The 72,089-nt window shown below is 43.8% G+C and overlaps 1 protein-coding gene across 1 annotated transcript; it reads left to right on the forward strand.

The window, feature by feature from the left end:
* The first annotated feature begins 1,310 nt into the window (after positions 1–1,310).
* Positions 1,311–59,719, forward strand: LOC126285218 (odorant receptor 43a-like). Its single transcript, XM_049984520.1, has 5 exons — positions 1,311–2,215; positions 19,239–19,338; positions 29,681–29,782; positions 55,283–55,438; positions 59,663–59,719. Exons 1-5 carry the CDS (start codon positions 1,311–1,313, stop codon positions 59,717–59,719), a joined length of 1,320 nt encoding a protein of 439 aa, XP_049840477.1.
* Positions 59,720–72,089: the final 12,370 nt, after the last annotated feature.

The following is a 72,089-nucleotide window of genomic DNA, read 5'->3' on the forward strand; positions in this document are numbered from 1 at the left end:
CTCGCTTTTTCTAAAGGCCCACTGTAGAAATTAATGTTGGTAAAACGATAGCAAGAGCAAACTGCGACAAAAAGTGTTCCTTTCCGGTACTATAGAATGGATGGTTGTAATAATTCTTAGGCGAGAAATATATGTTATGAATACCGTTTTCTGTGATGATGAATGTATGTTGCACCATGTAATTGACTGACTTTCTTTTAAGAATTGTGGTGAAGCTCTACCACCTGTAACAGTACAATATAAAATTAAGTTTCTCCGTTTTCCGCTCGCATGTGATGAAACATGCTACAGCTTTGCATTCCGTGCAAACAGGGAAAGTCGAATTCAACAACAGTACAGGCACAAGAAGCCAGTTGTATCTTTATCTGAATCTTAAAGTTACGGATAGCTTGTGTATTCTTTGAAGGATACATTTATTCTCATAGACAATAAACTTACTCACGGCGCTGGCCAGGGTGGCCGAGCAGTTCTAAGCGCTACAGTCTGGATCCGTGTGACAGCTACGGTCGCAGGTTCGAATCCTGCCTCGGGCATGGACGTGTGTGATGTCCTTAGGTTAGTTAGGTTTAAGTAGTTTTAAGTTCTAGGGGACTGATGACCTCAGAAGTTAAGTCCCATAGTGCTCAAAGCCATTTGAACCTTACTCACGGCCTTGGTTCGCAAACACATTAAGTGCATTTTGGAGATACTAAAGGGGACAGAACATATCCCAATGTATAGACAAGTATTCTTATACATTTTTTAAATATCAGTATCTATTAATAACAAATAGTCTATTTACCCTGATTATAAAATTTTCAACACAGTGGAAAACTGTCTTAACCTGTATATTTGTATATTTACGAAGCTGTGTTGTCCATTCGTTTTTCCGTTTGAACATTTTTTCTGACGGATTCTAAAGATTACACTATCGGGTACCATTCGAGTTGACGTAATGAATTTGTAATGAGGTGGAACAAAGCGAATTGAAGCGTCAGAATTTCGAGTAGTAAAGGGAACCTATCCCAAGGCGTTTTCTATGGCATCGGGGTGAAACTCAATATAATATTTAAATTTATAAATCTGAAATGAAGCATGTACCGGTAACTTGAACATCTGTTCTGTTACATACTTTCCTATTTCGTGCTGATCTGCAATTCCCTTTATTCTATCTTCCTCCAGACTAGGCGAAATGGTACATTAACAGTAATGATTCGGCTGAGTTTTGCTTACGTAACGACGGACGAACTAGACCAGTACCGTTCACTTGGTGAACGACAGCTCTTTCGAGCGGACTACCTTCAGGTGGTATTCGGGCTGCCACTGCAGGAATGCAGCCTAAGGATTCTGTCTCCAAATCAGGAGGTGTAACTGTTAAATTCCGTTCAGGAGATGGTGTATCAAAGAATGACCATTCCGCACAGTCCACTGAGTTTCAGGGATCAATCCCGACGTGGAAGGGCACATCGCAGTCCGTACTCAAATACAACGTGCGCTACCTCTGCCTCCTGGGGGTGTGGTCGCTCACACACTCACAACTTTACCACCTCTTCAGCGGCACGGCTTTCCTGTTAGGGCTGATACACATCTGGGTGGCCATCTTCGGATCCTACCTCTCCAGAGATAATATCGAAGAGCTGACTCTGATGCTGGCCAACCTGTTCATAGTGTGCGGCGGCGTTACCAAGCTGGTCTTCTTTCTCAAAGATCGAAGTATGTATCGACGGCTTGTGTTGATGACAGATGAGATTACTACCAGACAGCGCTCGTACTGCGAGCTTGATCCTGCTCTCAAACCTATCCTCGCGATCTCGGAGAGACTAGTGTGCCGTCTGACCCTCTTCGTGCCAGCTTACATAGCGACACTTTCCATCGTGTGGGTACCCATGCCCCTCATAGCTTACAGCAACGAACGGCGACTGCCTTTCGTGCAGCTCCCGATGGTGAACGAAGTAAGCTCCTCCACGTACGCGCTACTGTACGTAATGCAGAGCGTCCCATCAGTACTTTTCTTCAACATTGGTTTTGGAGTAGACGTCTTCTTCGCGTGTGTCATGATCAATGCAGCCACTCAGCTAAGGCTTCTGTTCCATCGGATTAAAGACCTACGAATTGGAGGACTTGATGCTGTAAAATCAACTGGTTCTTTCTGCTCTGAGTTTACATTACGTAAGAAGCATGAGAGAATGTATGAAGAACTATGCACCTGCATCCAAATCCATCAGCAACTTGTAAGGTACGTCGGATTACAAATATGGGTGCTGCCTGTACGCGACAGAAATGTCTACTGTTTATGTCGCCTGTAGAATTCCAGTGCCGCACCCACATCTGCAACTGACGTTTCTTTTCCCCGTATGGGTGAAATGTTAATGAAACTGACGGCAGTGACGAATCCTAGAATCGGTTAACTGTGCTGCCATTGAGAGCAGCGCGACGTAGCCGTCTCGAGATTGTCTGCAAGATTCCAAGTCTCTCAATTGCTGTTATGTTTCTAAAATAGCGGCTCTAAAGGGGTGCGGCTAGCATAAGTCCTCTCTTGGTCGAGTTTATTTTCAGACAGAGTTTGGGCGTAGGAATGAAATAGTTTAATCCGTGACTTCAGTTAGATTTCTGACTCAAACAGATAAGCGCAGTAGAATGTCGTCGTCGTGATGGTGGGAGTTATGATACTCGATTCCTGTTTGAGCTAGGAATATGGGGGTGACATGTTTTTAGTTTAGCCCGGACCTGCGGAATTTTGTTTAGCCATTTGAAGATCTGTACCTTTGGTAAATTATATTAAACAAGGATTGAACGAGGAAACATTTTTAATTGTGCTGAAAATAGTGCTCAGTTAAGAACACTATTTGTTTGTGCACCGTTCAGATTTTATGTGCAAAAACTCATCCTCAGTTCCGGAATAGAGCGAGACTGATGATTCAAATTTGATCCACCGGTGTATCGGACCTTGGTCTGAGACAAATTTTAACTGTTTGAAAAAATCTTGTTTTGTTTTGATCCTACGTACAGAAAATAATTTTCTCTGGGAAGTTTCTAGTGTGCGCCACATTTAAACTTAACACTTGAACGAATCGACTCAAACTTTGCACGAAGGTAGATATAAGGATAAAGTGTCAAAATGAAATACTTTTTATGCAGCAGTCTTTATCCGCACTCGAATTAACGATGGTTTAAATTAAAGCTAAGACTAAATTAAATAAAACATGCATGGTTAGGATAAAATTACCTTGTTTCGGACTTTATCTGCAAAAAAACACTTTTTCAGTCAGTACGTCTCAAACTGGTCCGAATCAGTTCACCGTTTTTGAGACTGTACACAAATACTTGTAATTGATGGTCATCCTTCTGTTAGGTGAAAGCTTGATCCTTTGGCACGACATAAGCAACATGGCTCCAAAGACAATAACAAGAAACAATTACCATATCATTCGTCGCCCGAACCAACAAAAATCAGCATCGGTTGCCAAGCTAACATCAAAATAATGTTAGACTAAAAGGACAAATGCTCCTTTTGTAGCACAAAAAGGGGCGAATATGTTCTGGATGCAAAAGGAGGGAACTAATTTTTCGATTTACCTGGCAGCTTCAAAGACGTTTGCATAAAGACATCTACACATATTAGCGCTTTTTTACGTTGTTACCCTACTTCCCGAGCGCAGTGTGCTCTCTTCTGACCATCCCCTGTTTCATGTACGTGCTTCTAGAGAGTGGAATCCCTTCACAATAGGAAGTATCCGAGAGTCGAGCTGAATCTATAATAAGAACTATACCAAAGTGGACATATGTGGTTCCTAGACTTATATGACAGGTTGTGTCATATTGGACGCCATTACAAATGCCAAGTTGGATGACATGATGGCACGTGTCATGTTACATTGCATGGCGTCATCTATCATGTTACTTCACTTGACGCGATGCATTTTACACGGAAGCGCAAAAACGACTGGTATAGGGGTATAGGATGCCTATTCAAATACAGCGATATGTAAGCAGGCAGAACACGGCGCTGGGGTCGGCAACTCCTATATGATAGATCAAGTGTCTGGCGCAGTTGTTAGATCGGTTGCTGCTGCTACAATGGTAGCGTATCTAGATATAAGTGACTTTGAGCGTGGTTTTAGAGTTGGCGCACGAGCAATGGGACACAGCATCTTCGAGGTAGAGATGAAGTGGGATTTTCCATACGGCCATTTCACGAGTGTACCGTGAATATGAGAGATCCGCTAAAATATCTAATGTCCGACATCACTCTGGCCGGTAAAAGAACCTGCAAGAATGGCACTAACGGCCACTGAAGAGAATCGTTCAATATCAAAGAAGTGCAATTCTTCCGCAAACTACCGCAGATTTCAGTGCTGGGCCATCAACTTGTGTCAGTGTGCGAACCATTCAACGAAGTATTGTCGATATGGGCTGTCTTAGCCGAAGGCCCACTTGTGTTCCCTCAATTACTACAGGAAACAAATCTTTATGCCTCACCTGTGACCGACAGCACCGACAATGCACTGTTAATGACTAGAAACATGTTGACTGGTAGGACAAGTCTCGTTTCAAATAGTATCGAGTGGATGGACGTGACCTCATGAATCCATGGAGCCTGCATGCTAGCGGGGAACTGTTAAAGCTGGTGGAGGTTTTGTAATGGTGTGGTGCGTGTGCCGTTGGAATTATATGGGACCCCTGATACTACAGGTGACACGTAGGTAAGCATCTTGTCTGATCACCTGCATCCATTCACGTTCATTATGCTGTCCGAGGGTCTTGGACAATTGCAGCAGCACAATGCGACACCCCACACGTCCATAATTTCTTCAGAGTGGCTCCAGTAACATTGTCCTGACTTTAAAAACTCCCGCTGGCCACTTAACTCCCCAGACATTGAGCATATCTAGGGTACCTTGCAACGTGCTGTTCGGAAGAGATCACCGCCCCCTAGTACTCTTAAGGATTTATTGATTTCCCTGCAGGATTCATAGTGTCAATTTGCTCCAGCACTACTTCAGGCATTAGTCGACTCCGTGCTACACCGTGTTGTGGCACTGCTGCGTGCTTGGGGGATGGTGGGGGGGGGGGGGGGGGGGGAAGGAGGGGCCCACAAGGCATTTGGCAGGTGTACCAGTTTCTTTGGCTTTTCAGTGTATTACACGACATGGATACTAATGCTAACAAATAACGCCAAGATGTTATGATTTAAAAGTGATTGAAGTTACCAGATAAGCCGAAAACCTAGTTCCCTTCTTTTACATCACTAACTCTGTGCAGAACATATTCGCTATCTGTGCTACGATAGGAGCATGTTTCATTCTTTTTATTACTGTTGTTGTATTACTGTTAATAATAATTTTCATAGTGGACTGTCGTAATCAATGCTTGTAAATCTAATTTCCTACTACGTTCCTTAAATTTCTTCTAGAATTAACGTGCTTTAGATGTTTAATTTACTTGTGAGGAAGTACTATTCCGGATGTAGATGGTTTATGGAACGAATGAGTAATGATTTATTTAAGAAAGCATCCCAAATTCGTGTGCAGAAATTTAGAGAACCATGGGAAAGCTACATGCACCTCGTGATTTCCGAATATGAGTTTAGTGTCTTAAGCACGCCGTCTCCCCACTCGGTACTTTATATGAAATAGTTACCTTACAATTCGGGAGACTAAGTTACTTGTTTTGTCCATTTTGACTGATTAGGCTCATGTCATCCCAGTTGGTGTGGCTGCAGTCTCATTCTTCAATATGCTGTGTCGTGAAAGCTCGGTTACGTTGCAAAGAATGATTTTCCCTACTGGCTGTTTACGGTCTAGCGTCATACAGGCGATTTAATATCATGCAGTTTCGCATCTTGCGAAAGTTTTCGGAACTGCACAGTGCTGTGTACAGTTATACTATTATACTGTCTAACAGCAAGGTGGATGCAATCGTTGCAGATATGTCATAGCCGTATTTCTCGCATTCATAGTGTCAGAGACAGGAAAACAATTCTCTATATGAGTATCGTTCGTCAGTATAGCACGGGGTTCCCATCACTTAACCGTCCCTATATATTCCGTAGCGCCGCACGATACATCATCCAAATTCCATCGTTTTCATCTAACTGTTGTACTACATGTGTGTTCCCCGCTGCCGGACATTTGTTAGAAGTTAATCGATATAACGATAAAATCGTCGCTTAGCTCTTGGCACGAGGACTGTTCTAATGACAAATATTGCTAAAAAATATTCAGCGTATTCGCATAAAATATTTCGTTATTTAAGATAACCGGTTTCGACAGGCTTTGTTGTCATCTCCAACTCTCAAAAATCATTTTGCTGTGAAATGTGTTCATTTTACGTTGAATCTTGACAGGTGGATATAAATCAGCCAGTTTTGTAAAACGTTTGTCATTACTAAAATATTCAAGAACCTAAATCACATTGTGCAATGGACCATGTGCATATACAGATCGCTCACATGTGCTTGTTACATCACAATACACAGTACACAGTAGAGCATCTGTTTAGCATACGTCCAGCTTATGTAAACAGATGTGCTACTGTGTACTTTGCCTTGCAACAAACACCTACCTTTTTTGCAGAGTGTTTTATACTTTTAAATATTTTAGTTATGATAAACTTGTTACAATGTGTTGATTGTTATCCACTTGCCAACTTGGCGTGATTCTCAACGTCAAATGAACACGTTTCACAACAAAAAGGTTTTTGAGCCCTCAGATGACAGCACAGACTGTGGAAACAAGTTGTCTTAGACAAAGAAATGTTTTATGCGATCTAAGCTGTTGAATGCTTTTTCGCAAGTAAATCAGATAGCTCTTTCCTCAAATTCAAGGACAAAATTGTAAACTGATCAACCACAACAAATATACATGTGGCTGCGGTGTTGGAAAGACTACAGCCCTTTAGTGTAGGAGTATCAAGAATTCCGAAACGCCTACATAACTGTCATGATAACAGGCGTCGTGTACAAGACACCTGAGTGACTTTCGGACGCTTTATGTGCGTTGAACACAAAATACTTGCTCTACATTAAAACTGCAATAATGGAAGGACAGTAAACAATGAAATATTACTAATTTTGAACATAAATTGTAATACGAGAATTCTTGATTTAATTTGTAGATGATTTGTGTATACAGGTTGAGAAATTTAGTATACAGTGCTGCCGCCTCTGACAGCAACAACGGCATTTCCCGGCTGGGTGTCAAGGTGAACTTGGATGACAGATGTAGGTACGTCATTCCTAGCTAATTTAACGGTATGGCAGAGTTCATCAATCAAAGTGCTGCGTCGGTGTTGGTGTGGCAGGGTCTCGGAAACTGAGGACCAATCGTTTCCGGTGGGTGAAAGAAGTGGAGAACGCTCTGCTTAGGCCAACAGTCAATCTTCCTCTATATCGAAGTGGTCAACACAGCATGGTCTACAATGGGCTCTTGTGTAACTTCGTTGATATTCCTACTAAGATCTCGAAGATACAGCTTTGCCACCGGACGTAACAGATCAGAAGTGTGATGCCTGGTCTGCAGATTACCTGCTATCGAAACTTAAGGTGGTCTTATAGTGTACCCAGTGCCCGCCCCCCACACAGCATTAAGTCAGGTGTTGGGCCCTTATAACGATGACAAATGCACGATCTTCTCCTAGGAGTCTCTACACACGAATACGTGCATCGAGATGTTGTACTTAGAACCGGTACGACGTCTCAAAAGACGACATGTGTCTACTCGTGTACGTATTGTTGTGCATACTAGCTGTTAATGTGGTTCTCGCTGTCGATGTGTCGAGCGCAGACGCAACTATTGGTCGACGCGCTGACATTCGCAGGTGCTTCAAATGTCAACGTAATATTTGACGGGATACATGCCTTGTTGACTGCAAGCCTATTTCCTCAGTCTTAGTAAGGGACATGACTGTACGAACTTCCAGTGTGGAGTGAAAAATACGTTTATTCTCTCGGACGCTAGTTGCTTCGGGCTATTGAGATCCTGCAAGGTGTTCAGAATGGCCCTCCTAAAGCCATAGATTAATGCGGACATTCCAGTGTCGATGAATCGAGAATTTGGGGTCTCGCTCAGTCGTCTCGTATTGGGTGCCTAAGAGATGCTGCGTTCTCAGAATCCTATACAACAATTCAAACAAATGACATCAGTAATTTAAATTCAACAATTGAAAATACTTAACTTGAATCAATAATGGCGTCGGAAGCTATGGGCGACCAGTCACATAAATATACTGCGAATATACTCTGCGAATACTGTCCGCTAATGTCCGGCTGAGATTAGCAGGAACGGCGCCTATATTCACTTGGGTTAGATGCCACTTCTGTCGTGGTTACGTCCTGGTTTTTAGGAGGAGACCAAACTGCAAGGTTCCCCCAGGGGCTCAGCATTCACTTGCTGAGTACGGGCTTGGCGACCCCGGGGTCCTGAGCTGGGGACTGGTCTGCGCCGCCAGTCTCCTGTCACCGTAACCCCCGGACATGCTTCGCGACCACCGTACGGAGCGGCGGTGAAATGTTGTGTGCTGCGGGGAATGGTAATCTTGGCTTGACCGCCAGGATTGCGAGGAAGGCCAACCTCTATAAAAAAAAACCTCAATATTTCGGTGTGCTCCGCGCCTAGAAGATGCATGGCTGTTGGGGTGGAATAGTCGCAAGCGGGCAACCTCTGTGGCACCTGCCGCACCTCAGTTGTATAAGGCTTACTCAGGCACGCGGGGCTCTGTCTGAGCGGACCTTTAGTTCCCTAGCTGCTCGTGGGACCGCTATGAACCCTTCGACCTCTACATTTCCCCCTACCAGTGGCTTGGGTGGGCCACTGGTAGGAAAACACACCCCATCGAAAAAGCGGCTACGCGCTGCGAGTCCTCCAGCGCCTGGTGTTGCTAGAGATTTAACAGACTGTCGTAACAGAGCACATGCTGATAACCAGAATGTGTTTTTGATTATTAAAAGAAAGGAGGGTAGCTTTGAGAGGGTTTCTCCCTTTTACATCCACAAGGGTCTTGAGGGAATTGCAGGAATGCTGAAATCTGTAAAGCGACTGCGCAATGGGACTCTGTTAGTTGAGACTTCTAGTTCCCATCAAGTCGCTTCCCTTCGGAAAGCAACCTGTCTAGGAGAGTACGCTATCGAGACCGAGCTCCACTCGACTTTGAATTATAGTAAGGGTGTTGTGACGTGTAGGGACTTGGTGGATATCCCCATAGACGAGTTAAAATCTGAGTGGGCTGACGAAGGTACTGTTGACGTGCAGCATATTATGAAACGAGTCGATGGGGACCTCGTCAAATCTGACTCGTTTATTCTCACGTTCAGTTGCCCGAGACTCCCAGAGCATGTTAAAGCGGGGTTCTTACGTTTGCCATTACCGCCATATTTCCCCAACCCAATGCGCTGTTTTAAATGTCAGCGATTTGGGCATACTACGTTGGAGTGCAATGGGATAGCCACTTGTGGTAAATGTGGTCAGCCTATGACGGAGCCGATTGTTCATCGCCTGTGAAGTGCGTGAATTGCCCTGGGAGTCACCCTGTCAGGAGCCGGATCTGCCCCATCTATCTCGAAGAACGGAAGGTACAGGAGATTAAAACATCTAAGCCCATCCCCTATGGTGAGGCCAAGAAGCTCTTTAAGGCCATGCAACCTCCTGTGTTTTCAACATCTTTCGCTTCCGCTCTCAAAAAACCGGTACAACTGGCCACTGTTGCTACGCAAACGGAGGTTGCTAGTGTTAGCACTAATACCTGCGCTTGCCAGTGCACTTGTGCTGCTGCGGTTGTTTTGCAACCTGCGGCTCTCCCCCCTACGTCGGACGAGGCCGTGGTTGCTGACATTGGGGTACTTCCTGCCTCTCCCCATATGGCGCCTTCTGCCCAGGCGAGTAAAGCTCCAACTGTTGACAAGGCTCTGCATTCTAAGCCCCCCAAGACAAAGCCTCAGAAGGTGAAGGTTTTGCCACCTGAGGAGACTAGTCGGCATCGGTCCGATGACGTGGCCATCGTACTGTCTAACATCTCCCGTGGGTCGTCATTGGAGCTTATGGACATTGATGTCGACCGGGGGCGATCTTCTCGCCCCAGGAATAAATCTCCGGCCAGTACGGGCTCACCTCCAAAGCACAGAGGCAGGGTGAAAGTTCAGCTACCCTGGTCACTGGCTCCCATATTACAGTGGAACCTGAATGGGTTCAGGACGCATGTGGCCGAATTACAACTCCTTATACGAGAGTGCCCCTTGTGCTTATGTCTCCAAGAGACACATTTTCGGGCCACTGATGCTCCTTCTTTACGAGGCTATACCGTATATCGAAAATATGATCTGACGGGGGAAAGGGCAAAAGGTGGTGTTGCGGTTTTTGTCCGTGACATGCACCCCTCATCAGAGCTCCCTCTCGTCACCGACTTGCAAGCAGTTGTAGTTGACATTCTTGTGGGTCGGAGGCTCACAGTCTGTTCAGTTTATTTACCGCCTCAGGATGCGATAGGCTCTGAGGCTCTCACGGACCTTATTAGCCAACTACCCCGCCCATTTCTTCATCTGGGGGACTTCAACGCTCATAATGTCTTATGGAGCTCTCCGACTATTTGCCCCAGGGGTCGCATTCTGGAAAGCCTCATGATGTCTGAAGAACTGTGCATCCTCAACTCTGGTGCTCCCACTCATTTCTGGACTGCTTCCGGGTCATCATCGGCTATTGACCTTTCCTTTTGCTCTCCAGCACTTGCGGATTCTGCTCTGTGGGAGGCTGCTGCTGACCTTCATTCTAGTGACTACTTCCCCCTTTGGATTCGCCTCCTGGATGAGGCTGTGGCATTACCAGTGCCACCCCGGTGGCACCTTTGCAGAGCTGACTGGACACTTTTCAGCCAACTGGCTGTTTTGGAACACCATGCCAGCGTCCACGAATGGGTAGACCATGTTACAGCCGTGATCTCCCATGCTGCTGAATTGTCAATCCCACGGTCATCCGGTCATCCCAAGAGGCGTCCTGTCCCTTGGTGGACCACTGAGTGCCGCTCAGCCATCCGAGCCCGCCGTACTGCTCTGCGCCGCTTCAAGTGCCGCCCCTTAGCTGACAATCTTGCGGCCTTTCGGGTGGCAAGGGCCAGAGCGCGGCGAGTGATTAAAGAGAGCAAACGCCGGACATGGCAATCGTTCTTGAACTCCATCTCTCGCTCTACTAGTATGGGAAGCCATCAGGAGGATTTCCGGGAAACTCAGCCAGCTACCTGTCACGGCATTGCTGCATCAGGGATGTCTCCTCACGGCGCCGAGAGACATTGCCCAGACACTGGCCATGCATTTTGCGGACTCCACCGCCACTATTAACTGTGATCCAGATTTCTGCCGCTACCGCACTGCCATCGAGAGGGGTCACTTGGACTTCCGGTCTCTAAATTCTGAACCCTACAACTGCCCCTTCACAATCTGGGAACTGGATTCTGCGCTGTCTGTGGCTCATGATGCTGCGCCTGGTCATGATCAAATCCGGTACAGCATGCTGCGCACTTGTTGCTGCCATCCAAGGAAGTTCTCCTGAACTGTTTTAATATGATATGGTTATCCGGCACGTACCCTGGCTCGTGGAGGGAGGCGATTTTGATTCCCCTCCTCAAACCAGGGAAGGACCGAACGCATCCCAGTAGTTATCGGAGTATTGCTTTGACGAGCTGTGTTGGGAAGACGTTGGAACGCATGGTCAACCGCCGCCTGGTTTGGCTGCTCGAGACCAGGCAGCTCCTTAGCCCCTCTCAGTGTGGCTTTCGGAGATGTCATTCCACTATAGACAACTTGACCCTGCTTGAGGCCGCCATCCAGCAGGCCTTCCTACGTAACCAGCATTGTCTAGGAGTCTTCTTTGACATTAATAAGGCGTATGACACCACTTGGTGTCGCCTTATCCTCAACCAACTCCATGAGTGGGGCTTTCGTGGCCGTCTCCCCATCTTCATTCGGTCCTTTCTTTCTCACCGCCTCTTTCGGTATCGGGTTGGTAATGTGCTGTCTGATTTGTACGTGCAGGAGAATGGTGTTCCTCAGGGCAGCGTTTTAAGTGTCACCCTCTTTGCCGTCGCTATTAACAGTATCACGTCCACTATCCAGAGTCCTGCCCAATGCTCCTTGTTTGTGGACGATTTTGCTGTTTTCTGTTCTTCCTCCAGTCTTCTCACTGCTAGTCGGCCGTTGCAGCTTACGATAAAGCACTAAGAGGCATGGACTGCAAAGACGGGTTTTACCTTTTCTGCAGACAAATCTGTGTGTGTTCGTTTTAATCGTTTTCGGCGTCCTTTTACCTCCCCTGAATTGCGTCTGAGGGACACCGTTCTTCCTTTTAGAGACACTGTGAGGTTCCTGGGCCTCACTTTTGATTCCAAGTTGTCGTGGTTGTCTCACCTTAAAGACCTCAAGGTGCGGGCTCTGAAGGCACTGAATATTTTGACGTGTCTGAGCCATCGGTCCTGGGGAGCAGATCGGGCGCGTCTGCTGCAGTCTTATAGGGCTTTCGTCCGATCGCGTCTTGACTATGCTTGCACCGTGTATGGGTCAGCAAGGCCTTCGTATCAGAAGATCCTTGACGCAGTACATCATGAGGGTATCAGGCTCGCCACTGGTGCCTTCCGTACCAGTCCCATCCCCAGGCTGTGTGCTGAGGCAGGGGAACCGCCGCTCGCCATCCGGCGGAAACTCCTCATGGTGCGACGGGTTTGTCATTTCCTTGCCTGTCCTAACTCCCCTGCGTACCCTAACGTTGCCCGACCGCCTATGGATCGTCTCTTTTCCAGTCGTCCCGGGGCAACGAGACCATTTGGGATTCGTGCCACGCATTTGCTTGAGTCCCTTGATGTGGAGCGTGTGGCCCCCTAACGACAAGGTTTTACTCGCCTGCCTCCCTGGTTGCTCCAGAGGCCCAGCATCCTTCTAGACTTGTCGGAGAACCGGAGGAACTGCACTCCAGCGTTTGTTTTTACCTCCTTATTTAACGATATTTTAAACCAGCATCCGGACCATGTACCTGTATTCACAGATGGCTCTAAACAGGGGGACTCTGTTGGTTGTGCTGTGGTTTTCCCTGATCGAGTCATCAAGTTACGGCTTCCTGCGGCGTTTACCATCTTTGATGCCGAATTGTTTGCAATCTTGCGGGCATTGGAGCAGATGAGATGTGTTCCCAGTCTTCAGTTCCTCATCTGTTCTGACTCCCTGAGTGCCCTTCAGACCCATGCAACACTTGTACCCAGCGGATACGGTCGTCCAAAACATCCATGATGCCCGACTCCACCTGCAACGGCAGGGGAAGGAGGTTTCTTTCTGCTGAGTGCCGGGGCACGTGGGTATTAGGGGAAACGAACTGGCGGATGTGGCTGCCAAAGATGCATGTTCCCTCCCTCACGTTGTTGAATGTCCCGTCCCCCTCTATGCTGTAACCTCCCTTTTGCGTTTTCGTGTTGTGCATCAATGGGAAGAGGAGTAGCTGGCAGTTTCTGACAATAAGCTGCGTCTGGTAAAGGCCTATACGCGACCTTGGCGTACGTCCTACCAGTCATGCAGGCGGGATGAGGTTCTCCTCACTCGCCTCCGCATCGCGCCTCCGCATCCCTTAACGCATGGTTTTTTACTCCGGCCGGAGAACCCCCAAATCTGCAGTGCTTGTGGCGTCCAGATTACTGTCCGCCACATTTTACTTGACTGTTTTTTATTCTCTGACCAGAGGGCGGTGGTTTCTTTGCCACCGGATTTGCCCTCTATTTTGCAAGACGACGCAGCGACTGTGGTTAAGGTCTTACGGTTTTGTGTCCTGTCCAATCTGTTGCCTCGGATTTTAGGGAGAGGGTTTTAATGTGCTGCTGGGTGACTGGCTCACCCAGGTTTTAGGTAACAGGTCCACCAGTCACGATTACCTCCTTGTTTCCCTTCGGTTTCTGTTCTCTTTTCCTTGTGTTTCCTTTTCTTTTTTAGTGTGTTCCTTCTCCTCCTGTTTTGCCTCTGTACGTGGGGATTTGGAACTGCGTCAGGTCTGCGTCTTTTAGCCATTCTCCTTGATCGCTGTTCGTCTTAGTCCCTTCACTGCATGTGTTCCTGTTTTTATGAGTTTGGCTGCTGATGACCACGCTGTTTAGCGCCCGTAAACCTCAAACACACACACACACACACACAAACTTCAAGGTCATCGGTCTAATCGGGTTAGGGAAGGATGCGAAAGGAAGTCGGCCGTGCCCTTTCAAAGGAACCATCCGAGCATTTGCCTCAAGTGATTTAGGCAAATCATGGAAAACCTAAATCAGGAAGGGCGGTCGCGGGATTGAACCGACGTCCTCCGAATGCGAGTCCAGTGTGCTAACCACCTTGCCTTCTCGCTCGGTCGTGACGTCCTGGTCAGCGCGCTATTGGCCGACGTCGTTTCACTGCCTTCTCTTCTCCTGCGTACTTCATCTTCGTTTCGGCGCTTTTGGTTACGCCAGAACAGAGAAACAATACCGTGGAATTAAATACCAGTCTCGATAGGCTACAGAGCTGCCCGTGTCGAATTCCGACTACTGGTAGAAATTTCTCGTTTTTATGCGAGGCATAACACAATCTCCCCACAATTAATCAACAATGAAATGCGGTATCTCATTGAGCCATCCGCTGCGTAACTTCCTTTAATATTTAAAATTTAAATAATCTTACTTCTGTTTGTGTGGTTGCTCTGAAACAGTAATCGTTTGCATCTCAAAGCATGTAGCACAGTTTTTGCTAATGTGACGGCTATTGCAGGTCGTCTTCGTGATGTAAGTTTAATTTTCGTCACTGTACCAGCTTAAAATGACAATATAATGTCTTCAAGCAATGGGCGAACGCGAACGAAGCTTTTTATACAGAATATACTGGGTCCTCAATAAACTTAATAGCAACTGAGGAGTCATAGGTCTATGAATAGCTGATTTTGGGACAACAATTTCCTAACACTTTCTCACAGATTAAAACTGAGTGTCAGGTGCAATTAAAAAATAGACTACTAGGTACTACAGACTGTGCTATTACTGAGAGAAACACTGCAACACTACCTGACGTCACAGTTTCAATTCTGGCAGTACATCTCTCTCTCTTTCCCCATTCTAAAGACTCACTCCTGGACACTACGCTGGGCTATTTCTCCTAAGACAAAATAATATCTTGAGGAACGTCTCAGTTGCTTTTCTTTCCAGAAGAAACCCCTCGTTCTACACCTAACAGTACATTCCTAATTGCACAGTTTTGGACTATGGACTCCGATCATAAGTCATGGCCGTGACTTCATCTGGTATGGATATTGACTTCAAATAAAAGGATCCAGAGCTCAGTCCACTACCAATATTGTTTCAGTATCTGCTGCAAAGTGAAAGATTCATCCAGAGGATAGTATCACTGTCCTGAACAGGCACTTCAATATACAATGTACCCCAGCCGCCGTGATAGAGAATTTCATTGAACTGTGCAATGTCGTCTTGGGCTCTTCTACATTACTTCCACCCGATATAGAAGCTCTTACTTGAGTATTTTCGGTAATGTGAGCTTAAGTGCAATCGTTTCCTGCTCACACTTAATGAGAAACTTATATAACTGTGACGCTAACTAGAAGATCAGAGGAACATCATTAAAAGCGAGTTGGTTAATTGTGTTAAGGTAGTGTAAGACAATTAACTCTAGGTCGGATGCGTCTGCTGACATGATTCTGTTACCCAAAAATAGTTAAGCTATATGACGTGCTCCTTGGGATCACTATTAATTTTGTAATTGAATACTAACGGATTCTTTGAGGTTTAAGGGCATTATCTGGAATTCACTTGCAGTTAAAGACAACTTCGGTCTGTTACAGGCAGTGAAAATTTTGGCCAAGTCTTTCTGTATTAGTTTACGGTCGTCCAATGACAATACTCTCGAGGACGCGGTTGCTTCGTCACTGAACAATCTGGTACTGCTTCTGACGATATCTGGTAACATTACTGGATATAAGGCGTGCCTGTTACGCGAAACCTTGTTTTTCCATGCAGACCCAAGAATATTTCAGTACCTTTTTGCCATCGGTAGTCGGTTTTCATTATTCATACATGTAAAACGGGAGCATTTTTAAGCGGTACTTAAAAGATGAAAATTGTGCCTAATAACAGTTTTTGACTGTTGTTGCCATTACTTAGTATTTTTTATTATACTGTTTAGCAGGACAGGATACGTAACCAGATACCAGCAGCATGTCATCCGACACTGAGATATGTTAGTGTGAATTTGGTTGGGGAGTTAATATATCACTTCACAGTTGAACATAATTTCTTTACGCGAAAATATTTCACGATTATATGTGTAATTACTTACATTTGGCTTTCGAAAATGTTTTTGACCTCTGTTGTCATAAGCTGATGAGAAACACATGTAAACACTACACATATCTTGCGGAATTTCGTTTGTTGCAAATAATTTTTAGTTTTACCAAAACAAAGTGTTAATGTTTCCTTTGTGCGTCCAGTTCCAGTAGGCATTTCAGTTTTTCTCTCTCCCTTCCTCTCTCTACTTTGCTCCCGCCATCCTCCTCTCTCTCTCTCTCTCTCTCTCTCTCTCTCTCTCTCTCTCTCCCTCCCTCCCTCTCTCCCTATCTGTCTGTCTGTCTGTGTGTCTCTATGTGTTTAGCGTTTGGTTTTTCGCGTCCATTTTACTGTTAAGTTCCATTAACATGTTAAATAGTGTGCCACTGCATAGCATACTGCTAAGTTTTTGCTAATCTCCTCGATGTGTGGTAACTTTCTTTTATTGAATGTTTATGGTAAAGGTTGTGGCTTGAATTTAGTATTTTTAAAACTGTTTCTGTAAGGGACGATCAAAAAGATTTCGATTGAGGGCAGTTTCATGTGGGTACATAAACACCAATATGTAGGAAGGGATCAGTGTGGCGTTTTTGTTGCTTTTCCGACAAGCGTGCAGTAAATGCGGGAACGGACACTATGAGGACGTTGTTACCAAATTCTTCCAAACACAACGAATGTGATGTTATTGTGTTCTTAGGTGCAGAAGAACAAACATCGGTAGATATTCATCAGAGAATGAAGAATGCGTGGAGCAGCATGTCTGTCGAAACCCACCGTTGTGGAATTATGCGCCAACTTCGTTCTGCTCGCGGTTCGACACAAGACGCCGGTTGATCTCAGAGACCAGCAGACATTACGCCAACTAAAGTGGGAGACACTCGAAAACCCGCCCTATACGTACGACCGCCTTTCATACGACTATCATACCTTCGGTCGCTTAGAAAAGGCCTTGAAGTGTCGACGACTCCTGTCACACGAAGATGTACAGACTTCTGTATGCAACAGGATACAGTGTTTTACTAAACGGCTGTCTTCAACCCGGCGCGTCGATGTCATGATTGCCTCAACGCTCACGGCGAGTTTGCCTGCCTGACATACCGATTCTAGACTTACGGCCTTCGAATGGAAACATTTTCATTGCCCCTCATATTTTAGTTGGGTGACGTTTGTTAGCAGTTAGGTGGTTAGAGAATGTGTTATTGGAGCTGTTACCACGAGTACTCAGCTCTGAGGTTTCCATAGTATCTCGTTCTAAAGTTCCTGCATCATTGCTCTATGTATACTGACTGAAAAGTATTGGCCTTGTTGAATTTGTCTGCAGACGTACCGTATCCGAACTTTTTCTCTATTCCGCGTCCTATAGCAGGTGAACATCATATCTAGTAATTTTATCTGCAGTCACGAACACTACAAGAGCAGCAAAACCAAACGATGAACAAATATTTGGAAAATCGTTTATGTGCATGCCAAACATGACTGGTTCTGTAACACTTTCTTGGGCCACACCCAATGTTTCTTTCGTTTCCGTTGCACATTCACCGTATAGTATAACCCTCTCGGTCCATTAGTGAAAGTCGAGCCACTAAAACATGCGTGATAACGGTCGATATTTTTGTGTCCTGGTTGTTAACCTACGTTGTGGTACAGTATCGAGCCCCTTTTGGAACTCAAGGACCCAGGACCTGGCTGTTCACCTGCATCTAATATTTTCAAATACTACACTATGTAAGCGAAGTAACATGTGTTGCAGATGCGTCATGTTTTCTGAACCCGTGGTGGTTCTTTTAGCGGAACATCATAATATTCGAGCTTAATAAATACTCAATGATTTTGCGACAGATGAGCGTTGTCACTATCAAACTGTAATTTTGTGCACCGGTTCTTCTTCTTTTTTGAAAACGTAAATGAGCTGTACTCAGTCGCGCAAGGTTATTTGCCACGCAAGAGTCTCAAGGAATTTGATTTGGTGACTCTTAATGATATTCAAGTGCGTATAAATTTATTATGGTGCGCACTAGCTTAAACGAAGGAACGAATAACAGGTGTATTGTCCAGAAATAGATGCGGCGATCCGAATCTGTTGATACCGAATTAACTGATGAGAACAGCGTGCCATTGCGAAAGGAAACAGAATAAGCTTCCGCAATATTTAAAAATCGTCTAACGTCCGTATGAAATACGGTAGTGCGTGAAATTCGAAATGTGCTTAATTTGAGTGCTCTATTTAAAATTAGATAATACACTACTCTTTCATGAATGCTATGATGAATGTAGGGAAATATAACACAGGGAAGATCTTCATCTGAGAAACTTTTATAAATATTGTAGCATCAAGAGAGAAAGTCTGACTTAAGTGACCTTTATACTAACGATTATATGTATTACAGGAACGGAGTTAAGCAAACATGTGCTTTGGTCCGAGCCTGTAAATATCGTATCGTGAAAATAATGAAAGGATAAAAAGGAAGATCAATGTTTAACATCTCGTGAGGAGCCTATCACTACGCCATTTGAATTAGATTTCAACACTTCACATTTGTGAGGATCCTGAATGACCGTTTCTTATTTGCGTATGAGTTTCATTCCCATGTTTACCCACATTACAGACGGACTGCATTTTATCCTCTGAATAAAGCTTCATAACAGTTAAATTTTACTGTTTTGTCCTGCCATTTTTATATGTTCGTATCATACTGGTAATGCTTGTCTTTCATTAGTATCTCAGTATGTTATTTTCTAATGATCTATCTTTCCGTTTATGTCATTCAGACCACGTTAAGGTTTAATGTTGTCATTTACGATTCCTGCCCTACAGTATTATTTATCCTAATGAAATTAGAGTTGTACTTTTTCCTTCTGAGCTGTTCTCCCTAGTCACATGCAACCATGTATTCGATTCATTGGCCGCGTATACCTATGTGTTATGAATATATAAATTTTGTTTGCAGGTACCTCAAGTTCGTCGGGAAGGCGATGGATCCAATTGCCATGACGCAGGTTGTCTTCAGTGTCCTGATCGCTTGCGTCACGCTGTTCCAGGCTACCTATGTAAGAGCCCTATTTTCCATCTGTGTCCAATGTACTCGTATATGGCAAATGATGGTTCTTTCAAGACAGTTATAGATAAAATAATACGATCCCGGTCACAAAGCTCTTAAGGAAGATTAATTGCTGAACGTCCGCATCACTTTCTGGAATTACTAATAGCAATTAGTAAAATGAAAAACCAAGATATTGCTTTTATTAGTTACATGAGTAACGAATGCTGATTTAATTGGGTATCGAAATGCAACACAGCTGCAGAGGATGATATAGGTTAACCTTTTGGTGGCTTTGTAAAATTTGTTCTGTGACTGATTGCAGTCAAGCAGTAGTCACGACAATCACAGTTGTTCTTCTGCTTTAAAAACAAAATCCATTAAAAGTTGTTCCAGTAAGTGTTTAATAAGCGAGGGGCCCTTTGTGCCATTAACAACTATCGATAAAAGGAAAGTAGTATCAGAAAGGGAAGGAGACAAGCATATGTGTATTTCACGAACTTTCCACTTAAATACCCATAATTTGAAACGTCAGATTTTTTTCACTGTAACAAAAACCTAAATTTCAAATATATCTGTACTAAGTTATTCTCAGTGTAATTATGTGTGGCAGAAGGAATCGTTCTATTACCCTGCTCTGCAAACGTAACATTTCTAGCGGAATAACATTTGTGAATGTAGCCGCATTATATAGTAAATGAAATTAGGGAACGCTTGCTGTATTTCGACAGCTAACTGAATGAACAGTAGTGCTATTCAAGAACAATCATCACAGATAAAATAATGTTTGATTTTTTCGTTTCATTTTTGACTTGATAGTATAGTACTTGTATTTAAGAATTTCAACGATGGGATACATGTATCGAAATAGGTAATTCAGCTTCAATAGGTCTGAGTCAGCATGCAGCAAACAGATTCATCTGCAACGAGACAAATTCATCTCGTTATCTGTTCTCGCAGCCACATCTTTAATGGGGGTAAGTTTATTCATGTCTAGATACAAAACTGGACATTAGTGCTAGATTTTCACCTCACAGTAATCAGCGTCATGGTCATTTGTAGCTCCGTTCTATCATTCTATTTTGAAAAGTTATTTATACATTGTAGGAAAAATTATAACACACCATAATTTGATTAAATGATTCTTACCGCACGAACAGAATAGGAGGATGAATCAGCCACTGTTTCCGCCAGCTGTTTTATTGAAATGTTTGAAAAAACTTTAAGCAACCGTTCAGCAACAAAGATAGCGAGTACAGCGCGACGGATACCAAAAAACTCTCACTAAGTCTCATAAAACCTGTCCATACATTTTGTACTTATTAGTTGCTAGGTTTGTTGCTCATTCAATTCATTGTTAAATACTTACATGTCCTCGTCTATGCTAATCCTAGTTTTCCTATTCTCCAAACATGATGTACAAAATGATGCATGTGAGAGTTTGTTATTATTCTATTTCAAACGAAATACACTCCTGGAAATTGAAAGAAGAACACCGTGAATTCATTGTCCCAGGAAGGGGAAACTTTATTGACACATTCCTGGGGTCAGATACATCACATGATCACACTGACAGAACCACAGACACATAGACACAGGCAAAAGAGCATGCACAATGTCGGCACTAGTACAGTGTATATCCACCTTTCGCAGCAATGCAGGCTGCTATTCTCCCATCGAGACGAACGTAGAGGTGCTGGATGTAGTCCTGTGGAACGGCTTGCCATGCCATTTCCACCTGGCGCCTCAGTTGGACCAGCGTTCGTGCTGGACGTGCAGACCACGTGAGACGACGCTTCATCCAGTCCCAAACATGCTCAATGGGGGACAGATCCGAAGATCTTGCTGGCCAGGGTAGTTGACTTACACCTTCTAGAGCACGTAGTGTGTCACGGGATACATGCGGACGTGCAAGTTCCCTTGCCGGTCTAGGAATGGTAGAACGATGGGTTCGATGACGGTTTGGATGTACCGTGCACTATTCAGTGTCCCCTCGACGATCACCAGAGGTGTACGGCCAGTGTAGGAGATCGCTCCCCACACCATGATGCCGGGTGTTGGCCCTGTGTGCCTCGGTCGTATGCAGTCCTGATTGTGGCGCTCACCTGCACGGCACCAAACACGCATACGACCATCATTGGCACCAAGGCAGAAGCGACTCTCATCGCTGAAGACGACACGTCTCCATTCGTTCCTCCAATCACGCCTGTCGCGACACCACTGGAGGCGGGCTGCACGATGTTGGGGCGTGAGCGGAAAACGGCCAAACGGTGTGCGGGACCGTAGCCCAGCTTCATGGAGACGGTTGCGAATGGTCCTCGCCGATACCCCAGGAGCACCAGTGTCCCTAATTTGCTGGGAAGTGGCGGTGCGCTCCCCTACGGCACTGCGTAGGATCCTACGGTCTTGGCGTCCATCCATACGTCGCTGCGGTCCGGTCCCAGGTCGACGGGCACGTGTACCTTCCGCCGACCACTGGCGACAACATCGATGTACTGTGGAGACCTCACGCCCCACGTGTTGTGCCCACGTGTTCGGCTGTACGTCCACCCGGCCTCCCGCATGCCCACTATACGCCCTCGCTCAAAGTCCGTCAACTGAACATACGGTTCACGTCCACGCTGTCGCGGAATGCTACCAGTGTTAAAGACTGCGATGGAGCTCCGTATGCCACGGCAAACTGGCTGACACTGACGGCGGCGGTGCACAAATGCTGCGCAGCTAGAGCCATTCGACGGCCAACACCGCGGTTCCTGGTGTGTCCGCTGTGCCGTGCGTGTGGTCATTGCTTGTACAGCCCTCTCGCAGTGTCCGGAGCAAGTATGGTGGGTCTGACACACCGGTGTCAATGTGTTCTTTTTTCCATTTCCAGGAGTGTATTTCTTACTGATTTCTGTCGTAGGTGGAACAAACCGACATGTATCAACACTGAATTTTTGGTAAAGCTTAAAATACGTGCCCATGGTACTTAATAAAAATATGCAAATACTAAGACGTTAGCAGGAAATATTAGAGTTATAAATCCTTTCGTGAAATTTTACATATGAATTGAAAGTTCGTTTCTGCGATGAATGAAGACCAAGGATTAAATTAACAACATTCTTGCGTTACATCCTAAGACCGAAGCTCAAAAAAGGATGTGGTAATTTTCTAAAAGAGTCAGAAATAATTTCAATTTTCTCTTTCATATACCTATATCAAAAGTTTGTTGGTTCTGGAAGGTCCGCTCTTGTACCTTGACGACTGCACGACACAAAGCTTTACGCTCCGCCTGGGCGCATCAACAACGACATTGGTCTGATTATGACGGGAAACATTTTGCCTGGTTGGACGAGTCGCTTTTCAAATTGTATCCAGCAGATGAACTTGTATGGATATGGAGATAACCTAATTACTTTTTTAATGGTGTTGGGCGAGTGCAGTTGGAATAATATGGGGCCCTGGACACTCGGACAGGTGACGCGTACGGAAGCATCCTGTCTTATCATCTGCATCCATTCATGTCCATTGTGCATTCCGACGGAGTTGGGCAATTTCAGCAGGAGAATACCACGCACGACACGTCCAGAAGTGCTACAGAGTGGCTGCACAAACACTCTTCTGAGTTTAAACACTTCCGCTGACCACCAAGCTCCCCAGGAATGAACATTATTGAGCATATATGGGATGCCTTGCAACGTGCTGCTCATAAGAGATCTCAGCCTCTTCGCACTCATACGGATTTGTGGACAGCTCTGCAGGATTCGTGGTTTCGATTCACTCCAGCACTACTTCATACATTAGCCGACGCCTTGTTACGTCGTGTTGTGGCGTTCTCGCGGGGGCCCTACGCGATATTTGGCAGGTGTATCTGTTTCTTTGGCGCTTCAATGTATATTGTGTACTTAAATTACCTTTGGCGCTTAGGGGCACCGCATGAAATGTCGTACATTTTTTCTTTTATCTCGGAAAGATCGCTGACGGCAAAGAAATTTAGCTTTTGGCAGCGAATTAATTTCCAGTTTTACGTTTCTTTGTTAGTCTTTTACAATGTCTTACATTTCTTACTTCAACAGAGTGCATCTTTTGTGCCGGCCTGGGTGGCCAAGCCGTTCTAGGCGCTACAGTCTGGAACCCCGCGACCGCTACGGTCGCAGGTTCGAATCCTGCCCCGGGCATGGATGTGTGTGATGTCCTTAGGTTAGTTAGGTTTAAGTAGTTCTAAGTTCTAGGGGACTAATGACCACAGCAGTTGAGTCCCATAGTGCTCAGAGCCATTTGAACCTGCCTCAGGCATGGATGTTTGTGATGTCCTTAAGTTAGTTAGGTTTAAGTAGTTGTAAGTTCTAGGGGACTGATGGCCTCAGACGTTAAGTCCCATAGTGCTCAGAGCCATTTCAACCATTTTTTGCATCTTTTGTTATTTATATATTTTCTGTTTCCAAGACTCATTTCCATATTCTGCAGTAACTACTTCGTATGTTTTATGAAAAATGACTATTGATTAAAAGAACCTATTTTTGTCGTCGTACAAAACATCTGCTGTTTTTGTGCTTTGTGGTAGGCTTTGTTACTTTTGTTAGAAGTTAATATCACTTTACAAAGCAATTAAATATCAATGATAGTTCCACCTTGCTTTCAATAGTTCATTTCCACCTTATCGTCACTACTTTCGTTTGGATAAAGAATGTTTTAAAGTGATTTGTTGACAGCGGCATTTAGACCCTGTCCTAGGACCTGAGCTTAAACTCGTTTCCCGACTGGCTATTGCTTGCCTGACAAAAAATAAACGAAGGTTAATTTGGCACCTAATAATAAGCCCACAAAATCTGTACAACATTTCGCGAAGAACTACGTCAAATATTTCAAGATAACAGAAAAAGATGCCGATGACCAGTGTTGTAACATACGTAGCTTATTAGCGGAAAAATCTGTTATTTTGTATTAAAACCATCGCATAGAAGACGACGGAATCTCCAGGCTGTATGTTGTGGCACGTGTCCGTGAAAAATGGCGAGGAAATGGCTCAGTAGAGACTATTCTTCGTGGACAGGGGCTTTATTAAGTTTTTCAGGACGAAAGATACGTCTTCAGAAGACGTAGTTTTTCCAAAAATTCCTTACAGGAAGACTATTAAAGTGCCAGGTTCCATCACCAAACAGACTGTGGAATACACATGAAGGAATAGATGTCAAACACAAATACTTACTTAGGGATTTAATAAAATAAATTACACGTGTGGTCAGACGCTAACACCAATGTGCAACAAGAGTGGCGTGTTGACAGAAGACAGCACATGTTTCTGGTGTCCTGCAGAAATCATTCCCCAACTGTACGGTTAATAGGTGTACCACAGCGTGCCAGGAACATGGCGCCACAACCGGAGACATAATAAAGAGGTGAAGTACGCAGGGCAGGGTGAGTCTTGTGAGTAAAACTTTTAAAGTGCTCACAGTGATGTTCCAGCCGTGCATGGAACAATGTGGCGGCCAACCGTTGTGACATATCACCAACAGTTTAATTAAAGATGTCAGTTCTAATAGACAATCAACACTACTTCAAATAACCGCAAAAATCAATGTGGGAGGTATCACGAACGTATCCGTTAGTTCAGTGCGGCAAAATGTGGCATTAATGCGCTATGGAAGCAGACGACCGACGCGAGTGCCTTTACTAACAGCACGAGATTGCCTACAGCGCCTCTCCTGGGCTCGTGATAATGTAGGCTGGAACCTAGGCGCCGGGAATATTGTGGTCTGATCAGATGAGTCCCGATTTCAGTTGGTAAGAGCCGATGGAAGGATTCGCAAGTTGTTAAGAAGGCACTGTGCGAGCTGGTGGTGGCTCCATAATGCGGGTTGTGTTTCCATGGAATGGAGTGGCTGCACCAACTCAACTACTCACTGGTTGTAAATATCTATGTTCGGTTACCTGGAGACCATCTGTAGCCATTCATGGACTTCATGTTCCCAAACAATGATGAAATTTTTACAGATAACAACGCGCCATGTCGTCGACCAGAATTGTTTGCGATTTGTTTGAAGCACATTCTGGACGGTTCTAGCACCTGATTCGACCACCCAGATCACCCGACATGAATTCCGTCGAACATTTATGGGACATAATCTAATATAGCGGTCAGCTAGAGCAAACATCCACCACCGGCAACACTTTCGCAATTACGGACAGTTGTAGAGGTATCAGAACTCAGTATTTCTGAAGAGGCATACTAAGACTTGGTGAGTCGGTGCCGCATCGCCGGCCGTTGTGGCCGAGTGGTTCTAGGCGTGTCAGTTCGGAACCGCGCTGCTGCTAAGGTCGCAGGTTCGAATCCTGCCTCGGGAATGGATGTTTGTGATGTCCATAGGCTAGTTAGGTTTAAATACTTCCAAGTCTATGGGACTGATGACCTCAGAAGCTAAGTACCATAGTGTTCAGAGCCATTTGAACCATTTTGACGCTGCCTTCAGATGCTGCACTACGTGGGTGAAAGGAGGTTCAAATGTGATGAATCAATATCAATTAGCCGCCATCTAAACAGCAGAGAGAAAGTAGACCACTTATGAGGCACATATACTAACGTAGATGATCGCGAATACTTAAACATATAATAAAGACATAATGACCATTAAAGGATATTACATTAAATAATCATATCTGATAGTAATGTAGCCTACAACGGTCAGTTTAATATTTGATTATACGTTTATTTAAATAAAAGCATACAACTAAATTCGGATGGTGGCCTCACGTCGATTGTTAATACAACACAACATTTATTTAAGGTGGAACAGATTTACTGATTTTTAAGGCAACCAAAGAATTCGCAGTTAGCGGCAATTGCGGTGAAATTCCACTGTTCAACAGCTGGATACATGTCTTTAAACGGTAAAAGAATTTCTGCAGTTGGGAAATATCTGTGATAACATTCTGGCTTCCTAATTATTACATTACCACTCTGCCAACCACAAGGTTGAACGCCTACTGATGGCGTTGCGGGCTCGTGACGCCGTAAGGAAAGAATGTAAGCGGAAACGAAACGAATGGGAAATCATTACGGCGGAAATACGGTCGGAAAATGTGGAAATCCACTGATGTAACCGGTTTTTGACAAAGAACACACTATTATGGCGCTGTGGATAGATACGAGAATCTTGAAACGCCGAAGCTGGTCGCCTATTGGCTTACTGCTGTCATGAACATCAGTGGAAAGCGGTTGAAGGGTGGTGAAGTAAAGAGTAGGCCGTATGGTATTGGACGACCTCGTCTCATCACAAAACGCAGATATAGAGGATCCCCCACTGTTGAGTCCAGGGTAGGTAGAGATCTGTGGCAGATCCGACAACAGAGTACTGGTGGAAGCACAAGTGTTTCGGAGGACACCGTTCAGAGGACATTGTTGAACATGACTCCTACATGTTCCTGTGTCGATCTAACGACGTTGTCATTTATAATTGCAGTAGGCACAGCGTCAATGAGTTTTCACCGTGGTTCAATAGAGACGTGTCGGCCTCTCGAATGAATCGCATTTATCGTTGCACAAGGTCGATGGTTGAGTCCTTATACGTCGTCATCTATGCAAGACATGCACCGAGCCATAGATGCAAGCTGGTGACGACACAATTATGCTATGACATACATTGAGTTCGGCTTCCATAGGATCGTTTTTGGTAAGCAAATGACAGCAGTAAATTACGTGAACATTACTGCGGATCACATGCTTCGCTTCATGCTTGAATTCTGCTCCTGCGGCGATGATATCATCCAACAGGATAACAATCCGTGTTGCAGGGTCAGAGTCGTGCTACAGTGAACTCAGATTAATATCGTGGGCATCCTCCCGTAATTTGTGGAAATTGCTTGACCTGTGCGTAGGTATCTGGCGCCACATACTTCTAGACTCTTGCGAAGGACTGTAGAATCCATGCCAAGGAAAATATCTGTTTTACTGTGTTTGAAAAATGAAACAACATGCTATTAAAGAGGTGGTCATGACGTATTATTTCACCGCTGTATAATCTGTCACGAACTGGTGGGCACCGAAGCAGCACACTTAAGTCCAAGCGGCTGTGTGGTCACACAATATCGTCAAAGAACTTTACCAATCCAACTGTGCACCTACAAAAGTCATCTAATCCTCTCTCGCTTGCCTTTTTCAAAACATCGCCCACATCATTTCAGGAGCTGCAGGCAAAGCTGGTCAATATATTTACAGGCTTGGGCGCTAAGGTTCTACGTTAGGCAAATGACAATATTACATATATAATGTTATCGATATATCACAGTGTCACTAAACTAATATTTGTATTGAAGGGGTTAATATGATGGGACTCTCAGGCTGGCAATAATCAGTTGTGTACGTATGGATTAAGGTTAACGCACCTTTTGTCATCTTAAGACTAAATAGTTTATAACTACTTGTTTATAGCTTAACAACAATAGAGACTTGTTAATTCAAGGCTTTAATATGGCGTATCACATGCATACATTGCGTGTATCGTATCACTAATTATAATTCTTATAAACGGTTCTAGTTTTCAGATAGGATGTATTCAGAAAGATAGGGAAATTTATCCTGTTTTCATTGGCTTGGAAAAAGTTTTCGACGGAGTACGATGGAATGAGATGATGGATATTTTGAAAAGAAAAGAAGTGGATGGGAAGGAAAGAGGATTGCTACAAACGCTATACACACGATGGAAACCGAGCATAAGCATTGGAAATGACGGAAGAAAGCAGGAATAGGAGAGATGTTAGGAAAGGTTCTTGCTTCTCCCCTTTATTGTTAAGCTTATACCTGGAAGAAATTATTACGTAAAGCTTAGATGCAAAAAGCGTAATGTGCGTTGGTGGAAAGCGAATAGAATTTATTATATTTGCTGCTCATATTGTATTAATGGCAGAAAATTAACTAACTGTTAATAAAATGCTAGGAGATTCGAATCAAGCTTACGTGGATGTGGGATGAAAATCAGTACAGCCAAAACAAAGAGTATGGTGACCGGCAAAGGAAAGAGTGTGACAAATATTAAGATAGCAAAATGGTTCAGATGGCTCGGGACTTAACTGCTGAGGTCATCAGTCCCCTAGAACGTAGAACTACTTAAACATAACTAACCTAAGAACATTACACACATCCATGCCCGTGGCAGGATTCGAACCTGCGACCGTAGCAACCACGTGGTTCCGGACTGTAGCGCCTAGAATCACTCGGCCACCGCGGGCGGCTAAGATAGCACAAGTTAATATTAACAAAGTTGGAGCATTTGAATAGACCTGAAATGACATCAGCAAGTAAAAACTCGCATTGTTATAGCGAAGGAGGCATTCAGTAGAAAGAGATGATTATTATGTGGCAAACTAGATGAATGTCTGAGGAAAGGACTCGGCAAGTATTTTGCCTGGAGTGTGGCATCCTGCATGGGGCATAAACGTAGACACTGAGATAAGAGGATGAAAATAACAAGAAGAATTGTAGGTGGAGATGTGGAGGAGAGTGGTGAGGATAAGCTGGAGGGAAAGAGCGATTAGCCAAAGAATTTAGGAAATAGTTCGTGAGAGGTAAAAACGCATCTGTAGGTTATAAGAAAAAGGTTGAAGAACTGGATGAGACATTCGCTGAGACGGGAGAGCTTGCTAACAGACAATTTGGAAAGTCCAGGTGGTGGGAGGATATTTAGAGGGCGGGGGACGTACGAGACGACAGATGACGTCAAAGGAAGCTGAAATTACACGGCATTGAAGAAGATGACAGAAGACAGGAAAGCATGGAGAGCTATCAAGTTAAAACCAGCCTATAGGTGGAACGCTGTTCCAGATGTTAAGAACTTCGTTAATAATAATTTTATGAACATAGTAATAACTTCAGTGACCCAGCCTCACAGTAGCAAATGAGGGACGGCGTTTATATTTAACGTAGCAGTGCTGAATGCAGTTTTGCTGCTTTCCGTGACTACATCATGTTTGTATTGCAAGGCTATTGGCCAGTTTATTCGCTCATCCTCCCAGCACCAGATCGGTGCCACTCCTTGCCACGACTGTGCGGCCGCTCTTCCCAGCCTCAAGTCTGACACACCTTGCCCGGCCGCACTGCGCAACTTGCCAGCCACAGACAGCACCAAACACATTGCAGACGCATACAACACTTAGCAGACTCGCCATTCGCAATGTCACATCAGATTTGAAACTGTAAGGACAGAGCATTACACATACATTGTTAGCTAAGTAGGCAAGAGAATTGGCCCCGAAAGTCAGGGTTCTGAGATTGTTGGAAATGATTTTACACTTCGTGTCGTGTCTTGTGTTTTCTTACAACAATTATGTTGCTCATTGCTATCTTCACATTCACTCTCTCTACTCTTGGGGTCTTGCAGAGTGCAGACAGCAATGCTGCCTTCAGATGTGTGGCATTCCTGCCAACACCGGGCGCCCAAGTTTTCTTGTACTGCTGGGGAGCTCACGATCTCATGGAGCAGGTAAGTTTTCGATCAAGGCGTGACGTATTAAAAAAAAAAGATGCTTAGCTTTATTATTATTAGATAGCCGTTTAGTCCTGATCATAACATTTGGAAACGTAGGTGGATCTAACTTCTGACTCTGATGAAGCATGGTGTGTGAAATTGTTTGCTGACAGTGTATGGTGGAACGTATAACGCTAACGGTTATATTCGCATGAGCAGCCTCCCGATAAAGTTACTCATATTAAAGTAATTAAAGTTGACCGTCAACGTGCGCTGATGTAAAGGAATCGGAGTACGTTCCGTTAATAGAAAAATTCTGATTTGATAATTAATTTTGACAGTTAATTTAACAGTGATCGAATCAATGTAAATAAAATCGTAAAGTAATGTGATATTCATGTAAATGAAACGTATCATCAGAGATCAAAAGAAAGACGATCGCCAGCCTAATTAGACAAAGTGATCCCGAGTAAATGTAATATTGTTAATCAAGATAATTAACTGTCGCGTGTGACTTTACCTGGTAAACAAACTGTTTACTAAATTGGAGGCAACACAATAGCACCCTCTAATAAGTCTTGCTAAGATAACGATCCATGAGCAACACAAATAAAACCTTTAACTCTTTTAGCCATAAACTGACTCCCACTAATGAACACTATCTCTATTAAAGTAAGAAAGGCAATGTTCACCACACAGTACCACTTAATAAGGGAGAAGCACAGGTAATTTGGACATGAGGTTGCTTTAGCACCTTACTATAGAAATACAGTAAAATAGAACTGATTGTTAAACTGTTATGCTAACTGATGTGAGTCCTCAATGCTTTCATTTGGGTCACATGCCTTATTGCGTTAAGGAGAGGGTAAGTAAAAGATGGGAGCCATGAATCTCTTATAGTTTTCCTAACTTGTAGCCGGCTATATTCGTAAGAACTTATACGTGTTTAAAAAGATTATTACATTTCATCAATAATTTCAAGGGGATAATTATAGAACTACTGTTTTAACATTAGGTGAATGGACCAAGATACGGTTTCATCTGCTGATTGGATATATAACTCTTCCGTGAAAGCAGCCACAATGAAGATACAGACATAAATGGAAGCGCAAGACTAAAAGAACTATTGCAATCTTGCAAAATTAAGAATAAATGAGTAGGCCATTCAACGCTAATTGTCAGCAAATACTTTCTATAACCATAAATATCAACTTATCTGTTACATTAATATTGAGCAAAGTTTTTGACAGGAATGAAAATTAAAGAATTAACTAGACCTTTTTTCTTCACTACTTCTATTGGAATACTGTAACTATTTTTTTATCAGGCATTTGGAGCATTTCGTACTGAAGACTAACGAAACACTCGAAACATTTCTAGCTCCACATAAGATAATAAATTCTTTCAACATAGAAATGATTCTGTAGTTCATTAGTACTCTGATACTCGGATTTAATCCATCACTCGGAATAGGAACCTAACCAGGTAAGAGATTGGGAACGAATCAACGTTCTTGACACAAAGTCCAAATTATATGAATTATTATTTACATTTAAAGTGGTTCATGCAAATAAATACAACATTAAATTTCTCTTGTTGGAAATTTGGTGGCGGTGGTAATCTTCTATGGCACATCTATGGAGCGTCTTCTATGATCATGTCCCTTTATGCATAATTGCTCTATAAACTACCTTTTTGGCACCGAAATTTTACGGTTCAGAAAATAAAAACAATAAATGACATGATATAGTAACCAACATGCACCTACTCTGAAGCAGCAAAGTAACTTGTATAGCCACGCGTATTCAAACGCAGAGATATGTAAACAGGCAGAATACGGCGCTGCAGTCGGCTCAGTTGTTAGATCGCTTACTGCTGCTACAATGGCTAGTTATCAATATTCAAATGACTTTGAAAGAGGTGTTACAGTTGGTGCACGAGCGATGGGACACAGCATCTCAGAGGTAGCGATGAAATGAGGAAATTCCCTACGACCATTTCAAGAGTGTACCGTTAATACCAGCAATCCAGTACAGCATCAAATCTCCGACATCACTGCGGCCGGAAGAAAGATCTTGCAAGAACGGGACCAAGATGGCCGAGGAGAACAGTTGAGTGTGACAGATGTGCAGTCCTTCGGCAAATTGCAGCAGATTTCATGTTGGGCCATCAACAAGTGTCAGCGTGCAAACCATTCAACGATACGGATTTTCGGAGCCGAAGGCCGACAAGTGTATCCTTCATGACTGCACGACACAAAGCTTTATGCCTCGCTTGGGCCTGTCAACACTGACATTGGACTGTTGATGACTGCAGTCATGTTGCCTGGTCTGACTAGTCTCGTTTCAAATTTTATCGAGCGGATGGACGTGTTCTGGTCATGAATCCATGGACCTTGCATGTCAGCAGAGGCCTGTTCAAACTGGTGGAGGCTCTGTAATGGTGTGGGGCGTGTGCAGTTCCAGTGACATGGAACCAATGATACGTATAGATACCTACTCTGGATGGTGACACGTATGTAGGCATCCTGTCTGATCATCTGCATCCACTTATGTCCGTACTGCATACCGACGTACTTGGGCCGTTCTCGCAGAGCAATGCGACACCGCACGCATCCAGAATTGCTAGAGTGGCTCAAGGAACACTCTTCTGAGTTTAAACACTGTTGCTGGCTATCAAACTCCCCAGACATGAGCATTATTAAGCATATCTGTGATGCTTTGCAACGTCCTGTTCAGAAGAGACCTCCACGCCCTCGTACTCTTGCGGATTAAGGGCAACCCTGTAGGATTCATGATGTCAATTCCCACCAGAACTACTTCAGACATTAATCTAGTCCATGATACGTTGTGTTGTGGCATTTATGCATGCTCGCGAGGGCCCCAAAGGACATTAGGTAGGTGTATCAGTTTCTATGGCTATTCGGTGTACAGCCGAAATGTAAGTAATTGTATCTTGAAGGTTTCCTTGCCTCAGGTTGCGCGCAAGCTGATAACTGTTTTCAAGTTATCTGTCGACTCTCTCACAAAGCCTTCTTATAGTGCTTATCTTCAGACATACAGAAACACCCCTCCAGGTTGTACAGCTGAGTGAAGCAACGTACCCTATGCATGAATCAATACAACTAATTAACGTATAATCTCGGTAAAAGAACGTAGTATTGAAAATTACATTCACAAACTAATTTTTGTTGAATAACTGTAGAGAAAACAATAATTTACATGTACGATGAACCAAAGAATATAATTACACGGATACTACAATAAGCATAACAAAACATAGAAGGTTCATAAGAGAAATACAATCAATAGTCAAGGGAAACGTTTCCGCTGCCTGTCTGGAAACGCTGTGAAACTATTCTCTCTTCATAGGTATCTTCCTTCACGTAATGGGAGTCTCTTTGCTACCCTTGGCCGATGTCGCAGAAGGCCAGCCAGAAAGCATGGAACTCGACCAGGTTCGCTAGGCAGAGATGTTACCTCCGTGGGCGTTCATATCGCAATGTCGTAGCGTTGTTTACGGCTCCACGACTGTTTCACTGACCAGTGAGTGTTCGCGGCAGTATTATACGTTCTGCCGCATCGCTGTCCTACGTTTGGGAGTGTATTCGTCTCGCAGGGGTGTCGCTACCTGCAAAAAAGCGTCGTTCCTTTAATTAGGTATTGGTTTTATTCTTGGGTTTCTTGCTAAACTAGTTTGCTTGTAGTGTCGCTTCCTCTGTCCTCTTTTTCTCGTTGTTGTCTTCTGTCCGTGCTTATCGTTCTCCTACTGACAGCGTCTGGTCAGACGATAAAACCCAGCTTATTTCTTCAGTCGATCATGATTTTTGGGAAATCCCAGTCACTATAGTTTCTCTCGTATAGAAACATGTGATGTGTGTTTACAGAATACGGTGACGTATTTCTGCTGTCGATGGGAGAGAGGCAGAGAGAGAGAGAGAGAGAGAGAGAGAGAGAGAGAGAGAGAGAGAGAGAGAGAGAGAAGAGTAAAGCTTGCAGCGAACATGGTGCCTATTCCTCTAGAACAATGTCAGTGGTACTGCCTAATTCATGACTGCCATACCATCGACAATGTTGCTCTGTGCAGAACGGAAGAGTATTACTAAACATTGGTGCCAAGTTTGATGATCCTGTGAAACTCGTATTTGTCTACGCCTCTCATTCTTTTGCCATCAAAATACTGCTGATATTTACGTCATGTTTCATCCCGAGTCTTACGTGTTATCTCTGGCCTAGCCGTTAAACAGCGTCTGGCATTCTACGATTACTAAGATTTTATGTGTGCTGTTGGTTGCAGCTCCAGGAGCTCTGCCTGACGTACTTCCTTTTAGATCTACATCTATATGCCAAGTAATTATAACTAAACTGACGGTGTCCACGGTGATGCAGTGTGGACTACACTCCTGGATATTGAAATAAGAACACCATGAATTCATTGCCCAATGCCATCGGATCGCCACATTGTGTACCATGTTTCGTCACTCCACATAAGATTTCGCCACTGTTCAATCGTCCATTGTTTACGCTGCTTACGCCAAGCGAGGCATCGTGTGGCATTTACCGGCGTCATTAGCAGCCGCTAAACCATGATATCCATGTTTTCTCACCTCCCGCCTAACTGTCATGGCACGTGCGGTAGATCCTAATGCAGTTTGAAATTCCTGTGTGATGGTCTGGATAGATGTCTGCCTATTACATATTATGACACTTTTCAACTGTCGGCAGTCTCTGTCAGTCAACCTGGTCGACCTGTACGCTGTTGTGCTGTACATGTCCCTCCCCGTTTCCACTTCACTATCACATCGGAAACAGTGTACTAGGGATGTTAGGAGTGTAGAAATCTCGCGTACAGCCATGTGACACAAGTGACATCCAATCACTTAACCACCTTCGAAGCCCTTGAGTTCCGGGGAGCGCCCCATTCTGCTCTCTCACGATGTCTAATGACTAGTGAGATCGTTGATACGGAGTACCTGGCAATAGGTGTCAGCACAATGCACTTAATATGAAAAACGTATGTTTTTGGGGATGTCCGAATAGTTATGATCACATAGTGCACGTGCCACGGGAACTCTGTCCCTTGGCCAACAATTCAAAGGATTTTACGGTGCATTTTGCAGGTGGTATGACTACAACATTCTAAATGTGCATCAAATGAAATCCCAAGATTGGCTGCGGCACCGTGATTTTGCCCTTAGGTACTTTTTTATTTATTTATTTTGCACGCATGGAAATGGATGACATGTGGCTGGGGAATATTTTTGGACAAACAGACGAGGCACATTTTCCTCTGCATGGTGCCTGAATGCACATAATAGTTGCATATAGAGATCTGCTCCACCACGTGTTGTACACGATAATTCACTGCACTCAGCTTATGTGACACTTTCATTTTTCTTCGAGCAGGCGACATTTCACAGGCACGTTATGACTACAGTGACATCTTCACGCTATAACGAACTTCTGTGTACTCGTAAATCCCACAATGAAAGAACAACAGCTGTGTCCACACCACTATTTTCGTGCGAGGTAGGGAACACGACATGTCTCTTACGAGGTGAAAAACTTGCTTAGAGGAAACCGGTATCGAAAATGTTATCACGATACCTGTTTCAACATGTGTGGCCTTCCCATTCTATCGACCTAAATCCATGTGACTTCAAGTTGTGTGGATTTCTGAAATAGATGTGATGTACAATCAAGAGGCAAGGAAACAAGCATACCGGCCTGATACCGTGTAGGGCCCTAGCGAGCACGCAGAAGTGGCACTACACGACGTGGCGTGGACTTGAATAACTTCAAATGAGATCTGGAGGCAAATGACACCATGAGTTCTGCAGGGTTGTCCATAAATCCGTAAGAGTACGAGCGGATGGAAATCTGAACAGTACGTGGCAAGGCTTCCCAGAGTTGTTGAATAATGTTCATCTCTGGGGAGTCTGGTGGTCAGCGGAGGTGCTTATGCACAGAACAGTGCTCCTGGAGCCACTCCGTAGCAATTTTAGACATGTGGGGAGTCGCAATGACCTGCTGGAATTGTCCAAGTCCATCGGAATGCAAACGGACTTGAACGACTGTTGTTGTTCAGACAAGATTCTTACATACGTGTCCCCTGTCAGTGTCGTATCTACAGGGTGTTACAAAAGATACGGCCAAACTTCCTAGAAAAATTCCTCACACACAAATAAAGAAAAGATGTTATGTGGACATAGGTCCGGAAACGCTTAATTTAAATGTTAGAGCTCATTTTAGTTTCGTCAGTATGTACTGTACTTCCTCGATTCACCGCCAGTTGGCCCAATTGAAGGAAGGTAATGTTGACTTCGGTGCTTGTGTTGACTCATAGCTCTACAGTACTAGCATCAAGCACATCAGTACGTAGCATCAACAGGTTAGCGATCATCACGAACGTGGTTTTGCAGTCAGCGCAATGTTTACAAATGCGAAGTTGGCAGATGCCCATTTGATGTATGGATTAGCAAGGGGAAATAGCCGTGGCGCGGTACGTTTGTATCGAGACAGATTTCCAGAACGAAGGTATCCCTACAGAAAGACGGTCGAAGCAATTGATCGGCGTCTGAGGGAGCACGGAACATTCCAGCCTATGACACGCGACTGGGGAAGACCTAGAACGACTAGGACACCTGCAATGGACGAGGCAATTCTTCTTGCAGTTGACGATAACCCTAATGTCAGTGTCAGAGAAGTTGCTGCTGCACAAGGTAACGTTGACCACGTCACTGTATGGAGAGTGCTACGGGACAACCAGTTGTTTCCATACCATGTACAGTGTGTCAATCCCCATTTCAGGGCAAATGTTCTCTTTAAAGATGAGGCCGGTCGCGGTGGTCTCGCGGTTCTAGGCGCGCAATCCGGAACCGTGCGACTGCTACGGTCGCAGGTTCGAATCCTGCCTCGGGCATGGATGTGTGTGATGTCCTTCGGTTAGTTAGGTTTAAGTAGTTCTAAGATCTAGGGGACTAATGACCACATCAGTTGAGTCCCATAGTGCTCAGAGCCATTTGAACCATTTTTAAAGATGAAGCTTCATTCCAACGTGATCAAATTGTAAATTATCACAATCAACATGTGTGGGCTGACGAGAATCTGCACGCAATTGCGCAATCACGTCATCAACACAGGTTTTCTGTGAACGTTTGGGCAGGCATTGTTGGTGATGTCTTGATTGGGCCCCATGTTCTTCCAACTAAGCTCAATGGAGCACGTTATCATGATTTCATACGGGATACTCTACCTGTGCTGCTAGAACATGTGCCTTTACAAGTACGACACAACATATGGTTCATGCACGATGGAGCTCCTGCACATTTCAGTCGAAGTGTTCGTACGCTTCTCAACAACAGATTCGGTGACCGATGGATTGGTAGAGGCGGACCAATTCCATGGCCTCCGCGCTCTCCTGACCTCAACCCTCTTGACTTTCATTTATGGGGGCATTTAATAGCTCTTGTCTACGCAACCCCGGTACCAAATGTAGAGACTCCATGATCGTATTGTGGACGGCTGAGATACTATACGCCATTCTCCAGGACCGCATCAGCGCATCAGGGATTCCATGCGTCGGAGGGTGGATGCATGTATCCTCGCAAACGGAGGACATTTTGAACATTTCCTGTAACAAAGTGTTTGAAGTCACGCTGGTACGTTCTATTGCTGTGTGTTTCCATTTCATGATTAATATGATTTGAAGAGAAGTAATAAAATGAGCTCTAACATGGAAAGTAAGCGTTTCCGGACACATGTCCACATAACTTATTTTCTTTCTTTGTGTGTGAGGAATGTTTCCTGAAAGTTTTGCCGTACCTTTTTGTAACACTACACAAACACTACACCATTACAGTGCCTCCACCAGCTTGAGTAGTCCCCTGTTGACATGCAGTGTCCATGGATTCAAAAGATTGTCTCCATAACCGTACACGTCCACCCGCTCGATACAATTTGAAACTTAACTCGTCCGACCAGACAACATGTATCCAGTCATTAACAGTCCAATGTCGGTGTTGACGGGCCCAGGCGAGGAGTATGGCTTTGCGTCGTGCAGTCGTCAACTGTACACGAGTGGGCCTTCGGCTCCGAAAGCCCATATTGATGATGTTTCGTTGAATGATTCGCACGCTGACAGTCGTTGATGGCCCAGTGTTGAAATCAGCAGCAATTTGCGGAAGTGTTGCACTTGGCCCAGCGTTGAAATCTGCAGCAATTTGCGGAAGGGTTGAACTTCTGTCACGTTGAACGATTCTCTTCAGTCGTTGTTGGTCTCTTCTTTGAAGATGTTTTTCGGGCCTTAGTGATGTCTGCGATTTTACGTTTTACCAAATAACTGATATTCACGGTACACTTGTGAAATGGTCGTACAGGAGCCTCTCCGCTTCATCGCTACTATGGAGATGCTCTGTTCCATCGCTTATGCGTCGACTACAACAGGATGTTAAAATTCACTTAAATGTCATAACATGCCATTGTCGCAACAGTAACCGATCTAACAACTGCGCCCGACTATTGTTGTTCTATGTAGGCGTTTCCGACCGCAGCGCCGTATTCTGCCTGGTTACAGACCTCTGTATTTGAACAAGCATGCCTAAACTAGGGTCTTTGGCGCTTCAATGTAGAATGGCATACGAAAATACATATCCCTGATTATACCAGATTTTCTGCGTGAAACTGTCGACCATGCCGCGTTACAGATGCTGCATGTTGCTGAGTCAGGAGACCATATTGAACATACTTTGTAATATGTGTCCATGTCATAATAAACGCGCTAGAAACACCGTTATCATGTGCTTGATCGTTCTTCCAAGCTCAGTGATTAATGAAAATAGCTACGACAATTCAACTGCCTCCGTTGTATACAGCCCACGTTACAGCACTCGCAACATCCTCAGTTTCATTAGAACCAATTGGTATATACGCTGCAAGCTACTGTAAACTGAGCTGACAAAAGTCATGGGTAGCGGTACAACATGTAGAAGTAAGGGAATATGGCGTACACAAAGTACAAAGAGCAAGGCATTGGCCGACCTCTCATTTGCACTCCGGTGATTCATACGAAAAGGTCTCCGACTTGATTATATCCAGACCACAGGCTAGGTAGTTGGAGCTAGATGCATGGGACGTTTCATTTCGGAAATCGTTAGGGGATTCATATTCCCAGATCCGCATTGTCGAGAGTGTGTCTAGGATACCAAATTTCAGCCATTACCACACACTACGAACTACACAGTGGCCGACGTCTTAACGACCGAGAACAGAGTGTTTGCGTACAGTTGTATGTGCCAACAGACAAACAACACTGCGTGAAATAACCGCATGTGTCACGCACGAAGGACGCGTAAGCTAGGACAGTGCGGCGATATTTGGCATTAACGAGCTGTAGCAGCAGGCAACCTTTGCTAACAGCAAAACATAGCCTGGGCTCGTGACAATATCGGTTGGGGCCTATATGAATGGAAAACCGTGACCTGATCATTATTAGTCCCGATTTCAGTTTATAATAGCTGATGGTAGGGTCAGAGTGTGGCGCAGACTCCACGATGTCATGGAATTGCGTTGTCAACAAGGCACTGTGCAAGCTCTTGATCGCTCCATAACCGTGTGGTCTGTATTTACATGATATGGTCTGGGTCCACTGGTCCAATTGAAACGATGATTGGCTGGAAGTGGCTATGCTCGTCTAATTCGAGACCATTTGCTGCCATTCATGGACTTCACGTTCCCAAACAAAGATGGAATTTTTATGAATTACAGTGTGCCATGTCATTGAGCCACAATCGTTCAAAACTGGTTTGAAGAACAATAATAACTATTCAATACCACGTTTTTGCTACGTAGATCGTTCGACATGAATCGCTATGAAGATTTATGGAACATAATCGAGAGGTCAGTTCATTCACAAAATCGTGCACCGGAAACACTTTAACAATTATGGACACCTGTAAAGGCAGCATGGTTCATTATTTCTGCAGGGGACTTCCAACGACTTTTTGAGTCCATATGGAGTTGCTGCACTTTATTTTTAATTTTTATTTATTTATTTATTGACTCTACTGTCCGTCACGAATTTCTTTCCTGTACCAACTTCTTCATCTCAGAGTAGTAATTACAATCTACGTCCTCAATTATTTACTGGATATATTCGAATCCCTGTCCCCCTCCACAGTCATTACCTACTACAGCTCCCTCTCGTATCATGGATGTTATGCCTTAATGTTTTAGCGGATGTCTGGCTATCCTGTCCCTTGGTCTTGTTAGTATTTTTCATGTACACTCCTGGAAATTGAAATAAGAACACCGTGAATTCATTGTCCCAGGAAGGGGAAACTTTATTGACACATTCCTGGGGTCAGATACATCACATGATCACACTGACAGAACCACAGGCACATAGACACAGGCAACAGAGCATGCACAATGTCGGCACTAGTACAGTGTATATCCACCTTTCGCAGCAATGCAGGCTGCTATTCTCCCATGGAGACGATCGTAGAGATGCTGGATGTAGTCCTGTGGAACGGCTTGCCATGCCACTTCCACCTGGCGCCTCAGTTGGACCAGCGTTCGTGCTGGACGTGCAGACCGCGTGAGACGACGCTTCATCCAGTCCCGAACATGCTCAATGGGGGACAGATCCGGAGATCTTGCTCGCCAGGGTAGTTGACTTACACCTTCTAGAGCACGTTGGGTGGCACGGGATACATGCGGACGTGCATTGTCCTGTTGGAACAGCAAGTTCCCTTGCCGGTCTAGGAATGGTAGAACGATGGGTTCGATGACGGTTTGGATGTACCGTGCACTATTCAGTGTCCCCTCGACGATCAGCAGAGGTGTAAGGCCAGTGTAGGAGATCGCTCCCCACACCATGATGCCGGGTGTTGGCCCTGTGTGCCTCGGTCGTATGCAGTCCTGATTGTGGCGCTCACCTGCACGGCGCCAAACACGCATACGACCATCATTGGCACCAAGGCAAAAGCGACTCTCATCGCTGAAGACGACACGTCTCCATTCGTCCCTCCATTCACGCCTGTCGCGACACCACTGGAGGCGGGCTGCACGATGTTGGGGCGTGAGCGGAAGACGGCCTAACGGTGTGTGGGACCGTAGCCCAGCTTCATGGAGACGGTTGCGAATGGTCCTCGCCGATACCCCAGGAGCAACAGTGTCCCTAATTTGCTGGGAAGTGGCGGTGCGGTCCCCTACGGCACTGCGTAGGATCCTACGGTCTTGGCGTGCATCCGTGCGTCGCTGCGATCCGGTCCCAGGTCGACGAGCACGTGCACCTTCCGCCGACCACTGGCGACAACATAGATGTACTGTGGAGACCTCACGCCCCACGTGTTGAGCAATTCGGCGGTACGTCCACCCGGCCTCCCGCATGCCCACTATACGCCCTCGCTCAAAGTCTGTCAACTGAACATACGGTTCACGTCCACGCTGTCGCGGCATGCTACCAGTGTTAAAGACTGCGATGGAGCTCCGTATGCCACGGCAAACTGGCTGACACTGACGGCGGTGGTGCACAAATGCTGCGCAGCTAGCGCCATTCGACGGCCAACACCGCGGTTCCTTGTGTGTCCGCTGTGCCGTGCGTGTGATCATTGCTTGTACAGCCATCTCGCAGTGTCCGGAGCAAGTATTGTGGGTCTGACACACCGGTGTCAATGTGTTCTTTTTTCTATTTCCAGGAGTGTATTTCTTTCCTCGTCGTGCAAGAGAATGTCCAACACGCTGCCTTTCGTTCCGCCGTTGTGGTTCTCTTCTTAATGTTGGGGACAGGAGGTATGTCGAATGGTGAAATTGCATTTGTTGAAGTCCCTGGTGAACTTTTCGATGTTTCAATAACTTTATCGACTGGCATGGTGAGAGAGTGCGCCCATTGTGATGCAACCACATTCTCACTGTCTTGCGGTAGTATGTTTTCAGAGGTCCCATGAACATCTTATCTAGAGGCTGCTGTTTGAAGGTGCAATGTGGAGGAAGTGAGATGATACTCATCTGGTGTCCTTTTGCCAAGTCTGTCACATATAGACTTCGAACGTGGCTATGACGACCATCAAGGATGAGAAGACCAGGCCTTTATTCAGTCGGAGATGTTTTCTCAATGAAGTGAACAAACTGCTTGCAACCCAACCTGAGGGATGGGCTGTACCAACTGCACAAGGGGGCAGCGTCTCATTAGAGCTTGGGACATGTAGCTTCTATGGAAAATTATCATTGGCGTGACACAATGTCATTGAGTGGTCATGCATGCGATAACTGAGATTGTAGCCCCTCCTTCAGGAGACACTACAGCTGCAATTTGTTTCCTCCCGATCACTACGGTCGCAGGTTCGAATCCTGCATCGGGCATGGATATGTGTGATGTCCTTAGGTTAGTTAGGTTTAAGTAGTTCTAAGTTCTTGGGGACTGATGAACTCAGAAGTTAAGTCCCATAGTACTCAGAGCCATTTGAACAATTTATCTCCTCCCTTTGATCGCTATCAATTTTGAAATTTTGCTTTGGACGATGGACAGGCCTGTCTCGTCCACGTTATAGACTAGATCTGCTGAATATGACTGTTTGTTGAAAGCGTCTGCGAATAAGTGAAAGATAATCATGTCATTTCTTTATTTATGTCTAAGGCTCTGACAAATGAAGTTCCACAAGGTTTGCGAATTGATAGGTGATCCTCGTGTCGCCCAAGAAAAAAGTCAGCCCAAGCTCATCCTGCTTCTCCTCCTTTGAAAGGGGATGTCAAAACTATTTGTCTGAGAAAGTAAAAATGCCGTTCTTCTTAGAGCCGCCAAAGTGCACCCAAAGAATTTTGGCTGTTTTTCGGGTTCTGCATTTAAAATCGGCTTCCTTCCAACTCTGATCTGTCGAACCACTTGCTCAGGGGTTTTATCAAGTTTAAGAAATCACTTCAAAATGGTATTCAGCAAAACGATCTCAAGTATGAGATAAATGCCGTTTTCTTGTCCCAGATGTGGAGTAGCCTGGTCATAAACTCAGTCCTTAAGGGAAACGATGACCCACACCAAAGTGTGTTCTAACTGTCCAGCAGCTTCCAGTCCCAAAAGATACTAGGAAACTACAATCTGTGCTTTACCTACTTAATTATTGCAAGTTCGTCCCACACGCCACAGCCGTAGCAGCACCGCTCCATCTGTTGCTGTTCAAAAATGTGAAGTGGTACTGGACTCTCATAGACGACGAAGCCTTCCAAGATCTCGCGCAAGAGACATTCCTTATGTTGTATGATTCATTAAAATCTTTAATTGTAGCAACTGGTGCTTCTATGTGCCAAATGTGCGCGCTGTTATCTCACGAAATATATGGTATGAAACGTTGTATTGCTTATTTAACCAACACTCTGGCAAAGGTACAACGCAACTGCAGCCATACACAAAACGAGGCACCAGCTATTTTCTTTGCACTCAAGAAATTCCATGAATATGTGTATGGCCAACATTTCACGTTATTAAATGTCGTTAGCCTCTTTTACCGTCACTGAAGGGAGACTCCAGTATTCCAACCAAATCAGCGCGTTTTCTCCAGTGCTTTGTTCAGATGCTCCAGTGCACAGGTCGCTACTCCTTTTAGACTCTGCAGGCCACTTTCTTGGCTATTTTTTATCATAGCTGACGCAGGAACTGAATTCCTTGACATTTCTGTAGTATCTTCCACGTCCGCGGCATGTTTTATACCGGCTCTGACATGGATTCCTCTTCATGTAAGGGCTTTAAAAAACTGTGGTTACTGACAACTGGTCTCAGTTCACACCTTCCGAATTAACCACTTTTTCATCTTCCAACTGCAACACCCTAGTGCTCACAACGCTTTTTCATTCTGCATCCGATGGGTTAGTGGGAAGTTTTGTTTGCAAATTCAAGTTACAACTAGCAAATATGAACCGCCCTCGTGATTTAAATGAAGCTTTCACTCTATTTTTGGTGTCATATCATGCCACTCCTCAGGGAGGCGTCAGCCGCGCCGAAAATCTCCATGAACGGCAGCACTACTCCCAACTCTCCATCTTAAATCCTACGCGAACGGCACCTGCTCATCTGCGGTCTCAGCGCCACATCATTTCTTCAAAGATAACGTCTAGGAGTTGGTTTTTCCATAAATTAGCCGCCAGCTGGCCCCAACAGTGGACATCCATTTTTTAGAACAGGTCATGGCTCCATTTATTGCAAGCGTGTCAAACATGTGTGCTCACAGGAAACAGCGACGCCCACTTCCAATGAATTGTTACTATTTTTTATTCCAGAGTCTTATATCCCCTTCCTGTAACCTTGGACATCACAGCACGAGCTCAGCAGTCCCACAATCCATATCCTTTGGTATCTGGCGAAGGTAGCCTCTCCCTCGTCCAATCACTAACCCGTTTCGACATAGGTCTCAGCATAGCAGGCTCACTCGTTACACGGATGGTAAACGAAGAGGAACCAGTTTCGTTGGCCATCAGGATGAAACATATCGTCTCGACCTTTGAGTAGCCTAATCTCGAAGGGGCTTTCATGAGGAGACGACAGAGCTGCAATTATGCACACTGCCTAGACCAGCAGGTGCTAAAGTGAGCGCCGCCAGAGATCGCAAGCCCCGATGGCCTTTCTGGCTCCATGGAACACGTGATTCTGATCACTGATCGAGGGAGCTGCCAAGGTATGCCTTCAACATCACCAGGACTGGTCTTTTGAATTGGAGACGACCAGGACCTTAACATCGGCCTTCGACTTCCACTTCGATATTTTGTACTACTTTTGAGTGAATATTAAAACTTGACTGTTTCACCACTGTGTAAATTCAGCGCTAATCACGAATTGTCCCAAAATACTGTAGTGGCTAACTATCCTCCAAGGGAGGAGTATTTGTGTTTACGTACTTTTCAGTAAATATACTCTATTTTTTTTTACCTGGGCTGCGTTCTCATTACACCTCAACCAGTGCAAGCCTTAGCAGTCTATGAGGCTACTGTAAATGGAGTAGTGCCACATACACTGGGCATTGTGTTGTAATCGTAGTTTTTCAGGTGTGACCACGTGTACTCCAAAGTCAGCAGCATGCCAGTTAGTCAAATGAATACTTGACGTTTATAACACGCCCATGCACAGTGATACTCCACGGTCATCAATGGTAGCTGTTCTTTCGAGAATACTTACTATCTTCATACATGTAGTTAAAGGCTACCCAGCCACCGACCTTCGTTTGTGCGAATGCGCACAGGTTGCCCGAACTCTTACGGGAATCGCCACATTAGTGTGCGAGAGTAATGAGTGGATGGGCAAATATCTCTTAGGTAACATCCTAGCAGATTAAAACGGTGTGTCGGACCGAGTCTCGAACTCGAGATCTTCGCCATTCGCCGGCAAGTGCTCTACCAACTGAGCTACCTAAGCACGACTCACGCCCAGTCCTCACAGCTTTACTTTTACCGCATGGAGGCAGAATCTACTTTAATCCCTGAAGACCTCTGCACGCCATTCTATCTTCCCAGCGACCCTCTGACAGCAGTAGTCGAACAGTGCACGCCGAAGCTGTGGCGTGAGTGGAAAACGAGCTGCAGGTATGAGTACCCGTCATTCCACTGTTAATACCCTGTTCGCTATGGCTCATGTTGAAACGTATGGGCTCTCAATCCCTCTCATCTGTGCTGTGGTAGCTGTACGATCTGTCACTGCTGGCTTGTATATACGACGACTCCGGCGGGCTTCTGTACTTCGTGGACGTACAGGACCTTGTTTACGCGTGTGTGAATGGTCACGTGACCACTGATATAAGCATCTTTGGCGAACTGACACAGCATTTCCAACTTCTATGGAAGATTTCCGAAAGGACCATCCCGCCACTCGTAAGGCCGTAATCTGACCCCTCTGAAACTTCCTCAACTGGCTGTAGGAAGCACGAGTGCGTCTCCGTCACTTAGATACCTGCGTGCTTGACACGTTTGAAGCACACTGTGTCTTCTGGCTGTGAGCATTCGTTATTAAAGGGGAGATACAGGCGGCGCTCTGGTAGCTACGCCATTGCGCCATGTGTGGGCGGACGACGTTGAAACAATTATCAGCACATCTACTGTTCCCCAGGTGACATATGCTGTCATCGGATAGAAAGTAGCGTAGTCTTTCCAATTGTACTAATTTTTTCGAGTAGTGTTTATAGCTCTGTTTGCAGTGTCTTCTTCCATAGTGCTGCCATTAGTGATGGAAGCAAATGAATTGGACTTGAGATTGCCTCGGAGGTTTTTTGTATGCGGGTAGAGTAACATGTTTCTAGATTTCTTGGAAACTTTCTATTGCTGCCAATAACTTTGAAGATCGATCTGTAGGCAACTTCACAGAAATAAATTATTTGTGTAGATTATTCTGAGTGAACTAAATTTAAAAAAAAAATATTTCTTTACGATTAGAAAGTGACAAAAGTTATTATGGGAGTAACTTTGTGACAACACACATTTCTACATAAACAAATGTAACTATTGAAACTGTTGAAAACTAGTCGCGTTTGACTGGTGTAGTAGAAAAGACGAAGTTATACTTTCCGTTATAGCCTTGTCTGTAAATGTGGCATAAAGTTTCTCGGTATATTATTTTAAACGTGTCATGACTTCTCTCACATAATTGAATTTGTAAGTGTACAACAATCTAAACTAATTATTTTGTTTCGATGATGTTGTGTTCAACGTAAGTATTGCGACCTTCCTTTTTTCATTCGGTTCCACTGAACTGATGCGTAAACAAGAGCGTAAATGTTTTTTGAACTCCCTTACTAATGCAGCTTAGTTTTTTAAACTCTTTTTTCTATGACCGTTGATCTATAATTATTTGAATTTTAAGTAGATTAGAACACAAATGACATCACACAGACGAACACTGTGAAAAATGCTTTTCTGTGTATCGATAAAACAAAAGTCATAAAACTGGGATAATCTGTAAGACGATGTAATTGTGTGTCATAAAGAAATACTAAGCCACTCTATATTTATGAAACATTAATTTAACTATACTTCGCCTGTCAGAGATCTCATGTCACAATGTTGTCCTCAACGTGGCTGTGAGAATTAATATTTCATGTCCCAAATGCCTCGTCAGACATAAAAACTGAATTATTACCTAAATTAATCGATGTCGTTGTTGTTGTTATGGTCTTCAGTCGGAAGGCGGTTTGATGCGCGTATCCATGCTACTCTGTTCTCTGAAACCTCTTCGTCTCCGAATACCTAGTGCAACCTACAGCCTCCGTAATCTGCTTACTGTGTTCCTCTCTTGGGCTCTCTTTACGATTTTTGACCCGCAACATTCCGTGCAGTACTAAACTAGTTATCCCAGAATCTGTCTTGTCAACCAGTCCCTTCTTTTAGTGAAGAAGTGCAACAAAATTCGTCTCCCCTGTTCTATACACGGCCTCTTCATTAGTTATGCGATCTACCCACCTAATCTTCTGCACTTTTCTGTGGCGCCAAATAACAAATGCTACTATTCTCTTCTGGTCCAAACCTTTGATTGTCCATCTTTCACTTCCATACATGGGTACACTTCAGCAAATACTTTCAGAAAAGACTTTCCAGTAATTAAATCTATATTCCATGCTAACAAATTTCTCTCCTTCACAAACGTTTTCCTTGTTATTGCCAATCCACATTTTATGCCCTCCTTAGCTTCGACTAATCACTGCTCGAAGACCAAAGTTATCAAACATTTTTAGTGTCTCGTTTCCTAATCTAATTCCCTGAGCGCCACCTTGCTTAATTCGACTACATTCCATTACGCTTGATTTCTTTTGTTGACGTTCATCTTATGTTCTCCTTTCGAGACACTGTCGATTCCGTTCAACTACTATCCCCAGTCCTTCTCTGTCTATGACTGAATTACTATGTCATCAGCAAACCTTCACGATTTTTGTTCTTTTCCTTGAACTTTATTTCCTACTCCAACTTTTTTTTGCATTCCTTTACTGCTCTTTCAATGTACAGAGTGAATGACATCGTGAATAGGCTAAAACCATGCCTCACTCACTTGTCCACCACTGCTTCCCTTCATGCCCGTATAACTGCCGTCCTGTTCTCTACAAATGCTAGACTGAAGATCCAGAAAAAAAAACAAGCACAACTACCTAATATCGTGTGGCCCCAGCGAGCACGCAGAAGTGCTGCAACACGACGTGGCATGGACTCGACTAATGTCTGAAGTAGTGCTGGAGGGAACTGACGCCACGAAACCTGCAGGACTATCCATAAGTCAGTAAGAGTAGGAGGGGGTGGAAATTTCCTCTGAACAGCTCGTTGCAAGGCATCCCAGATGTGCTAAATAAAGTTCATGTCTGGAGAGTTTGGTGACCAGCGGCAGTGTTTAAACTAATAAGAGTGTTCCACTTTGCAGCAATTACGGAAGTGTGGGGTGTCGCATTGACCTGCTGGAATTTCCCAAGTGCGTCGCAATGCACAATGGACATGAATGGTTGCAGGTGATTAGGAAGGATGCTTATGTGCGTGTCACTTGTCAGAGTTGTATCTAGAGGTACCAGGAGGGGTCCCATATCACTTCAGCTCCACATGCCAGACACCATTACAGAGCCTCCACCAGCTTGAACAGTCTCCTGCTGAGATGCAGGGTCCATGGATTCGTGAGGTTGTCTCCATACCCGTACACGTCCATCCACTCGATACAATTTGTGGCGAGACTCGTCTGATAAGGCAAGATGTTTCCAGTCATCAACAGTCCAATATCGGTGTTGACGGGCCTACGCGAGATGTGAAGCTTCGTGTCGTGTAGTCATCAAAGGTACAGGAGTGCGCCTTTGGTTCCGAAAGCTCAATCAATGATGTTTCGTTGAACGGTTTGCACGCTGACAGTTGTTGATGAGACAGCATTGAAATCTGCAGCAGTTGCGGAAGTGTTGCACTTCTGTCACATTGAACGATTCTCTTTAGTTGTCGTTGGACCTGTTTTTGCAGGATCTTTCTCCGACAGCGGCGATGTCGGAGATTTAATGTTGTAGCGGATTCTTGATGTTCATGGAACACTCGTGAAATGGTCGTACAGGAAATCCCTACTTCATCAGTACCTCGGAAATGTTGTGTCTCATCGCTCGTGCCCCTACTGTAACACCACTTTCAAACTCAATTGAATCATGATACGCTGGAATTGTATCAGCAGTAACCGTTCTAACAACTGCGTCAGACACTTTCTGTCTGATACAGAGTGTTTCAAAAAGAGACGGCCAAACTTTCAGGAAACATTCCTCACACACAAATAAAGAAAAGATGTTATGTGGACATGTGTCCGGAAACGCTTAATTTACATGTTAGAGCTCATTTTAGTTTCGTCATTATGTACTGTACTTCCTCGATTCACCGCCAGTTGGCCCAATTGAAGGAAGTTAATGTTGACTTCGGTGCTTGTGTTGACATGCGACTCATTGCTCTACAGTACTAGCATCAGAAATGGTTCAAATGGCTCTGAGCATTATGGGACTCAACTGCTGTGGTGATTAGTTCCCTAGAACTTAGAACTACTTAAACCTAACTAACATAAGGACATCACACACATCCATACCCGAGGCAGGACTCAAACCTGCGACCGTAGCAGTCGCACGGTTCCGGACTGCGCGCCTAGAACCGCGAGACCACCGCGGCCGGCAGTACTGGCATCAAACACATCCGTACGTCGCATCAACAGGTTAGTGTTCATCACGAACGTGGTTTTGCTGTCAGTAAAATGTTTACAAATGCGGAGTTGGCAGATGCCCATTTGATGTATAGATTAGCACGGGGCAATAGCCGTGGCGCGCTCCGTTTGTATCGACACAGGTTTCCAGAACGAAGGTGTCGCGACAGGAAGACGTTGGAAGCAATTGATCAGGATCTTATGGAGCACGGAACATTCCAGCCTATGACACGCGACTGGGGAAGACCTAGAACGACGAAGACACCAGCAATGGACGAGGCAATTCTTCGTGCAGTTGACGATAACCCTAATGTCAGCGTCAGAGAAGTTGCTGCTGTACAAGGTAACGTTTACGACGTCACTGTATGGAGAGTGCTACGGGAGAACCAGTTGTTAACGTACCATGTACAGAATGTGTCAACAGCTGATTGGCCTCCATGGGTACACTTCTGCGAATGGTTCATCCAACAATGTGTCAATCCTCATTTCAGTACAAATGTTCTCTTTACGGATGAGACTTCATTCCAACGTGATTAAATTGTTAATTTTCACAATCAACATGTGTGGGCTGACGAGAGCCCGCACGCGGTTGTGCAATCACGTCAACACAGATTTTCTGTGAACGTTTGGGCAGGCATTGTTGGTGATGTCTTGATTGGGACCCATGTTCTTCCACCTACGCTCAATGGAGCACGTTATCATGATTTCATACGGGATACTCTACCTGTGCTGCTAGAACATGTGCCTTTACAAGTACGACACAACATGTGGTTCATGCACGATGGAGCTTCTGCACATTTCAGTCGAAGTGTTCGTACACTTCTCAACACCAGATTCGGTGACCGATGGATTGGTAGAGGCGGACCAATTCCATGGCCTCCACGCTCTCCTGACCTCAACCCTCTTGACTTTCATTTATGGGGGCATTTAAGAGCTCTTGTCTACGCAACCCCGGTACCAAACGTAGAGACTCTTCATGCTCGTATTGTGGACAGCTGAGATATTATACGCCATTCTCCAGGGCTGCGTCAGCGCATCAGGGATTCAATGTGACAGAGGTTGGATGCATGTATCCTCGCTAACGGAGGACATTTTGAACATTTCCTGTAACAAAGTGTTTGAAGTCACGCTGGTACGATCTGTTGTTGTGTGTTTCCATTTCATGATTAATATGATTTGAAGAGAAGTAATAAAATGAGCTCTAACATAGAAAGTAAGCGTTTATGGACACATGTCCACATAACATGTTTTCTTTCCTTGTGTGTGAGGAATGTTTCCTGAAAGTTTTGCCGTACCTTTTTGTAACACCCTGTATAGGCGTTGCCGACCGCCACGCCGTATGTTGCCCGTAAATATCTGTGTATTTCAGTACGCATGCCTATGACAGTTCCTTTGACGCTTCAGTGTATAAACACAACCGACATCCTTCTGAATGTGATTAATGTATTCATCTCCTCGTCCCCCTCTACGATTTTTATCCTCCACGCTGCCCTCCAATACTAAATAGGTGATCCCTTGATGCCTCAGAACATGACCAAGCAATCGATCACTTCTTCTAGTCAAGGTGTGCCACAAATTTCTCTTTTTCCTAATTCTATTCAGGACCTCATTAGTTATGAAATCTACCAATCTAAACTTCAGCATTCTTCTGTAGCACCACATTTCGAAATCTTCTATTCTCTTCCTGTCCAAACTATTTATCGTCCTCTTTTCACTTCCATACATGGCCATACTCCATACAAATACTTTCAGAAACGACCTCCTGACACTTAAATCTATACTTGATTTTAACAAATTTCTCTTCTTCAGAAACGTTTTCCTTGCCATTGCCAGTCTACGTTTTATATCCTCTCTACTTCGACCATCATCTGTCATTTTGCTACCCAAATAGCAAAACTCATGTACTACTTTAAGCGTCTCATTTCGTAATCTAATACCCTCAGTATCACCCGATTTATTTCGACTACATTCCATTATCCTCGTTTTGCTTTTGTTGATGTTCATCTTATATCCTTTTTTCAAGACACTGTCCATTCCGTTCAGCTTCTCTTCCAGGTCCTTTGCTGTCCCTGACAGAATTACAATGCCATCGGCGAACCTCAATTTCTTCTCCATGGATTTTAATTCCTACTCCGAATTTTTCATTTGTCTCCTTTACTGCTTGCTCAATATACAGATAGAATAACATCAGGGATAGGCTACAACCCTGTCTCACTCCCTTCCCAACCACTGCTTCCCTTTTATGCTCCTCGAATCTTGTAACTGCCATCTGGTTTCTGTACAAATTGTAAATAGCCTTTCGCCAAGTCAATATTGTCAAAAGTTTTCTCTAAGTCTACAAATGCTAGGAACGTAGGTTTGCCTTTCCTTAATCTATTTTCTAAGATAAGTCATAGGGTCAGTGTTGCCTCATGTGTTTCAACATTTCGACGGAATCCAAACTGATCTTCCCCGAGGTCGGCTTCTACCAGTTTTTCAATTCGTCTGTAAGGAATTCGTGTTAGTATTTTGCAGCCGTGGCTTATTAAAGTGATGGTTCTTTAATTTTCACATCTGTCAACACCTGCATTCTTTGGGATTGGAATTACTATATTCTTCTTGAAGTCTGAAGTTATTTCGCCTGTCTCATACATCTTGCTCACCAGATGGTAGAGTAGTTCTAACATAATGTTGTCTATTCGCGGGGCCTTGTTTCGGCTCAGGTTTTTCAGGTCTTTCAGTACTCCCTCAAATTTTTCTCGCAGCATCATTCTCCCATCTCTTCTTCAACTTCGCCCTCGCAGTTAAATTTTCATCCCCCTTAACTTTGTGAGTAATTTCTTTTCTCTCATCATACATTTCTTCAATCTCTACATCATCTGCATAGGTAGTTGGCATATAGCGTTGTACTGCCGCGCCGGTTGTGGGCTTTGTGTGTCATGTCTCCGATAATGCGTTCGCTGTGCTGTTCATAGCAGCTTAACCGCATTCCTATTTTTTTCTTCGTTATTAAACATACTCTAGCATTACTACTATTTGATTTTGTATTTATAGCCCTGTGTTCACCTGACCGTAAAACTTGTTTCTCCTGCCACGAAGCTTCACTAAGTAACATTATATCTAACTTCAGAAAATTCATTTTCTTTTTTTTTTTCAATCTGTCCGATTGAGGGATCTGACATTCCGCGCTCTAGTCCGTAGAATGCCAGAGTTTCTCCTGATGAACACATCTTCCCCAGTAGTCCAAATGGTTCCAATGGCTCTAAGCACTATGGGACTCAACATCTGGGGTCATCAGTCCCCTAGAACTAAGAACTACTTAAACCTAACTAACCTAAGGACATCACACACATCCATGCCCGAGGCAGGATTCGAACTGCGACCGTAGCGGTCACGTGGTTCCAAACTGAAGCGCCTAGAACCGCACGGCAACACCGGCCGGCTCCCCAGTAGTCCCCGCCCGAAGATCCGATTGGAGGACTATTTCACATCCAATAAATAATACACAATTTTGAGTCATACAGTACATCCGCGTGCCCCCCGGAAGAATTATGGCTGTAGTTTTCCTTTGTCCATCGCAGTATCAGCATAGCAAGGACGTTTTTGCTGGTGTTATCAGGCCGGATCAGTCAAATTATCCAGACTGTTGCCCCTGCAACAACTGAAAAGCATGTTAGAAACCACACATGTGACTGGCTTCTGAACAGATTCCTCTCTGGTGGTTACACCTGCGGTACAGCTACCAGTATGACTGAGTCACACAATCCACCCCACACATGGTTCATTGTGGGACAAATGTTATAAAATTTGGGGACGTTAATATGAGTGTATATGGCCATGTTTCAAGAAGTCCTAAAAGTCAAAGTTCTGGGGTGACGGCATTTAATATGCTGAGTAATGAGACGAAATTCAGATTTACTCAGATCACGAAATTGATATTTCATTGAAACATGTAAGCCTTTTAGAAACTTATATGTTGACCGTGGCACACAAAATGAAGTCGTATGATGGCCAACGGCTTTGACGCAGTGATAACACCGGTTCCCGTCAGATCACCAAAGCTAGGTGATGTCGGGCTGGGCTAGCACTTGGATGGGTGATCATCAAGTCTGCCGAGCGCTGTTGGCAAGCAGTATGCACTTAGCCCTTGTGAGGCAAACTGAGAAGCTACTTGATTGAGAACTGACTTGTCTCGGGAACTGACATACGGCCTGGAGAGCGGTGTGCTGACCACAAGACCCTCCATATCCGCATCCAGTGACGCCTATGGGCTGAGGATGACGCGGCGTCCGGTCAGTGACCGTTGGGCGTTAATGGCCTGTTCGGGAGTCGCTTCATTTTGTTTTAGTCGTATGATGGATCTGCTGCATTTGTTACGCTTTACATACTTTCATTTTTGTAGTCCTATGGACAAATTCTTTGTAACAACATTGGATTTATGCTGAACGTGTTTATTTTACAGCAGACAGAAATTGCAAAGACAAAGGGTTTCGCACATTAGCGTCTTGTATTCGTCTGTTATAAGCTTTGGGAATATTATACATATTTCGTGGTGAATCTCTGTTTTTCTCGATGTTTTCTAATATTTGAACATGGTAGTAATGTTGGATATGAACGCATGGCGATTTAATATTGTAAACTGAAGTTGGTAGTGGGATGGGGGGGGGGGGTGGTAGAAATGACAGGAAAAGGAAGGGGTTACTGAAATCAGCTGCATAGGGCCGTCACGCCGAATGAGCGGCGACGAGTGAAAATGTGTGCTGCACCGGGATTCGAACCAACGAGATCCTGCTTATTTGGCAGGTGCATTAACTACTGCGCAATCCATTACGCAGTGTTATCGCAGCTGCACGGGCTATGCCGTGACTCCTTACGACCAATCCACATTCCCACCGAGCGCCACCTATCTGCAGTCCTCACTCATGTCCTGTATGCTCGCTACTCTGACATTCCCGCAAGAGGTCGGACGTACTTGTACATCCGCACTGAAGAAGGTGGGCCTATTGTGAGTCCGGGCAAATCAGTTATATGAATGCGTGATATCTGCTCTTTTGGACATGTCTGAAAGAACATACATCACGTACAATCCGCAGCTATCATACACACATATAAACTGATGATTGGTGATTTGGGGGGGGGGGGGGGACAGAGGAAAGAAAGGAAAGGCGTTACAGATGTCAACCGCATCGAGACATTACGCAGAATTAGTAATCCCTTCCTTTCATTCCCTTTCTCTTCCTGTCCATCTTCAGTATCACAGCTGGACGGGCCTAGAGATAGGTGGCGCGTGGGGCGTGCCGAGATAGTCCGAGTAATTGTCATAACACTCAGTCCAGGCACCGGCCTAGCAAGCAGGACATCCTGGGTTCAGATCACGGTCCGGTACATATTTTCACGCCTTGCCGCCGGTTCCTTGTAACGTTCATATGTGGCCGACATCAGTAATCAGTTCCCTTTCCTGTCTCCCCTCCTCCCCCTCCACCTTCAATTTACGTTTATGTATCACAGCTGAGGATCCCACGTGGTCATGTCCGAAAGAACAGGCACCACTCCTTCATATAATTTCATGTTGGTTACAAGGAGTTTATCAGCGAACTCAAAACATGTTATGTAATTATGCAGGCTTTCGTGGCCGTTGTCACTGAAGTTAAAATCTTCTGAGTTATTTGGCAGCGTTTCGAACCCTCTTCTGAGATCTTCCTCAGGATCTTCTGGTGTCCACTACTGTTAAAATAGTGCTAGAATACATGTTAATACATAAAATAAAGTAATGTTTACATTTTTGTAAATTAATGTTCTACTTAAATGGCCCTGTCCGCATAGTTAGTCGTTAGTATGTCCTACGGAGTGTAGCTCAGTGATTGTGACTGACAGAGCGAGGCGGTGGCGGAGGCGGCGTACAGCTGCGCCTGGGTGGAGGCCAGTGGGCGTTTCAAACGCGCTCTCTCCCTCCTCATGTGTCGTGCGCAGAGGTCGCTGGTGCTTACAGCAGGCGGCCTGCTCCAGATCAACCGGCCCACCTTCATCTCGGTCAGTACTGCGACAACACTATGTATTTAAAGTTGCTCTATATTAATATCAGAGATATTAAAAGAAAAAAATATATAGTATTAGATATGTGTTCAAAAAATAACGAAAAGATTTTGTTTGTTGTACAGAATTTAATTAATTCTTCTACATTAATGTTATCCTCTTCTACATACTCCTATTAGATATTATACATTTCTGCCAGAGCTCTTTCCAATGTCCGAGACATCTGGAACACGATCTCAGGGATAGTTTTTAGCTCTGTTGACCATGAATTTTTAATCTCATCTTTAGCTGTAAAATGTCGGCCTCAGAACCTTCCATCTTGTCGCAGAAACTCCTCCTGCAATAAACCGTATTAAATGAATACCACAAGAGCACAGTGGGCATTCGACCCCACTTGTCGAACTCTATTTGGTCATTGATGTTTAGAATGCTTCCAGTGGGAAGATAGAGCAATAGTGTCGCCGTCACATCCGTAACCCCATGTCTCGTCACCTGTTAAGACGCCTTTCAATGGATGTGCATGGCTGTTGACTTCATCTATCGACTCCTGAGTGACTCACACCTTCCTGTTTTGTTCTTATTTCATCACCTGTGGAACGAAATTTGTGTTCACACTTTTCATACCCAAAATAAAAAGAAAGAAAAAAGTAATAGCATGAAGCACCTCATTTGCCACCGTATGATGGGATTCTTCTTATTGTAACGCTGCGGTTATTCATAATTATTTCTTCGGCATTTTTCACGCCATCAATTGATCGATTACTGTGGCATCCGAGATGCTCGTTATCCTCACTGCTTTTACGGCCTTCTTAGGAACGATTGTCAACCCTTCTTCTGGTTATAGCTGTCTCATCAGTCGCAATACTTCATAACTCTAAAACATAACTGTACTTAATTCCATTCTTATAGCAACATTTATTACAAATTCTCTGACAAAATTTTATACAAAATAAATAATCGCCTATGATGTTGTTACCGGGCCATGGTGCACATAGAAAGAAAAGATTCTCAAGTAAACGGGTAACAATATACATATTACTACGAGTAGCGTCCATAAAGACGACGGAAAAGCCGTAGAATTAGCCATTTAATATACAAAAAGATCTTCTGAACGCAGTATGTACCGCTTTGTCTGACAGTTTTGTTAGTCGATGACAGTTTTTGATTAGGTGTCTGTAATGAAGCACAGTAACTGTGATCTATGTGCGGATAGGCTACAAGCTGAGCTGCTGTAAATAATTAACAATAATCAAGCCTATAGTAATTTGATACCAAGTGTAAAGGCCGGTTTTCTCAGAGCCCATGTTGAGTGAGGCAAAGGCACGTCGTTGGCGAAATGGCAGCGCAGACGGACGGGGCTGGTGAAGACGGAGAACGAGTTCGAGGCTGGAGTCTTCAAGGACCATTGGTGGACGACGTGAAGGCTCGTTGCAAACCAGGTGGCTGTTCCTGAGGACGGCGCAGACGAAATCGTCCTGGATCAGCAGCTGGACTGCGTTTTGGTTTGGTTGCTCAGTCTGACAGACTTGGTGATTGGCGCCGAAATGGTTTGCTGTAGAATCAGGCTCGTTTTCTGGGGCCGAAGAGGTTCTTTGGCTGGAAAGGAACAGCTGCTACTCGACTTGTTTGGTAGTGAAGACCAAATTGGTTTAGTGGCTGGGACCGAACTCGCTTGTTGTGGCAGAGAAATGGAGGACTGCCTACTTGTGGGAATGTTATCTCCTGGACGCAAGCAGTGCTGTGAATGTCGTGCCTCCCACTGGCAGCTTGTAGTAGTGGCGGCTGACACAATTTCCTGTGACGGTAACAAGTTGCAGTTGTTGTTATCTTGAACGTAATGTTTAGTTCCAACGACTCAGTGGTCGGAGGTCCCTATCGTTGCCATTCGGTCTGTTGTGTTTCTTCCTTGATGACACGGTGCCAACAGGTCCGTGATTCGCAAGCCCATAGAAACGACCCATATTGCTGGCGGACTATCTTCTGATACAGAATTTTTTCCCCTCCACGGCAAAGACGTGGATCATCTTGGCTGTTTTGAGCCCATCCGAGTTGGCACTGCATCTGCTACCCATCCTCCCCTCCCAAGAAACAAATGTGCGACCATCGCAACGGCTTGGAGTCCAGTGAGTCTACAGCGACCATTGAGAGCAGTATCCTGGAATCGTTGTCATCGATGGCCATTGGTGTGGAAGCTACGAACGACAGCTGCTTCTCGACTGGCATGTGACATCTAATGCATGCAGAGCTACTGTGGCAGGCATTGCATCTACATGTAGGCAGAAAAAAATACACACCTCAAGCCAATAATCTCTTGGGATTACTGCCTCAGAGCCAAAACATATGACTAGACTCCTCACGAAATTCAGAAGGCCGATCGGAAGACCAGAGTGTTGTGAGTGACATTCTTTAATGCGCGAATAAGCACGTTTTGGAACGTGTGAAGTGCGCTGGAGCACGATAATACATAGGACTGGGAGAAGGAATGTGAATTATCTGCGCTGGAACACAAGAATGGACGTTGGGGTAGAGCCAGTAAGGAGTGGTTCAGGGGTAGATCTCGTGAGATGTGGTGCGAAGGTAGAGGCAGGGCCTGTATTAACATTTATGGAGAGTAGCACTATCCAAATCACAAATGGAAAAACAAAGGATTATAAGAGATGGCGGCACCAGAGGGAGTGAGGAAGCCAGCACATTGTCACACAGCTCCCAGGCAGGTGGAGAGCACGAAGTGGCACGCCACTTCCACGAGGAAGGATGACCATGGCTGCATCTCCGTGGCGAAGGTGTGAAGCAGTAGCGGCTGCGTCGAGAATTCCTGCAAATGGCACTGTCCAGGCGGGACAATGGAGGCATAGTACCATCCACGGAGTTATGAAAACGACCGTCTCTGCAAATTTTTGCCATGCGGTGTGTGGTTATTAAAGAACTCGTGGTGTCAGCAACTACATGTCTTAGTAAAGAAAAGTACACTACCACCGGAGGCTGATTCTGCACTTAGAAGCACAAATATAAGAAGGTCCAGTCATGGATATCACCTGAGAGTACCTGTGCGCGGAAGTGCTGCACCGAGTATTAGACTGGCTGCTCACAAGTTGGAAACTGCGACCACATCCTCGACTACCGTCCAACATTCACAATAAACTCTTTACAAGAGGCTATTGCGTCATTTGATCTCTCGGAGATATTGTATGAGACGGATTTTAAATGGCACATAACGTTATTGTAGGAGTGAGTACGCAACCTTGTGGACTAAAGGACTAAATACAAGAAATGAAAAAATGCACTTATTCAGTCTCTTCTTTTTTAAAGCGTGGATAACTTTTGAACGTATCTCGTTCAGACACATGAAGTACGTGCTTAATGGCTACTCCCTGCCCCACAATTCGCTCACTGATTTTACGTCGGTTGAAAACTAAGTTGTTGACCCTGACATTCAGACGTTTGTCATTCCTTTAATAGAGTTTACTACGTACTCAGTTTGTGAGAATCACAGTAAAATGTTTCTTGAATCTAACCATGCGGTAGAGCACGGTATGAAGTACTGATTACTACTAAATTATTATGCGATGCGAACAGTTAATTAAAACACATGACGTGTGGCAAGTGGAAGCTATTCCATTTAAGTCTCTATCGGAGATTTGGGTGTTAAATGCACTGATTATTTACAGAAGCAGATTTTCGTTGTCTTTCTTGAGGAAAGGTGAACACGTTTCCAGGCAGAATGAGCCTCAAAATTCAGTGACGGTTACCGGAAAGTGAACCCACGACATCCTAGTACCATTAACCATTGAACCACAGTTGGACCTCAGAGGCAGCTGGTAAATGGTTGTTGTATCATTACGTTTTCAATAAAAATAATTATTTCACTGAGTCACATATCGTCAATGTCGAACTGTTTCGATTACCAAAGGTAAAATTATACATCAAGCTATTACTTAAACATTATTTACATTTATGCCATATTAGTTAAAGTAATATGTACAATAATTGAAGAAGGTTTAATTTACTTATTTACATCCAACGTTTTCAGTTTTGTAATTTTTCACTTACACATCATGCGAAACTTAAAAGAATGGTAAAATATTTTTAAATGTAGAAGAATAGGTATAGATAAACAGAACAGCGTTTGTGCACGTGCTTCAAAATGGAAACTGCAATGTTAACTTTAGTTTTTCGGTAGTGAGGAAGAAACATTAATGTCTAGTGTTTGTTCTGTTACAGTTATTGAAGGCGTCTTACTCATACTACACGCTACTCGGCAGGATCAACAATCGATAATTCTAAAGAGATGTTCATCGCCACAATCCATGCTCTCAAAAGAACAGTAACTATTAAATGTACTATCTTAGTGCGAGAAGATCATTTATTTGTATGTGTTTAACAAATATATCCCTCAGATCTGGTAGTTCTTTTCAACACTCACTGCATAAGAAAAGCGTTTAAGTCTTAATTACTCAAACTTACACAGTAATGAAAGTGCAGGCCTATGTAGAGGCGTGCAGTGCTATAGAACTATGACTATTCTATCCTCTTAACATTGTTCCGCTTTATATGTGAAACTTAATGTCTACTCTGAATGATGTTGTAACGCCAAAAGACAAATAAATGCAATATACATAGATTACCTTGCACCAACAGCCTTTGACGGAAAACTACAACGTAAGTGTATCTTTGTAAAACAATATCTTGGACATCCGAGCTTTAGTAACGACATCTGATACACAAGTTAGTTATTCTCTGTAGGCCTCTTTATACACCGAAATGTACGTTGACGAGCCATTTTTACATATTTATTCGCATTTCCTTTAAGGGATCCAGAATTTACTCCTGATGATCACAATGTATGCCGAACGAAACGCGTCGTTAAATGAGTACTATGTTGAAGAGTAATGGACGTAATGCAGCGTAGCCCTCTGGAAACAAAGTTTCGTAAAAGCGTCCGTATAATTGCACCAAAAGCTATAAATTGATTATATCAGCCATATACAAAATTGAATGACTGAGCTGCTTTTACATCTACCAAAACGCCTGTTCTTTTGATGTGACGTTCAGAGAGCAGAGGCTGTACAAACTGACAAATGTCAGCCGTTACCACATAGCCCATAACACAAAATACGCCGATGGCTGGGTTGACAATGCTCAAAAAGTTTCGGCCATGAAATAAAGCACACGGGCGCGTCTAACGGCTGAATTGCAGTGAATTTATGGTCGTGTTATCCTGCCGCCCGTATAATTATTATTCAAAATACGTGCACGCAGAAGCAAAATTTCCAAAGAACGGTTCAACTGTTTTGCTCAAAATACTACATTAATTGGTTATTTTATTCAGCGTATACATATATATATATATATATATATATATGTGTGTGTGTGTGTGTGTGTGTGATGTGTGATATGCTTTTCCCATGGTATGAATAAGAGTAGACTGGTATTTAAATGAACTGCCTTGTTAAGGACCTAAATTTTATACACGGTGCTCAGAAACAGACTGTAAAGCTTGTAGGTGTGTTGCAAGGTTGTACTGAGAAACAACAGTTAAAAAACGAAATTGTACGTTGCGCCGTTTCCGATTTAATTAGACCTAACTTTAGCCATTCAGATCTTAATGCGTGCAAATTGAAGTAATTGTACGCGCTTAAATGTGGTAATACAGAGACAACTGTGGATCCGTGAGTTAGGACTTATACAGATCATGTTTAACTGTTACAGTAAGCTTTTCTCAGACTAACAGATTTAAGATGGGCGGGCAAAAGCTACTTCGGCTCGGTTCGAGGAAAACACACAAAGAGCACGATCGGTGACACTGTTTCTGACAGGCCACTAGAGTTTTCGTGCGCCACTGTTCAACTAACTTCACTGCTAATTGAACCGGAAACGATACGACAGATCTATTTTTTTTTTCTTGACAGATATTTCTCTGCACATCTTACCCTGCAACATCCTAACAATTTGTGTCCCTGACCACCCAGCATGAACGTCTTTTTCGAATGTACGTAACAGATTTGTTCAGAAGAGGCACATCAATGGGTAAAATATTACTTGACAACTTTAATTGCGAAAAGTGAAACGTTCAGGGTTAGGTGGCACGTGGTCGAACGATTTCTGATGATCATCATTGTTGTTACTAACCTCACTGACCGCGTGGAAAGGTTATTAAATATGTGTGGGCTATTACAGACGATGATTGAATAGAAGACAAAGCGGCACTTCACCAATCCGCTAATAATGCTGTCTGGGGAATGTGTAAAGAGGGGCAGGGGAGGGTATTAACAAATGTACAGCTGCTTTCGAGTCTTGTTTGGGTAGAGTTGTGGGAGAGTCAGACGGACATATAAACATATGGTCTCTGCTTATTCACTTCTGATTACTTATTATGTGCTATGTCGTAAATTATAAGTGATCAATATTTACCACCAATAAAAATTCATTCCTCTAGTGTTTACAGTTAACTCATGTACGAGCAAAACTAAACTAACTGTCCAATCATGCCTTGAAATTATTTTACACAGGTAGAATACACCAAAAGAAAGACTAAGTCAAAAATTTAGGTGCTAAGATGGTTTGCCAGTATTTCTTAAAAACATGTTGAAATTTGCCAGATTCGTATCTCGCCAGGTGGAGAAATGTATATCCCAAACATAGCTGCAGCAGCCAACGTATGCACAGTTTCTCTGACAAAGTTGCTCACAGTTCCTATTCCTTGGAATTAGAGACTCATTTAATATCCCTAAAAATTAACAGTTGCCTTTGATGTATCGCCAGATGTTAACAATAGAAATAAAAAACTAAATTTTCTTTGTAAATTGTTCGTATATTTTTGTAACAGTCTCGGCCATTGTACAGGTTCCAGAGTTTCACGTTAATGCGGAATCCAATTAATCTTCTGAACCTTTTAAAGACGAAATATGAAGAACTTGGTATGCAGTCGAAATCACCTACTTCTGCTAAAGATCTACAAATGTGATATTTATTAGTTAATTTCTAGGACGTTTATCCGAATGATATCGACATTTGGTTACAAATTAAGGAAACGTTAGTGGAACCGAAATATAACGCAGTCAATTCCGTGAGCTTTGGTTCGAACGATGTTCGTTGTGCTAATATAAGTCCAGAACAAAGGTAGAGTTCACTCCAAGAACAAAGAAAACATGTACAGTAACAGCTTTCAGTGAAAAAGAATAGGCTATAAATTTGTAGTTAATTGAGAAGCAGAGTGCAAAGCCGCTACCGTTTTGTAAAATCGAGCATGAGTTGTGTAAACGGAAAAAAGATTAACGCATAGTACGAAATATGTGCGAAAATGAAACTCGCAAAACTGCGAAAGAAAAATTTAGAACTGTTCGTGAGAGCCCTGCAGCATTACCGAGGGATATCTACGAGACTGGGTGCTCTCAGTGGCGAGGGAGATGAACCTCACTGGTTAAACAGATTCAGGAAATTATACGGAAAAGGAAACGTGTAGAGGAGGTGTCATTAACAGACAATACTACAGAGAAATTCGTAGTTGATGTGGAGACGAAGCTTCTCGTTACCCCCTAAAATACTGTGTAAATAGCCATTCGATCATGTTTTGTGCACGAATTGCGTGTAAACCACAATTTATCATTTCTTGCGAGTAAGAGCTCTGTAGTCGATAAATGTTACGAGACATTCGTATACAACAACGTCAGTAATAGCTTTCAGTAGATTAGTTTTTCCAGAGCTTTATATCTTTCTTCATGAGCCTCAGAGCAATATAGGACAGAAAATAAAAAAATAAATAAAAACAAAAAAATCGACAACTACTGTTTGGTTGTAAAATCCTTGTAATCGATGTAAGACAATCTGGCAAAATGAGAGAGAATAATTTTCAAAGTGACTTCTGAAGGACTGTCTTACAATTTTCAGAAAATAGTCATTGCTTTTGCTGGACTCTCCACCTGGACATAGCGACACCTCTGTCGAAACTAAGCCATTCTACTCGACAGGTACACCACACCAACGTATATTTCGGAGATATGATTATTCTTTCGGTTTTTCTACTTGATGCACTTGGCATCATTCTAACTTAGTGTTTCAGTAAAGCAAGAATCCTACCTGTACCATTGATTAATATTTTGAATCGTAAAAGCAACACATGCATTAGCTTTCAACACGCCACAAAGATTCAGCTCAGAGCAACACAGAGCTACCCGTGGGTTTACACTTTAAGAGGAACATTCAATACACACACATGTATCTAAGCTGTAGCTACAGATGTGTGTGTGTTTGTGTGTTTCGAAGGTTCCCTCCTCCTTGATACGATCTTGTTACTGGTTTCAGAGGGAGCCTGCCTTTCAACAGACTTCGGCTGTGAAAATGGTATTATGCAGTAGCAGGCGCTGGTAGGTTCACAAACCAGGCTTTATTGTTACAGTTACAGATTAGTTTAACTTCTTGCCAATAAGTTCTTAAAAGCCGTACCAAGAGTAGACTCTCATGAGGCTTTTCAGTAAAATCCAGTTGTGGGTTTTCTACACGTCTGCTTAGTTTCCGAATCCCAACCTACTATTTGAGAATTCAAGTCTCTGCCTTATATACAAGGTGTAAATTTTAAGTTCACAAACCCGAATAACTTGAAAAATAAGCTTCACACAAAAAATGTGTATAATCCAAAGCTGATTATTTTCCACGGGGACATCTGCTGGTGCTAAAATTAGCCCGCCACCCCAGCCCCCTGGGGGTGGGGCGGGAGGCAACTTTAAAATTTCAAGTGTGAGCTCCAACTTTTTATTGCAGAATCAGTTTCTACATAAAAACTACATACTTTTTGTCTTAAACATTTTTTTTTATTCTTCGTAGTTGGCGCTGTAATTCAAGAAAATCCATGTTCTCATTTTTGCGTGGAAAATGGTTACGGATAAATAAAAAATACTTATTGACTATGTAAATTTTGATTCGCTAAAACTAAAACTCTCCCTCCTCGCCATAGCGTAGGGTTCGAGAGAGAGAGGGGTATTAGAGTTTTACAAATGTTAAATCCAAATATCACATTTTTTCGAAAATTCGGATGAGTTTTGTTTGTTTCGTGATGAGGCCACATAACTTTTAATCATCAAACAGATCATCTGACTAGCTAACTGACTAACCAGACATCCTACTTACTAACGAGTGAACTTATTAACTCATTGAGTATACGAATTAAAAGACTGAGGAAAAGACTAACCCACTCGCTAAGTAAAGATGAACGTATTCCTCTTTAAGAATTTCTGAAATTACAGCGTCAGCTACCAAGAACAAAATCACATGTTTAAGACAAAATGTACGTAGTTTTTATGTAGAATCTGATTCTGCAATTAAAAATGGGGGTTCCCATTTGAAACTTTAAAGTTACCTACCGCCCCACCCCCAGGGGCCTGAAGTGGTGGGCTAATTTCAGCTCGAGCAGATGTCCCCCTCTAAAATAATCAACTTTGGATTCTACACATTTTTTCGTGTGAAGCTTATTTTTCGAGTTATTCCTGGTTTGTCTACTTAAAATTTACACCCTGAATATTTAGGTAAACAGAAATCATACGACATCGTCTTCTCAAATCAGCATTAAGGATGTATATTACCAACTCCCATTGACCACCATATGTATTTGCACCCCTACAGTGTGTGTGTGTTTTACTGTTATACACGTTTAGACAGCATTCGGTGACGAATAATAACAGAATACACAAATCCGAATCCTGCCTGGTAAACATGCTACACCACTATGCACTCACTACACTAACCATTCTCTGTATTTAATCTCATAGTAATTAAACAGTCATACATTAAGTTGCAACAAGACTATTACTACAAATGTGCGTTACTGGACTGTTGGCTGAGAGATTCTGGGCACTGGATTAATCACGTACACTGTAATACCTGAATTTACAGTCGTAAGTAATCTCACAATAGATGTTGATTCACACACAGAAAACACAAATTCAAATCACATTCACACATTCAAAATATCTCGTTATGTTCCGTTGCAATCAAATTTGATATTCATTCTTGTGGTATCCTCCCAGCCTGTAATCTTCGCGCTAGAATAATTTCTCACTGATGATTTTCTGACTAGCAGTTTCTGCTAAAGCTCATAGAATCTCACATATTCCCGTCGACAGTCGTTGTATCTCAACTTTTATTATAACGTAAATCGCTTGAATAACGCCGCATTTACCGAAACATCATAGATAGACTCTGAGCATCACTTTTTAGCCACAGAGACTGATATATTCAGGGTGAGGCTCCTAACTATTCGACCTGTAGTTGTGAAAGACCTTTTTAATCTCATTTCACAACGACGAGTAGTGAGCAAGGATCCACGAAAAAAAGCCCGAAAGATCAACACGATTTCGCAGTTCCGTCCCTCTTGGAGAAAAAGAAATAAACTCTTTTAGAAATGTAAAATGAGAATTTTTTTAAAGCAGTAAGAAACTCTTTCTGATGTTTAGCTATTTTGCCGCTCTGACCAGAAATTTCGGAATATAAGTGCACTGAATACTTGCATTTGGGTGCTACAGATCTTAATAGGCATACTATACTTTTTCAAAAAGAGAAAATTTTATATTTCTGAAAAATCGCTCAGAGAACTTTTAAAGTGTTACATTTTACATTTGTGATTTCCATACAGTCCAACAACTCGTCAGACGTGCATGAGGCAATCAGTTGCCTCTATGAAATATTTACGATACCACTGCTATTTAAATTTGTAGTTAAAAACATTGATTTCGATATAAATTCAAATTTCTTATTTTTGACGTTTGCAGCGTTCAACGTATCATATGCGCATAGAGAACACTGAACATTAAATCCATATACTCTGCACATACTTACAGAAATTCATATATATTTCTGTATGTGTTACGCAGGTACGTACATTTTATATCTCCTGCTGAATCACTGGGTCGATTTTAACGTAACTTGGTACAAAAATTACTTAGTATCTGGAAAGAAGCACTGTAGAACTAAGAACCACCTACTTTCCGCAGGGTTCTGGACTGGGAAATATTTAAGATACTGCATAGTAGTACAGCTCAGGAAGGTCTGGAGCACTTTTGACAAAATTTTGTGGTACAATAGTAATAATCCGTACAATTAAATTTATAAAATACACTCCTGGAAATGGAAAAAAGAACACATTGACACCGGTGTGTCAGACCCACAATACTTGCTCCGGACACTGCGAGAGGGCTGTACAAGCAATGATCACACGCAGGGCACAGCGGACCCACCAGGAACCGCGGTGTTGGCGGTCGAATGGCGCTAGCTGCGCAGCATTTGTGCACCGCCGCCGTCAATCTCATCCAGTTTTCCGTGGCATACGGAGCTCCATCGCAGTCTTTAACACTGGTAGCATGCCGCGACAGCGTGGACGTGAACCGTATGTGCAGCTGACGGGCTTTGAGCGAGGGCGTATAGTGGCCATGCGGGAGGCCGGGTGTACGTACCGCCGAATAGCTCAACACGTGGGGCGTGAGGTCTCCACAGTACATCGATGTTGTCGCCAGTGGTCGGCGGATGGTGCACGTGCCCGTCGACCAGGGACCGGACCGCAGCGACGCACGGATGCACGCCAAGACCGTAGGATCCTACACAGTGCCGTAGGGGACGGCACCGCCACTTCCCAGCAAATTAGGGACACTGTTGCTCCTGGGGTATCGGCGAGGACCATTCGCAACCGTCTCCATGAAGCTGGGCTACGGTCCCGCACACCATTAGGCCGTCTTCCGCTCACGCCCCAACATCGTACAGCCCGCCTCCAGTGGTATCGCGACAGGCGTGAATGGAGGGACGAATGGAGAAGTGTCGTCTTCAGCGATGAGAGTCGCTTCTGCCTTGGTGCCAATGATGGTCGTATGCGTGTTTGGCGCCGTGCAGGTGAGCGCCACAATCAGGACTGCATACGACCGAGGCACACAGGGCCAACACTCGGCATCATGGTGTGGGGAGCGATCGCCTACACTGGCCGTACACCTCTGGTGATCGTCGAGGGAACACTGAATAGTGCACGGTACATCCAAACCGTCATCGAACCCATCGTTCTACCATTCCTAGACCGGCAAGGGAACTTGCTGTTGCAACAGGACAATGCACGTCCGCATGTAACCCGTGCCACCCAACGTGCTCTAGAAGGTGTAAGTCAACTACCCTGGCCAGCAAGATCTCCGGATCTGTTCCCCATTGAGCATGTTTGGGACTGGATGAAGCGTCGTCTCACGCGGTCTGCACGTCCAGCACGAACGCTGGTCCAACTGAGGCGCCAGGTGGAAATGGCATGGCAAGCCGTTCCACAGGACTATATCCAGCATCTCTACGATCGTCTCCATGGGAGAATAGCAGCCTGCATTGCTGCGAAAGGTGGATATACACCGTACAAGTGCCGACATTGTGCATGCTCTGTTGCCTGTGTCTATGTGCCTGTGGTTCTGTCAGTGTGATCATGTGATATATCTGACCCCAGGAATGTGTCAATAAAGTTTCGCCTTCCTGGGACAATGAATTCACGGTGTTCTTATTTCAATTTCCAGGAGTGTACTTAGGAGATGATATAGTCTCATGACTCCTAAGTGTGGGGGTGACAGGCTGTAACACGTAGAAATATTTGATTGCACCGACATTAGTACCGAATCCTTTGCTTTCGAAGCCTCTCGATTCATTTGTGAGTATCACGATGCAGTTTCGTGCCTAGGAAGTGGGGAGTGAGTTTGTGGTGCAAAGAGAGTGGCATATGAGCGTATTTTGAAGTACGTGAAATAGTTTCTTCCACAGTTTGCTCATGTATCACTTGCTGTCTGGAAAATTTTCTGTTACTGTGGGACACCCTAAGCACCGCTATGGCTAAGGGTCGGGTGAAAAGGGATGATGTAACAGCATAGCTCCAGAACACCTGGAGCAATTTCAACCAAAACCGGTTTGTACATCACTGATTATTTGTGTAAACATCATGTGAGAGTAAGATAAGCCTTCTAGCCCAAGTGGTGAGGATAGTGCAGAGAAGGTGTCAGATATACAAATATTCAGGAGCGATCTATTGATATTTCTTTCTTGCATTTAGTTGGCTTTGATTACTTTCAATGTGTGAAGTATTATCTGTCTCATACTTTGGACTTTCGGTGCGTCAACCACGACACAAGAATGTAAGCCGCATCGGACTTACAATTTGACAGTGTGTCTTGGGGACACATATCGTACCACACTGTTGAACACCACAGAAAAATCTGACGTCCTTTCAGCAGTCACCCGGTGTAAAACTGCGGAGAATCTGTGGGTATATACTTGTAAATACGAGCGAAATATGTTAACTACACGTGAAATATACATTTTTGAATTCGAGGTTGACACCAAATCTATGCAAACAGTGATCTTGTTGTTGTACAGTTAAATGTTACCAAGGAAAACACGCAACTGATGCAGTAAGCAGGTTTCCGCCAAATTAGTGTAGCCTCGGCAGCCCTGCTGACGAATGGATTTCTTAATTGTAATAATAGGCATCTAACCAGGTTCCTGTACAGATGAAGCAAGAAGTTTGAAGTTCGAATAAATTATGAAGAGGCAAAATAAATATAATATGAGACACCCTTTCTATAAATAAGCCGATTCTTAGGGCTAAAACTTCCTGTTGACAACATGCAGACATCATTATCGGACCACTGTCAGTTCCTGAAGCAAACAGGTAACGAGAATTCTTTGATAATTATGATTGTGCTGATGTATTGATTAAAGTAGTAATAATAAGTCAACCGTAGCTACTTTGTAAAACTTTTAGGTTTAACATATGTTCAAAAGTACGGATATTCTTGCTAACTTTATTATACTGATTTTATCGTGTCTGATTATTAATAATACACAGCAGGTAAGTGGTACAGTTTCTGACACTTTGTTAACGTTTGCCGTGATTCTTTCCTCTTTCTTGTTAATTCTCTTTCACAGTGGTGTTTACGGATTACGACGAACTGATTAATTAATAACTGCCCAGTATTTCACAGAGCGATGTGCAGGCACACTTATTGATCCACACCTTAAAAACTGATTCCCAAATATACAACAACGGTGGGCTATATAAAGTATCACGCTCCAGTTGTTATGGCTACCATGTAGGGAAAAGAGGCAACAGTAATAGAACCCATTTGCAAGAACACATGAATGCCTCCAGACAAAACTATTATGAAACTTCAGTCACTGCACAGCATGTCCTGGACAATGAGTACATTTTCAGCACGGTTGAAAATAATTTGATAGTGCTGCATAATCAAGGCAATGGTAAAGTGACAGATCTGTTAAAACTGAGAATATGCCTCTATGAAATCATTGCGGCAGAATCCATGTTAAATGATCATATTTAAATAGTCATAACTATTTTTATTTCATTTCCTCCTGTTTACCATTCTTTAAACCTTAGCATCTGACACTACATAATATCCTTCATCATTCGTCATTCATATTAAACTATGTCCATTTAACGTGTTGAAGTATACAAACAAGCGTGCTCCTTGGGTGACGCAGTGTGCAGTTACAGAATGGACAACACAATGTCTGCCGGCATTCAAACGTTAGAAATTTGTTTCTCGACTTTTCGGAAAGCATTTCATCATATCTCCCGTTATTTCATCAGCGAATTACGAATCTTAATATCGAACCTGCTCACAAAAGGAAGATACATTTCGCATCACCTGAGCCAATGACAGACGTAAATAACGTATTAAAACGATTTGCAGCTGACGATGGACCCACAGGGCACGAAATACATTGTGAAACTCAATAACGTAACAAAAGATTGTGACTTCTGGCGTTATTATTCACGTTTCCTGCGTATTGAAGGCAGTTACGTCCACAACAGAAAAATAGGGAAAGACTAGAAATGAAAGAATTAGAAACCTTTGAAACATGGCGTTGCAGGAGACAATCGAAGGTTAGTAAGGACGAAGAGGTTCTGCAACGAGTCAACGTGAAAAAGTTCTAACAAAGGCCACAAAGAAACGAAGAGAATTATTGAGAACATACTACGACTGCGGTCGTAACAGGAAACTGCAGTTGAAATAATCACTGGTGCAGTGCTAGATATGAGTGCCTCAGGCTACTGCATCAGAATAATCTGAGCATTGATGATCAGAAAAAAAACTGTGAAAAGTTCTGAGACAGCAGATAGTATCAGGTTGTTATAATTAAAGCGCAGCTACCCACGGAGGTCCAATTTGGGCCGTTATTATCGTAAGGTAGAGAAGCCTGGTAGGTATGTCAATGCATTAGTGAAGAGCCTATTTGTGCTAGAAAAGCAGTTTTGGCCACCAGGTGAAAATCTGGCAATGTACAACATCTTGTCGACGTTTCTGGTGCTCATATTGAACAAACTGTGTAAGTAACGGTTATTAATAAAATCAACATTATGCCTTCCTCACTTGTTTGACCTTTTCTTCCCAAGTCCCGTTCCTTATCCATTGCGTATGGAAACATTTCTCTACGTCTTTCTTGCATCCACAACGCCAAATATTCACTTGGTGGAGAAAATTTTATCTAACTTTTTTCTGCGTAAATCTGTTCCACTGTAACCCATATGCCATTCGAGAATTACAGCACACACTAGACCCCTGTTAGTAGCTGCATTTTAATTAAAACCAAGTGGTACTATGTTCTAAGTAAGCTGCAGCGATGGTATTATGAAAAATCCGTGGTGCATAACAGAAATTACATCGGTTTGTTCAAGGTTCCCGCATAACATAACATTCTTTGGTCCCATTGACAAGGGTGTAATCAACCCAATGAAAAATGTGGGTAGAAATCCCAGATGTCTGCAATTTCTTTAATAGCGTCGTGCTTAGGAGACTGCGGTTTTATTATGGTAATTTTCACCTGCCGTAAGAGAGAGAAGCTTGCACTGAAACATTAAGAAAGACGAAAGCAACTTCTTACGCGCGTGATGAACGACATCCCCGTCTAATACATAATTTCGTAACTTTCACATCAACTTTTCGTTTGATATATGGACAAGCTTACGGTCTGGAAAAAGGACGTGAACAGAAACTTTGCGGAACATAAATCATATTGAAAATTATGGTAGACAAAACTGCGATACCTGTGATACCTTCCGACTGTGAGACACGTCCCTGCGCAAATTTATTAACAATTCGTCCACTTTCATACATAATTAACGAGTTAAGCGTAAAGGATCTGCTTTGACATCATGCTTTGAATAACGTCACAGAAGCACCTGCATGACACAACGTAATTCAGACAGCTTTAAAATTGCCTGGGAGCCATACAGAAATTTTATACGGTTGCAACTAGTACAACGCAGGTCTTAAATTTAATGGAAAGGAGAGCTCCTCAAGGAACTGTGGAGGACTGCAACTTAAATTCTCCAGCTTGGAAAAAATACATTTACACAAATCGTAGAAATTGCGCGTTGGCGACAAAACAGTAGTCGTACGCCCACACAAATTGGAATTACGCGTTTGATAACAATGTCGGCCTCTGTTACCCACAATATTTCCGCCAATATATTTGAGCGCCAGAACGTACAGGTAGGCCACGGCATTGTGGTAAAATGAATGGAGGCGAGCTACTGGAGGCAACTTTCAAGTTTTTCATTCCTAAAAGAAAAAAGAACTGGCAGAATAAGGAGAAACTGGGCTTTATGAATGCATTTTTTCTTCTTTTT

Source organism: Schistocerca gregaria, chromosome 8 (genome assembly GCF_023897955.1).
Source record: "Schistocerca gregaria isolate iqSchGreg1 chromosome 8, iqSchGreg1.2, whole genome shotgun sequence".
NCBI classification, from domain to species: domain Eukaryota; kingdom Metazoa; phylum Arthropoda; class Insecta; order Orthoptera; family Acrididae; genus Schistocerca; species Schistocerca gregaria.

What these genes read in the sequence shown, in the direction of transcription:
- LOC126285218 (XM_049984520.1), top strand. Translation starts at nt 1,311, where the DNA reads ATGCAGCCTAAGGATTCTGTCTCCAAATCAGGAGGTGTAACTGTTAAA. An exon ending in ATCCATCAGCAACTTGTAAG is followed by an intron (nt 2,216 to 19,238) that starts GTACGTCGGATT and finishes TTTTGTTTGCAG; the next exon opens with GTACCTCAAGTTCGTCGGGA. An exon ending in CTCACGATCTCATGGAGCAG is followed by an intron (nt 29,783 to 55,282) that starts GTAAGTTTTCGA and finishes TGTGACTGACAG; the next exon opens with AGCGAGGCGGTGGCGGAGGC.